At 49.5% G+C, this 71,419-nt stretch overlaps 8 protein-coding genes across 8 annotated transcripts; 5 read left to right on the forward strand and 3 right to left on the reverse strand.

Moving 5' to 3' along the window:
• Positions 1–1,812: 1,812 nt before the first annotated feature.
• On the forward strand, positions 1,813–2,712 carry UCRPA7_8822 (putative six-bladed beta-propeller -like protein; the record flags this gene model as incomplete). Its single annotated transcript, XM_007921332.1, has 1 exon — positions 1,813–2,712. One exon carries the CDS (start codon positions 1,813–1,815, stop codon positions 2,710–2,712), a length of 900 nt encoding a protein of 299 aa, XP_007919523.1.
• A 31,695-nt stretch (positions 2,713–34,407) lies between these two features.
• Positions 34,408–35,372, reverse strand: UCRPA7_8823 (hypothetical protein; the record flags this gene model as incomplete). The annotated part of the gene is made up of 3 exons (XM_007921333.1): positions 34,408–34,584; positions 34,933–35,131; positions 35,191–35,372. 3 exons carry the CDS (start codon positions 35,370–35,372, stop codon positions 34,408–34,410), a joined length of 558 nt encoding a protein of 185 aa, XP_007919524.1.
• A 3,487-nt stretch (positions 35,373–38,859) lies between these two features.
• On the reverse strand, positions 38,860–40,639 carry UCRPA7_8824 (putative umta methyltransferase family protein; the record flags this gene model as incomplete). The annotated part of the gene is made up of 7 exons (XM_007921334.1): positions 38,860–39,090; positions 39,242–39,555; positions 39,822–39,958; positions 40,067–40,111; positions 40,258–40,311; positions 40,385–40,425; positions 40,496–40,639. 7 exons carry the CDS (start codon positions 40,637–40,639, stop codon positions 38,860–38,862), a joined length of 966 nt encoding a protein of 321 aa, XP_007919525.1.
• A 3,338-nt stretch (positions 40,640–43,977) lies between these two features.
• UCRPA7_8825 (putative amidohydrolase family protein) lies at positions 43,978–45,070 on the forward strand (the record flags this gene model as incomplete). The annotated part of the gene is made up of 2 exons (XM_007921335.1): positions 43,978–44,279; positions 44,353–45,070. 2 exons carry the CDS (start codon positions 43,978–43,980, stop codon positions 45,068–45,070), a joined length of 1,020 nt encoding a protein of 339 aa, XP_007919526.1.
• A 260-nt stretch (positions 45,071–45,330) lies between these two features.
• Positions 45,331–46,125, forward strand: UCRPA7_8826 (putative nad dependent epimerase dehydratase family protein; the record flags this gene model as incomplete). Its single annotated transcript, XM_007921336.1, has 1 exon — positions 45,331–46,125. The coding sequence occupies one exon, from the start codon at positions 45,331–45,333 to the stop codon at positions 46,123–46,125; it is 795 nt and encodes a 264-aa protein (XP_007919527.1).
• Positions 46,126–46,700: 575 nt separating this feature from the next.
• On the reverse strand, positions 46,701–47,327 carry UCRPA7_8827 (putative catechol dioxygenase protein; the record flags this gene model as incomplete). The annotated part of the gene is made up of 2 exons (XM_007921337.1): positions 46,701–47,115; positions 47,167–47,327. The coding sequence occupies 2 exons, from the start codon at positions 47,325–47,327 to the stop codon at positions 46,701–46,703; spliced, it is 576 nt and encodes a 191-aa protein (XP_007919528.1).
• Positions 47,328–49,814: 2,487 nt separating this feature from the next.
• Positions 49,815–51,359, forward strand: UCRPA7_8828 (putative aerobactin siderophore biosynthesis protein iucb protein; the record flags this gene model as incomplete). Its single annotated transcript, XM_007921338.1, has 1 exon — positions 49,815–51,359. The coding sequence occupies one exon, from the start codon at positions 49,815–49,817 to the stop codon at positions 51,357–51,359; it is 1,545 nt and encodes a 514-aa protein (XP_007919529.1).
• Positions 51,360–52,395: 1,036 nt separating this feature from the next.
• UCRPA7_8829 (putative nucleoside-diphosphate-sugar epimerase family protein) lies at positions 52,396–53,370 on the forward strand (the record flags this gene model as incomplete). The annotated part of the gene is made up of 1 exon (XM_007921339.1): positions 52,396–53,370. The coding sequence occupies one exon, from the start codon at positions 52,396–52,398 to the stop codon at positions 53,368–53,370; it is 975 nt and encodes a 324-aa protein (XP_007919530.1).
• Positions 53,371–71,419: the final 18,049 nt, after the last annotated feature.

The raw sequence follows: 71,419 nt of genomic DNA on the forward strand, positions 1-71,419 counted from the left end.
TCGGTAAGGTTCGTGATCTCTGCAATATCGGCCATCACTGATGAGTGACATCCCATGATATTATGAGTTTTAAGTTCATTGGTACGAAGGTAAGGGATATAATCAAAGTGTCGAGGGCTTTGCTGAGGAGAGCCAAATGTTGCGTTGGCTATGATATCGACCCAAACAACACAGGTAACATGAAACTCGAAGTTCTTTTGAATTTCTGGAGACGAAAAGTCCCTCAGCGCTATTTCGAGTGGGGATGGTTGCATTGCGACATCGATTTCATCACCTGAACTTGAGAGCTTGTAGGTGTGTAGTGTGTTGAGTAAAACCCTAGTTGCTTTGTGATGGATTTCCCAAGCCCCCTCCAGCATGCTGAACACCTCCAAGCTGAGCAGTTGATGCATAACTTCTAAAATCTGCAAACTGATTCTGGCGACTTCTTTCGGCGGGTCCCGGCGCTGATCGAGTTGCTTGATGATATCCTGTAGTCCCGACGAGGCAACAGTCTGTCGCTCCATAACCTCTAAACTCAACCCAATACCATCGGTTCTTTGCGGTTCTCGCATTGATGCATCAAAAGAGGCACTGATGGTCAATGCAGCATGGTAACGAGCCTGGTTACTGCACAACCCGCGAACAAGCCAGCTTCGGTCTACTGTAGTGGACATGGGATAGAAAGTGAATTGTATTGGAAACACAAAATCCAGGTAAAGCTTGAGCAGGCGCGCATCCTCGTGTGGGGATTTGTAAAAAGGCAGTATTGTGCAGAGGCCACCATCCCACCAGAGAGAATCAGGGATATGTGGCGTCTTGCTTTTAGATATTGAGAGTCCGTGCGAAAGTTGGCAAAGTGGTGCAACTCCCGTCTGTGTATCCGCCTCTAGCCTCACTTTCCCGTTACGGCGGCTTGCTTTGTACTTCATCTCCGCGATTGATTGAAGCTCTCGGGCTTCGTCGGTAAGCATAACCTCCTTCCAGTTGCGCCTACCCTGCATCCAGTCCGGTGGAGCGGTCTCGTAGCCATAACATGGGAGGCTCCGGGCTTGACAGTTCCCACAGCAGGGTTTCTGCTCGTCGCATTTCTTCTTGCGGATGCGGCAGGTGTAGCAGCCAGTCCTCGTTCGTGAGCCCGACGGCATTTGGATGTGCCGGCTGGCTTGATAGGCCACGCAGTTGGGCACCGCCCAACTGTTGAGGTGTTGGCGCAGAACTTGGAAGTGACTAGCCTAGCCGGCAATAGTAGATAGGAAGTATACGTGTACCCTCTTGCTTGTAGGGTCAGGCTTGTCCTCAGAAAGATGATTATCTCGCATTGGAAGTATCAAACAACCCCGTGGCTACACAATGGGGTCGCGGGGTCCGGGTCGACCTATGACATGGCTTAGTCACGGAGTCGGAGCGGACATTTAGCGGTTGGAGAGAATGAGCTAGTACTAAACTGGCTAGCGGAGCCGCACTCAATTAGGAGGATTCCACTCGTCTGGGCAGTGGTTGTGACAATTCGCTCCCATTGGTCGATCCCGTCCCGTTGGATTACCATGTTGTGATATGGCCTCCATCACTTTCTATCTTGCAGAGAAGTGTCCCGGATTATGCTTATGTATCTACTTCTAAGGTGTAATTCTGAATTGTTCCGAAAGACCGAATCAGCATGTTATTTAATGCCTCGAGCTTTCCGCCCTTTGGCAAGCCTTCATGCCCTCATTCTTCCTTCTCATCATCAACCTTTGTGAAAAGCATTTCAGGACCTAGAATATTATCATGGCAGACACAGTCAGTACCCTGAATCCCCTTCTACCCTCCCGGGTTATTCACCAATTCCCGATGCCGTCATGGGTCGAAAATCTCGCTGTACGATCAAACGGCCAAATTCTGGTCACTCTTTCCTCGGCAGCTGAGGTATTCCTTATTGATCCTGCCGATCCCTCCAAGGCAGCTCTGATTCACAGGTTCTCCGATGTCACAGGTATGTCGGGGATCATTGAAGTGGAGCACGACAAGTTCTATGTCGTAGGAGGCAACTTCGATCTCAAGACGTTTGTCAACCAATCAGGATCATATAAATTATGGGAGGTAGATATGACAGATTACGGCCGTGACAGTAAGGCTATAGTAACAGAAGTCATAAGGCTCGACAAGATCGGCATGCCGAACGGACTAGAGCTACTGTCAAAGACTGAAAAAGTCATTCTCGCCGCTGATTGCGAAGCCGGTGCTGTGTTCAAGATTGACCTTGTGAATGGGTCACATGAGACAGCAGTTGAGGTTGATGAGATGAAGAATCCAGACCAGCCATTCATTCCCATTGCGATCAATGGTATTTCAGTGCATAAGGGATATCTCTACTGGACCAACACCTCAAAGGCACTGTTCTGTAGAGTAGAGGTTAGCGAGGATGGTACAGCTGCAGGGGAAGTGGAGATTATCAAACAAGGACTAATTGGTGATGATTTTTGCTTCGATATGGACGATAATGCATGGATTGCACGAAATCCATTTAACACCATCGCAGTGGTTAAGGCAGCGGGTGACGCAGTGACTGTTGCCGGACAATTAGATCGTTTAGAAATCGCTGGGGTGACAGCTTGCCAATTCGACAGAAAACCTGGAAACGAGCACATGCTTTACGTTGTTACAAATGGTGGCCTTGGAGGTCCCGTCAATGGAACCCAAGTCGAGGGCGGCAAGGTTGCGGTCATCGACACCTCATTGTTCAAGGCTTAGTACTTGGACAGAAAAGCTTCAGCCTTATGACAGTATTACATTGTGGTATGGATTTCCATAGGCACAGAATGTCCACTATTTATTATTATCAGAATTCGATGTCGACGCCGGGCTTGGGCAGGAGCGTAACTCAACATTTCCGGCAATGAAGATTGCAGAGGGCAAAGCTACTCAAATGCTGTGCGGAATAATTATCAATTTAATTTACTGGAATGACTACGTGATGTGTGTTTAAATTCATCAATTACCTAGTGAAATCTTTGATGCAAGTCAGTGGCAGGTTGCATTGAATGAGGTTTGACTTTCAGTAGCTCTTGGCGCTGTCTTCAATTACTCAAATTTGCTCTTGATAACAGGAACTTCAAGAGCTGGGTCCTCCCTAATGCGAGTCATTCTCCACAAATGATGGTATCTTATACACAACCCATAGGCAGACTTCTTTACTCCTTTGGGGTACGCAAAATGGGACGACAGGGAGACTCTTCGGGCATAGAGTGCTCCAATTCAAACAGCTTGTGCAGCTTGGAGTAGTTGAGCTCGACAAGTCCCTGCGTCGCGATATCCATTAAACGCAATAATTTCAATTCTAAACTTCTAGCTTGTATCCTTTATTTTAAAGGACTTCAAGTGGCATAATAGTCATGTTTTCGCGACTTTGTGCCAGTCGTTTGGAAGCTCAGTGAGGCTGCCAAGCATGTCTTCGTGTATGCTGGTGTGCGGCGTAGCTTTATGATCGTTACCCCTCCTTTGAGATCGGTTCTAAAAGTTACTGATTGGTTGGGCTTGATGGACTCTTATCCAGAAAGTAGGGTTATCTATGTGGCAACCCCTCTAGGGATCAGGTGAGGAGAACTTGAGAATGCAATGGTTACATTCGAAGCGAACCATACGCTACTTGAGATCTTTCCCTACGTAGGGCGATAGGCCCCTAGCCTAGACTCAAAAATGCATTTTGTTGCGTTTATCGTCGTCTCTCATTTATCTCTTGGGCTGGCGTGGGTTGGGCAGAACTCGCGGCTTGATCTACTCTGGCCGCCCCCGCAAGCCGAGAAGGAAGTCGTGGTCAACAGCGTGACTGTAAGCCCAGCAGAAGTCTCGGGTGACAGCGGATTCCCATGTGCACATCTTCCCATCCCAGATAACGTCGATCGACTGGACTTCCCCATTGTGGGCGGACAAATAGAGTTCAACTTGACCGTGCTAGGCGCCTCTTCCACAGTTCCTCTCGATGGGGATTTCATGGTGAATTACCACTTTGGACAGTTTGACAACAATATGACTATAAGCCAGGACAACTCCGTCTTGGTTGATTATTGGTACTGGAATGCTACAGATTTTAGAGCAGACCTAGGCTCATTCTGCACCCCGACATATGGCCCTCTGGGAGATTATGCCATTAATCTCACCAAAAGTGTTTACGATTATCCGTATGAAGTGGCGTACCTGCCCGACCTCGAGGGTATGAACGCTACCTTTGGGGCGGAGCTTGTAGTTTTTGGAGAGGCAGGCTCAGATACTCAAGCAATTATGAATGTGGTAAGTTCCGGTTTCGATAAGTGAGAAACTTAATTTTGTTTGCCTAGCTGAACCTGACTCACTCATTTGTCTTGGTAGTGCTCATACGTTCGCCTGACTTATAATCCAAAGTCATGGGGTCCTTGCCAAGGGCACAGAACCACGACTAGCGCAACTCTTGCTCCCACAATGCTTTCTACCATGACAGGCTCGGATGTCACCATTGTGTTCTCGGCGAGCAAGTCAGGCGCCATGACTGCGGTTCCTACATCTGATTCGGGGCCCACGTCGTTGTCGAGTAGTACGGACGCAGGAAAGGATAACGGAATGATGATTGGAGCTGGTGTGGGTGGAGTAGCTTGCACTGCCGTCCTAATCCTAGTAATAGGTTATCTTCTCTTACGTAGTAGGCACAGAGCGAGACAATCAAAAATAATAAAGGCGGCCTCAGTGACGGATGATGTTAAGCCGGCCAGGGATATTAAGATAGCAACAGATGGCAACAACAAGACATCAGAAGAGAACACGGACGAGGTAAATAACAACTTCGAAGCAAAGAAATTTGCAAGAAAGGAGGTCATGGGCAGCGATGATTCCGACTCAGTCAGGCCGGAAAGCAGCGCTTCATCGATACGATCAGAGCCTCTTCCGAGTTACGCTGAAGCAATGAACGGTGAGACTAAATCATAATTCCTGTTTCAGGTGGTAACGGTTTGGAAATGGAGTCCAATACTGAATTCTGAGGATTTATTGTTTATATAGTTATTAAGGTTAACATCTTTTCTTTTGTCAAGCTACGTACTATATTATGGGAATGACTCTCGGGGTCTTCGCAGATATCTACGAGACCATTGATGTTAATTGTTGACAAACCTGACTTCTCTTTCACTAATATTACTACACAAAGATCCGTCCTAGATTGTTGGATCTCACGGTTCTACTTATAGGAGCGAGTGATAACGTATTTCAGTCTAGCCAAGTTTGCCGAGCTAGGTTGCGGACTCTCTAGCTGTTGCTTCTACTTCATGGAAAGCCCGATGGTGATTATTTTTGGTTCTTATCTTGTGAATAAAACGCGATGCGTTAGCTCTGATTGCTGGGGTGCTTCGTGCGGTCCTTACTCATTGCGCCGCTAGCCAACAAGAATAAGGGAAGGATAACTCCCTTCTGCAAATTTCCAGCTTTTTTTCCTTTAGAAGGTGTTCACACACTTCCCATATACTCACCCCTCAAATGCTCCAGGCCTGGTCCGCGATATTCCATCCTGGAGGTGGATTTGTAAAGTGTGACGGTTGCTTGCTCTTTTCTTTTAATTTTCATCGACGGACGGTACTTGGCTAATTTGGAAAGCCCCAAGTATATGCATCAGAGGTAAAGTGTCATCTAGCATTCTGGCCAACTTATCGATATGGATGGAGATAAACGAAGACGACCGCGGCTATGACCTCGATGCCCGAAGAATTACGTTCAAGGCTAGACTCGACGCTGCCAAGTTTCTTGATGCATTGGGAGCAGTCGTCGCGGTCCCTGCCGTGATGTACCAGCTGTTACAATCAGTAGTTGTATATTCACAGCGCAGTCGGCCAGGACAGATGCTGAATGCCCGACAACTCTTCGCCCTTGCAGACGACCGTTTCATAGAGAGTTCAATCCGTACTGAAGAGAGAATCACGTTGGCATTATACGCAACTCTGCTACTTATACTTGGTTCGTCGGCTCCAGCTTCGCATAGACTGGGTTGGTTTGCTAATCTGTCTCCAGCGTGCGTTACTCCGATCAAGTCGCTAGTAGTGTCCACTACGACATTACGGGTACCCTCCGGTCAGGAACTTGCAGTCGAACTTGATCCCCAGCCTGGCCCTATGAAGCGTGTAGAACAATTTGGAATTGTCGAGAAAGCAAAGTTCAATATGATTAATGTACAATGGGGCGACTATCAGCCGCATGTGGAGAGACGGGCCGGCGACATTAGAAGAATCGTCCTATAATTCCTAGCGCAACCCGAGGATCTGGAACAGTTTCATTAACTATTATGATGCGCCCAGTTACTGTTATGACACCTTGAAATCTGAGATCACGAATGTATCGTACTTTGCCACAACTGCAGAAAATGGCACTACGACCGGCTTGGTGAGAAATTTTGCGACCCGAGTGAATAGCAGCGTAAGCTGCTTGAACGAGACGAACTTTCCATCCACTTATGGTGGTGCAAGACCTTTCACCGCAAATTTAACAAATCCTGATTTACTAGAGTTTAAGATTTGCGTTCCTGGAGCGTATGACGAGTATCCTTGGCCGGAAACAAGGGATAGGCGAACCATAACGGAGCAGCTATATTTAGAAGTGAAGGCCCCAGCTTCTTTGAAAGTTTCGTGGGATCATCCACAAACATTCACCATACGCCACGATGCGCAGTATACTCTTGGATACTTCGAACTTGGAAATCGCGCCAACAACGATGAGTATGGTCCATTCCTCCCAGGTTTTCCTGAGTTCTATGACTTCAGTGATGATTTTTACTATGGAAGGTTAGTTGGAGAAATCGTTCCGGTTCTACCACGTGCTCGATTAACCACCAAGATCTTCGTAGACGTGACAATCCGGCGTATTATGATGATCGTGGTGTCCGACCTGCGGCTGGTCCACTCATGACAGCAGCACTAGCACTGTTTGCCAAAGGAACCTTTTTTGACAGTGCGCTGAGTATGACCAACGAGACTGCAGAAGACATTTTCCATAGGATATGCGGCGAGTGGCTTTTTCCCTTCCGTCAATTCGCTACGTATCCAGAAAACCACTGCAACTATTATAGAGTAGATGGTTACTCAAGAAATGTCACCCAGGAGGGACGGGAGAGTATATATGCCGGTGCGGTAGCCAATATCATGTACGCGCACCTGGAGCCATTAAACCTAGGTCATGGAAAAAGGATCCTGGAAACATCGATGTTCTTTTCCAACGAGGCATGGCTGACACTTGCCACCACACTGGGATGTTGTTAAAACTGACCTTGGTAATCTAGTCACTAACTCTACTATTGGCATGGGGGGTTTCATTGCTGTCACCTTTCTACTCGCATTGCAGGTATTCATGATACTTCTACTATTAATGTACATTTACAGCTCTAGGGTCTGGACGTCGACGTTGGATGGCTTGGCAATCGCCCGGATCGGCCAGCAACTCAAGGATGGAGGTGCCATTGGGCGAATTGGCCTCCGCCCTCCGCGAGATTCCGACCTCGCACCACTCAACAAGACCGATGGACTATTGGGTATTGTCGAGCGTGATACGGAATTAGAAATGATGCGGTCGTCTACGTACGGGCGACGTGATAGCAATGATTCCTTGTAACCCCCTCCTCATGATGATGATGAGCGACCACCACCATACGTCGGGAACACGAAGACCGCTGCGGGACAGCAAACGGAGCATCGACAACTTGTAGAGGCTACTGGAACCACGTCAGGAGATGCTCCAACAGCTGTCTCTCAGTTTGTACAATCATATGAGGTTGAGTTAGCGACAGCAGACAATTCGATAGTTAATCCCCCATACGCACTTCAAGTAGGTGGCCAAGGACTCATCGCATGGCGTTTAGCTAGAACGAAGAAAGTCTGGGTGCCAGTCTAATCTGAAAATCTGATAGCATGATTCGCGCATTCTTGAAAGAAGCGTTTTTATGAAGCATGATTCAGGAGCTTGTGGGGCTGCATGAAGTTGAGAGTTTGAATTCCAGCTCATGAAGCACACGGAAAAAGGAATACCTATGTATAGAATTCTAAAGAAATACCCCAGATGCTGTGAAGATGGATGTGTCATCAATGAATGGATAAGTAAAACTCCCAAGTCCAAAGTACAGATTATGTCCATGTAATGTAGCTAGCTTAATGCAAGTCAGACTTCAGTCCCCTAAGTTTTTTTCATCAAACAACAAGCATTCGATAGTGCAACTCACATCTTATATGAAGCCTCCTCAGAGATCATAAACCAGAAAATAGGCAATCTTAAGTCCTCTGTAGCATGAGTGAGAAGCGAATGGTGTTGATCCTATTGATTATTTAATCTAAGGCGACAAATATGCAGTAAGCAAACGGCTGCGCTTCAGGATAATAAAAATAATAAGCACTCAATTGAAGTCCGGGACACGGAGCACATGCCTCAATTCCCTGGCGTGAAATGAAGACAACTGTGAGTCCCAGATGAGCAAAGTAAGCCGTCTCTACAGGCCCAACTTTCAGACATTCTTATACCCCAGTAACACAAAGAACTATGGCTGTCACAATATATTAGGTATCGTTGATGACATGATTCTAACCAGACTCAATGTGACAGCAATTTACTAAGCTCGAAAGCAACTCCAAGACGCTTTGGGCACCAAGACTAGCCCTTCTTCTAGGAGCACGGGTTCTGACAGAGGGTGCTTCTTCAACGCCAACCAATCTTCAAAGCTTTGACCGTTCTGAAGTATATCCAACTGAGGCTCATATCTAGTGGGAACAGTACGACTTCTTATTCCGACCGTACCTTGAGTGACAATATAGCATTCGGGCCAGAACCTGTCGGCTGAATGGACCAAAAAGGCCCTGATCCAGGGTAGACGACGAAGGTAAAAAATGGCGGCACGGCAGTAAGCAGCTCGGATCTCGGTAGCGTAGTCCTCGTAGCTCCATTGGTTTTCAAACGCTGTTGGGCGGGCAAAGGTGATTGTCATGGCGCGTAGATGATGCATGCGGCTAAGCGTAGCGAGCATTTTGGACTGTCGAATACGCTGAGACAACGGCTAAGCATTAGTATCTATAAGATTCAGACATTGGAGTGGGATAGCGAACTGGGGTAACGATGCGTGCGAGGGAGAATGTGCTAACCTGTTGCGTCCCTGGCTTGATATCATGAGGGACGGGCATGCCGATGTGGCCGTGAACCCATGGTGCATCCATGGTCAACACCTGCAAGTGTGGGAACACATCTGGGATATGCCTTGGAATAAATGCGCCTTTTAACGGCTGAAGGATCTGTAGCCGCTGTAGGCTCCGAACTGGTGCTCTACGAGCGAGATGAAATGTATCTGGGGTATGTAGGTTGCAGAGGCTGTCCTTGTTAATGTGGTTGTAGATGGATTCGAATGATGCCGAGCACGCTCGAAGTGACTCGAGTCTCATCTGGCCTATTGAAGGGAGCTGACGCTTGAACGTCCCCACTTGTCTCAAGGTGAAGCCCTCTAAATCGACATGAAGGTGCTTCAGGTTCGGACATCCATAGCTTACAGCTTGAAGCACCACTATGAGGCATCGCATTTCTCCTCTCGTCCATACTTGGCCACTAGGATCACCTAGAACGATGAATCTTGCCGAACTGTTGCACAATATATCAAACTAGGCAGGATGGGATGGGTGGAGTAACAAAAGGGAAACATACTCTATGTTCCTGAAAACGAGCGGTAAGTCGCCTCCTCGGTCTAATCTGGCCAGCAAGGGATTGAGCATTCTACACAATGTGCCCTGGCTCCCCTTGAAGTTGACCGAATGCCATCTCTTCTAGACGCAGCATTCGTAGACCTTCCGGCAGGTGAGTCTAAGCGCAGGAAGTTTGGCGACGCCCACCTGGCTGACAATATTGCCAAGGATCTCGAGTGGCAGGTCTGTCAACGTCGGCATCCTGAAAGGTCTCTTGTTGCTCACTAGACATAAGACTTTGATTCGAATATAGAAATCGGCTACTGGCAATCGTAGGACTAGCAGAGTCTTTTCCTCTGACGAAGTAGAGAAGAAAGTGAGTAAGAGTAGGCAGCTAGCCTGTTTGTTCAAGTGACTTCGGTTAGGAGCTCACTAGTACCCAAGATCCTAAAGCTGCGCCGGTAGCAGTAGCTAGAGGACGCCGAGGTTGGCGCTGCGTCTATTGCCAGGCTGATAGCTGGCGTTGGAGTGATGTGTTTCAGAAGTATCGATGAGCGCAGTCGGAGACGCCGGCCAACGTGGATAGATGGGCGTAGATAGGCACAATATCGAGCTGGGGCTGCGCGGATGTGATGTTGATAATGAGGCTGAGGTCAACGTCGATGGTGATGATGATGGATAATGACGGCGATTTAAGACGATGAGAGAGAATGTCGAGGTAAGACTCTAAAGCGCAGATGAAGAAGACATGCGAGAAGTTCCAATTGGCGATCCGGAGAAAAAGTAGACGTGGCCGCTCCTTCCCTTTACGGTGTTGATAAGCAGGCCAGGGAATGAAATGGAGACGAAAGATGGAAATGGGCTCACTTTGTCTTTGCGTAGCTGTGCAAGGGATTTAGCGCCGCAGGTACCTAGGCAGGCGCCTAGTTTCAGAGACAATGTCCGTAGGTGCGTTCAAGGAAGGAGCCGGCTTCTGTCTCGGTGTCAACCCTCGTGTAGTGTCAACGTTGATACATTCATCAATAGCTTCATGCCGCTCCACCTCACTCGTCCTCGTAGTCGAAGGTATTTGATCTGGCCTTCAATAGGTGATCGACAGATACCTTTCTTCTCATGTCGAACACAAGATTGTCAATGAGGCTTTCCAGGTCAACAACCTCCACTGCTTCTGCCGTGTAGTTTGAGTCGAACTCGAAATCGGGTGATTGGAGGAGGTGTTTGGTTAGGAGAAGTCTGCTCGGGCTGAAATTATGAATACGTACGAGGGGCCCTCGAGTTCGAACATTGGTCGAGCCACACCACCTTTCGACAGTGTGAGCTCAGTCTGTTCTGGCTCCTGCAATCATTTCTTATTATAAAGAATCCTACTCTCGAAATGGCGACCGTACTTGTGTCTACGATAATACGTAGCGTCTAGACGTCATTGGTACAGGCGGGGGAGTTAATGTAGGCCATATTACTTTTACACCCGAGAGATCTCGGGTGGAAGCAGTTGACTCCCTTGCTATCGTGGATGCCACCGAAGATATTATTCGTGCGAGGCTGCGGCGTTCTTATGAACGGCGACGAAGTCAGGTTGGTTTCGACCGTTGTCGCTAAATAGTCGTGTCAGGATTCTTGGGTCTAACTAGTGTAGCACTTGAGAGATTTGAAAGAGACATTTTGATGGAGGAGCGGCAATGGACACGCCAGCCCTCCTTTCATCATCATCATCATCATCATCATCAACATCATCGCTGGTGAAGCTGTCATGACAGGAGGATCGCAATAGACTGTCGTGCTTGATCGATCGTGCCGGGGCTGGTGTTAGTGTGTTAGTGTGTTGGTGTGTGTCTGTGTTTTGGGATCTCGCTGCCTCACGGCTCCCGCTTGGGCATGGCGGCTCAGTTGGCTGTCCAATAGGCGACACTGCGCCGCACCGCTACCCCTGCAGTAGGCAATGCTGCCTAGAGCTACCTAACATTAGCGGTACGGTTATTTATTTTTTCTTGATATTGGATGCTGTCGAGAGATACTAAAAGCTCCAAGCTTTCCATAATCTCGTCATGCTGTTGGCTGTATACCATGTAATGAGACTGCAAAATAGACCAGCACGAGTGCTATCACGCCCATCTCGATCGCATTGCCTGGCTGAGCTTCCCTTCCACGCGTGCAGAAGTGAGCGAACATGGACGCCTGCGATCGCCCTGTGCCGTCGGTCGAAGACATAATCCCCTCGTTAGAGGAGGACGTTATGTCGCTGTCGGCGACGACAAACCCATACGGCTTCGAGCTGCTCGATCGCCAGGAAGCAAGCCTTTCTGAGGCGGAGCTTGAACGGATACGCAGCTGGCTGCAGCCAACGCCATATCTCGCCGACCATGGCGAGTTCAATCGACATCTCGCATCCCACGCTCCGGGCACCGGCGTGTGGCTCTCCCAAACTGACGCCTACCGCACGTGGCACGACTCTGCCAATTGCGGTAGCCTCTGGATCAAGGGAGTCCCTGGTGCTGGCAAGTCTGTCATTGCAGCTGCCATGGTCGATCATTTCCTCAAGACGGAGCCAAACGTGCCAGTCCTGTTTTTCTTCTTTAGACAAATCGTCCATGCCAACCGCAGACGGAGGTCGATGCTATGCGACTGGCTCGCCCAGCTCCTTCCGCACAGCGTGGGCCTTCAGGGAACACTGATGCCATTACTGCAGACTCCGCAAGAAGAGCTGCCGGATCGCGTCTTGTGGGAATGCCTGCTCAAGGCCTTGCCATCCATGGCTCGAGTGTATTGCATTGTCGACGCCTTAGACGAATCTGAAGGGGCAACGGACGACCGGTTCTTTCACCGCCTGAACGAGCTAGCTACCATGCGCCCGGCATGTGTCAAGTTACTTATGACGAGCCGCCCTCGCCAGGACCTGCAGAGTTTCCTGCGTGCAGAATCCATCGTCCACATAAGCCTAGAGGAGACTCGCGTCTGCAAAGATATTCATTCTTTCATTTTACACAGGTTGGCACAAGACACTCCGGAACTGGGCAGATTTCAACGTAGTAATCTGGCAAAAGAGATTCAGCAACGCTCTGCCGGACTATTTCTATACGCGCGGCTTCTCGTCGATCAACTCATACCTAAGCTTCAGCACGGCCACAGTGTTAATGTTGAGAAGCTTCCGGTCGGCCTCGAAGACATGTATAACGGCGTTCTGGGTCGCCAATCGACCCTACTTGACATTCCAACCGATGTCCAGGTCTTCATTCTGGGATGTGTCACACAATGTCTACGCCCGCTCCGACTTCTCGAATTGGCAGCTCTCCTCTCGACGTACCTCCAATCCGACATGACACCAGCCAAGGCGAAGATCTTAGTCAAGCAGGCATGCGGTCCGCTCTTGGAGATTCAAGACGATGAGACAATCCAGGTAGTTCATCACTCCTTTACAGAGTTCCTTCTAGATCCCCAACAACGTACCTCCTCGCGAGATGGATCGTCATTTCCGTTGGTCAACCCGAAGCTCCTTCACAAGCGCCTTGCGATACTTTGCATGGACCTACTCATACAGCAGTGGACCCCATCATATGAGCGTCGACAACGTACCGCGACCTTGAATCACTTTTATGCATATGCCGAGCAGTTTTGGGTGCAGCACCTACAGTATGACCCGCAAACAGATGATACCATGCTATTCGACACCATGAACAGGCTGTGCGACAAGCAACCAGGTCCATTCTATGAATGGGCCAGCAAAATTGCCCGTCCGGAATTGGGACTATCATTTTCGCAGCAACCTTGCCTAGGTGCACTACATCTAGCTGCGCACTGCGGCCTCATGAGATTTACCCACATGCTTGTTCATGGTGGTTCAGTCGCTTGTCTCGATGGCGTGGTACACTACAGCAACACTGGAGCCAAAAACGTCGTCCGCGTCCCCGCCCGCATCCCAGGTCATTCGTGGTCATGTTTGCCGCTTTGGTGGGCATGCCGAGGAGGACACGCCCAAATGGCCAATGAACTTTTGCCCCTAACATTACCGCTACCCGCCATGGGTAATTCTAATGTCTACTTTGATCCTGATCTCATTGAAGTAGCTGCATCACATGGCCACGTTTCTGTGCTCCAGCTTCTTTTAAAGGCAGGATTCGGTCCCCTTGGCTTCGTCTCTAAAGATGATGGTAGCCTGGAGAAGGTTACCCGAAATTATACTCTTGATTGCCTGGTGGTCACTCTGCCATATCTTGACCATGATACTTTGCTGCATTTGCTTTGCCTGTACGCCAAGAAAGGAAATGCAGGAGCGCTAAAATCTCTCCTCACCAACACAAAAATTGACATTGACAAGAGATTCGAAGGGAGAACGCCTCTTTACTATGCTTGCTGGGCTCATGAGGTTAGGCCTCAACACGAAGGGGAAGATATAAGCCACGATATCCTGTTGAACAAAGGCTCCATCGAATGCGTTCGTCTTCTGTTGGGGGCAGGAGCGTCTGTTACTGCAGTATCAGATCCTCCTCTAAAGAAAGAAAGCCTGTATTCCCATATACTCGAATTGTATGTGGAGAACAATCGTACACCTCTTCACGGTCTGGTCAGTGCATGGACTGATGACACGCATGAGATCTGCTGCGAGGTCTTTAGGTTGCTCATAGGAGCAGGGGCTGATTTGGAGTCTAGAGATGGCATGAAACAAACACCTCTAGTCGCGCTATTCCCTGACCGTCATGCACAGCTCCATATCAGACGAGGACTTGAATACCTACTGGAGCAAGGTGCTAATCCTAGCGTACAAGACAACAATGGTCTAAGCGTACTTCACCGCGCGTTGATTTATCATAGAGAGCCGTCCTTGATTGAACTTCTCGTCGGGTATGGAGCTGATGTCAATGTCCTTGCCTCCATTCAAGATCATGGACAGGATCGCCACAATGTGTCACCCCTAGAATTTCTCTTCGATGACCCTCGCCGATACTGTCTTGTGAAGGAGAAGGGCAAAAAGAGACAGCATCCATCCTCTCCCAGGGCTTCAGACTTTGTCCTTGAAAATAAATTGATAGCAAAGATTCTTGTGGACAACGGAGCAAACATTGATGCGGCAGGATTGGACAGAGGGCTTCTCAAAGCTCTTCCAGTATGTGACGCTGAAACCCTCAAAACACTATTAAAATCTCGGAAGAACAGCGATACACTTGGAAGAGTTCTGTTTTCATTAAATCGATACAAAAACTCTCCAAAAGGCCGGCCTCTCGGTGAAATGATTGCTTCTCTCGTCGGCGCCGGAGCGTCGCTTGAAGAGAAGGACCATCGCGGTTTCACGCCTCTCCTGCATTCTGTTGATGAACCTGACCTGTTTGAGGCATTCTTGGCAGCGGGTGCCAGTCGCTCTGCAGTCGATGCGGAAGGGAACGGTGTGCTCCAGGTTCTCGTCTCGCGTTGTCATCTTTACTTCAAGGAGGCAGTGAGCGTCGGAAAGCTCCGGTACTTCGTAAACCTAGGGTTCAACCCTCGAAGCCTGAATAGTGCTGGGGACAGCCTTTTGCATCTCGCCATCACGGTGCCAGAACCAAGGCTGTTCAAAGTGGGCAAAAGCCCGAGTGTTCTGCTTCCCTTACTAAAACAACTCATCGATTACGGCATCTCTCCTAAAAGCACGAATGCCCAAGGAATGACTGCATTGCACGTCTTTCTAGAGAACATGACGAATGAGACCTTCCCATCACAAGCAACATCAACATCCGCAGATTCCCTGGGTCAGATTCTCGATATTCTGGAACGTAACCCTGACAATATAGATATCAATGCGCAAGACGCAGAGGGCCTGGCACCAATACATATTGCAGCCATGAGCTTATCCTCACATGCGGCTGCGGCACTTGACGTTCTAATTGATCATGGTGCTGATCTAACGGCTTTGACGAAAGATGGTCGCACTGTGCTCCATCTCGCCTGCATTGCACGGAACACATCTGTGATCCCGTTTCTCTTGGATCGTGCTGGTCCGGATCTTATTCACGTAAAAGACTCCAACGGACAAACGGCGCTTTTCGACGCTGCCATGTCCGGCGTTCTAGAGTCAGTAGCGGCCCTTTTAGAGCATGGTGCTGAGGTGAACATCCAAAACGATGAGGCGAAAACACCTCTCCATGCGTGCGCCGATTTTGTAATCGAGCAGGCGAAGTGGGAGCTTGTAGAATTCGTCCAATCCACCGGAGGAAACCCAGCCAGTCAGCCGTACAGAGACCGTTATCGCCCTTTCAGAGCTGACATATCGGATTATCCTATTGAAAAGCAGCCTTGGCAGAAACGAAGGCAACGCCGGGGATTATTTGGTGGAGATCTCTCCGGGGACAATTGCTTCAAAGGCCCTTTTTTCGAGAATCCAAATGCAGCCATCTACTCCGTTGTGAATCGGCTGTTAGAAGCTGGGGCGCAAAATACATATTCGGAACGGCTCAAGCTCGATCCAGTTCAGTATGCGTGGTACAATCGCTGCGAGGGAATGATGGCAGCCTTATCAGAGCACAAACCGAACCTGGGGCTTGATCTGGCAGCACAGTTTGCTCTTACCAAGCTCTACAGACCCAATTGGACGGATCTTAACGACAGATTAAAGAAAGAAATATTGCAGCACCCCACTCGATACATCTCGCAACTTGATATGGAGAGCATGAATTGGCTAGTAGCAATGGATGCCAATCTTTTCACAACCTTCAGTGTTCACCAGCAAACTTACAATGCCGGACATTCCTCGGCCAGAACAAGTGCCCTCTCGGCTTTGTCCTTCATGCATAACCTTTCCCTTTTGGGTCTCACTACATTCATGGAAAGACTAAGAGAAAAGGCTCGTTATTTCGATTCACCCAGCAATAAGATCGATCAATGGAGCGTCGCCACCGCTGCTGAACTCGCCAACGAAATGCACAGAAAGGCCGACAGCACTTGGGATCTCCAAAAGTTGGCTGAAACCTTTGGTCTAAGAATCCGCCCACTCGTCTATCAGGCATGTGCGCGACATTGTCGCAATGTAGAGATGATCAAGGTTCTCGTAGAGAAATGTGGCGCTGACGTCAACGCGCGGGAGATCCGGTCGAAGTATTCTTCCCAAGATCGCAAGTCTCTGGGAGCTTTGACAGCGATGGCTTACATGGCACTTACTCAGGAGTACTGGCATTTGGAGGCTATTAAATATCTTGTGAGTCAGGGCGCAGACGTTAATGTAAGAGATGTGCAAGGCCAAACACCTCTCATCGTTGCCTGTCTTCCGCTTGGAAAGAAATCACGAAGATGGGCGCCACGGTTCGTCAAACTGCTGCTCGAATTGGGAGCAGATCCAAACATCCAAGACGATAATGGGAAAACATGCATTGACCTTGTGACATCCCAGGAGATACTTGATCTCCTGCTCACAGGTGGCGTCAATATGGCTGCACGAAAGGCCAACCTTTTGTTCACCGCTTTAGACTCATTTGATGTTGATCTAACGCGGCGGGCGCTTGACGAGGGAGTAAACCTCAACGAATCCAATAACATTTACTGTTGGAGATCCTGGGTGTACCCTTCACAAATCAAGCTATCGAGTAAATACCCCCTCGTAGGGGCCATTGTTCACTCGAGTAAAGAGAGACGTTCCTGGGATGACGAAAGCGACGCAGATAAGAAACGCCGGAGAGAAATAGTTCGGCTGATGCTCGACAGGGGCGCAGACACGACGATTATCCTCGAAAATGGTAGATCCCTTCTGCACGCCATAGTGAGTGAGAATATTTACGAGGAAGAAATTGTGGATTTGTTACTTGAGTTCTCACCAACCCGAGCTTTCACTATCTCAGACGCGTCCGGGCGTTCGGTCTTCCTAGCGGCATGCGACTTCAAGGATTACTGGAATGGCAAGAACAGAAGTATGTACGATACATTGGACTTGATTCCTAAGCTACTTGAATATGATGTCGATATCCTTGCTGTGGACGACAACGGTATGAATGCATTGGTAGGTCATGCCACTCAAAGTCAAGCTGCTTTTCATGCCCTCCTTGTCATACTAACAAAAGGAACTAGCATATAATGCTCGACAATACACACATGCCAACAGCTCGCATTCTATCTTTTCTCGAGCGGCCCGCAGTCAAAGCCCTCGCACTGGCCAAGGATAGTTGGGGCCGGACCGCGATCGATTACGCACTACGCATCCTACGTCCCGATGTATGCAGCATCCTGCTCGGCAGAGGCTCAATCCCAGATGCCGCGGTTTTTGAGGGAGCCATGTCTCCTTTGCATTTCATTGCTGCTCAGTGTTTTGAGGAGTCTCTAAGACAGTGCGGGCCAGGTGGTCTTTTTGCTTATGGGAATAGACATGGCGCAAGCACGATGTCGGACCATTTCCAAGCTGCACTGCATCTATGGCATCACTTCATCGATGCGGGAATTGCTGTGGATACTCCAGACAAGAATGGGGATCCGCCCTTATTTGTTTATCTGAGATACATTGGACCGTTCTCTCCCCACAGAGTTCTTAATTCAACAGTGACTACGCCACCAAAAGATGCAGATTACGAACTACAACCACAACAGATCGCACGATTTGAGGCGCTGTTTGCTAATGCCAATCTCAAGGTGCGAAATATGAGGGGAGACACCGCCTTGCATGTCGTAGCTAGCCCTCCTAACCGGCAACATGATGTGGCTATATTTAAATTCCTCGTCGACAAGGGCCTGGACCCTCTAGCTGAGGATCACTCAGGTCGTTCGAGCTTGGATGTGGCCTCTGAAGCAGGGAAAGATGCCATTCTAGAACTCTTCCGGAAGAGAAACTAGTCTGTCGGCCTTGACCAGAATCTTGCAATGCGCTTATTGTCCGGCACACACCCGGGCCAAGTCAGACCGCCCTTATCGTGGGATTTGCGTCTCCTTTGCCATACTAAGCATTTCCAGTAGCAGCTCCACATTGATGGGTGTTTCGAACTCGAAATTTATCAAAACCTGGTGACAATAAACTATGGTGAAAGCATATTTGGGCGCTGGCGAACACCAGACCTCCGGTTTGTATTGGATACCATTTTCTGGGGAGATGTATCGTGAACGAAGGCTTTGCTTAAAAATATGGTCCACATTCAAAGAAAGACGCAAGAGTGACGAGATAGTATACACGCAAACAATTCCTTTTAAGTTGTTATTCAGTTCAATCTGTATAAGCCCTGTGGTTTCGTAAATGAACACCGAACAATCCACCATGGCTTCCCTATGTTGGTTGAAATTGCAACCGGGACTTGGTTCGTGGTATAAGATACAGTGCATGCTAAGACTTGACTCGAGTGTCAAGCGAAATGTCGTAGAATTGAGCCTTCGATTCTGTGTGCCAAGTCTGTTTGTAGATCTGCCATCAACTAATCAGACGAGTTTAGTTGATTCATAACGCCCAGTCCTCTTGGTAGTGCTCCCGGTGACGACGAATTGGTCTCTCACTAGCTCTGCGCCAATTGATGTGATGAAGGGCCGGCCACCAACACATCTGAGTAATACGAAAACCGTGGTTTCTTAAAGCCACCTCCAAAATGGTGATGCAATCGAAGCATGTATACCGAGCTCTCAACTTCGGCCCTTCTTCGTTGAGTTGTCTCAATGGTTGCTGGATATTTTCGTTCTTGCTGCCACCTAAAGATGTCTGCGGTCATCTTCTCAACACGACGTTGTTTCTTGGCGATTGACTCGCAGACGCTACAGTGGCCGGACTTATAGTCGGTTTCATAGATGAGTTTGAGACCACATGTTTCTCCTATGCGATATTCCTTGTGGCATTGCTGTCGAAAGTTGCCCCATACCCAAAAGCCGCAGTCCCAACGGACGTGGTCATAGAAACACATTGTTCAAGGAACTTGGCGGGACTCAATGAAGGAAGTTTCGTCCCTAGAATTGAAAGCATCTAGCTAGTTGCAATCTAGAAGTCATTCAGAAGACTTTGAGCAGTTTTGAATTTAAGCGCCGTCTTAACCTTGAGGCATCATGATCAACAGCGCTGTTGGGTCTGTTAGCGCTTGTGTTAGTGCTAATTATAGGTATATGTGTACTATTAATAGTTATCATTCTACTCGTTGTAGTTAGACATACCAATCTAGGCTAGCCGTTCTCGGACAATTTTTTACGACGTTGGCCAACTTACCAGCTGTCTCTTAGGATGATAGGACGCGTAATAGTAGATGGTCGACCATTTATCAGGTGCCTCGCATGGTAATTGTTACAAGGATTTTCATAGGCGATGAATTGTTAAAATTTGCCCAATAATTCCTCTCCCATGGCCAGCTCAAATTAATGATGCATAATCCGAATGATCTATTTGGGACACTAAGCTAATGATCCTCTTGAACAATGAGTGTCTTGTTAAATAGCTAGGGTTTGCTCAACATGTAAAACAGTGAGCAAGGCAAATCGGCCTCATCAGATAATACAAGGCAGAGGCGGGAACTATCAGCGATATGTCTACGAAGAGAAAACGACGACAGACTGTCGCCTGGAGAGTGTCCGTGAGGCTCAAGCTTGAATCGCGAGCTGTGGTAAGTATAATAAGGCATGTTTTCGGGTAGATACGAGTGCCTAGCCATGTGACTCAACTAAAGATAGTCTTGGTATCAATAAGGTAGAGCAACTTACTAGTAGATGCATGAATACATAATGTTTATTCTTGATTTTGGTTTAGTTGAGCCAATCTTTTGATTCGTGTAATTTGTAACTTGTTGATACTGGATGCACGTCAGACTATGAGGAACAATGTGAATATGTTAGGGTTGTCAACGGCAAGATGCGATGTCCATAGCTATGGTGCAATTCGACTTGACTTGGTGTTGTTGTTATAGTTGTTGTCTGCAGGTTCAGTCTCAATTGAGGTGTGCACGCCAGTCAGTCAGATGGAGCTGTTCGTCACCTATTGTATGAATTACCTGCCCTGAAACTACAGACTCCACCGATGCCAAACAGCCTTTTATTCTTTTTCTCTTTCATTGCGTTGAGGGAGTTTAAAAATGTGTTGTTAGTTGGAATTGTCGAATAATTCAATGACAGGAGAAAAAGAGTTGGTTGGAGAATAAAGTAAGGGGATCATGATGGGGATAATAAGCCATGGGATTAATTTCCAGCTTGCCACGTTTCTCCACATCAGCTAATCACAAAGGTTGTAAAATGTCGAACATGTGATGCCTAGTAATTCAAGCACCCGTCCTCAAGACAGAGAATCAGTTGCCAGGTTTTTCCCCGTTCTGATATCTTGTCACTGAGCGAGTGAGTGTGTATTCCTACCTACCTAGTACCTGCCTGGGTTGGTCTCTGCCTATTTGGTAATAATGACTAGGTACCTACCTACCTTTTCTTTTCTCTACAGCAAAACCCGCCACCCGCGCGTCATCGTAAACATCACCACCACTGATGGAATGCATATGCTGTGGTAGGGACTGCTGAATTGTGATTCGCTTGGTCTGCCGGTGTGTCCATTGCCCTGGAGCCAATCAGAACCATGCGCGGGAACCGCACGAAGTCACTATCATGGCGGCTTCATGTATCTTGGTCCCTCAAACCCTATAAACGGTTCATGATAAATATACCGGACTGCCCTCCCATTTCGTCTCCTGAGAGCCCTTCATTTCTGCCTCCCTATTCTTTTCCCTTTCCTACATTGTATTTCAGCCAGTCACAAATATACTACGCCTATGGTTTCCGTACCTATGGTTTCAAGTAATACCCTCAAAAGTGGAGGGCAAGATATACTCTTTATACATTCCGTCATAAGGTAAGCTTAGTCTATCTCCGCCTTGATTCAAGGTTCTATAGCTATATTCAATATTGTAGAAGGTTTCTGGCCTAAATATGGCTGTTTCCTGAGGATTGAAAAGGCATATCCTACATCGGTGAAGTCTCTTGATATCTACTTTAACTCTATGAGTCGCTATGTGGGCACTAGGACTTTCCAATCGAGTGGTCGTAGGAGTTGGTAGCATGAGGGGAAAGGTATGCTGGTCGATGAGCGAGGGAGGATAGGGGGCGGCGAGCATATGCACCTGTGACGGAGGAGGGAGCAGGCTGTGTTGGAGCTGAAGAGACATTTTTGAAAACTCTTATGCTGAACCTACCGTCTGCCTATAGTAATCCACTTCAACCCTTATAGGGACGAAAAAAGACTAATGTTGGCAGGGCCTTGCTAAGCCATCTCCTAGTTGAGCGTAGCTATCGACTGTAAGGCGTTCTGGTTGGGCTTTCACGTAAGCTATCATATAAGTCCAGTGTAAGGTTTGGCGCTATTGAGCTTAGATTGTAGGTTTAAGTGTATGCTTTGGGTTATCCTATGGCTGCCCCCAATGATACGATGCGGAAAGTTAGGGGGTTCTCAAGCTGGAGAATGGAATTAAGAGTAGAAAAGGCTTGATTCAGCTGTAATCAATACCTAACATAATTTGAGTGTAAAGCAGGTTTATGATGCCTAAGGCTACCAACAACAACGCTACCTACGTACGTGGTGAATATAGACGGACGTATATAAGTGTGAAATATTGCTATACTGACAAAATGTGATATCTTGGCTCCTTAGTTATGTGGTGAAGAACTCCATGTCATGTGTTGCTGACGGCACTTCTAGAGAGACAAATATGGATAAAATTAGGTATGAATTAACTAAGCTCCCCAATCGGCCGAACGTCAGCAGCAGCATCAAGCTCCGTCAAGTCGCTAAAGTCAGTCCTACCTATAGATGACTATGGTTCCTATAACAGTGGCCAGAAATAGGAAGTCGCTGTCGCCAAGTAGGAGGAAGATAAACTAGTTTTATGCCCATACCGTCTTACCATTTATGTAACAATAATACCGATTAGTCTTTCTATCTAATATCCATTCGGTATTCTGCCTGCGATTCCCGGCTGATTGTGACAAGGAGGAGGATAGGCTACCGTCTTGTTGCTATTCTACCTTACCATTAACGTAACGGTAATAACGATTTTCCTACTTATCTAATATCCATCCTGTGTTTTGCCTGCTATTTCCTGCCGGCTGTGTAGAGTTAGAGCTAGCCTATAGGCTGCCTAATATTCATTATAGCTTAGTATATGATTCAAAAAGCAGAGAAGTATAAAGGATGTAAGAATAGGCTAAGACTAGGTGAATGGAGGTATCCATAAAGCAAGGAGTTTGAAAAGCGAAAGAAGAAGGAGAAAAAGAAGAAAACATACTGTTTGGAACAGTGAACCCCGCTCTTTGGAAGAGGTCCTTGCTATCATAGTTACTTATGAACCATATGATAAATTAGCTAGAGGCATTCGGAACCTTTGATCCCACAGGAATTCGATTTTGGGCGATATAAGTGAGAAGGAATCGGATGTCCGCTACATCCGTTCCCTTCTTACTCTCATTGGCACGGCCGAAGATGGATGTACATTTTGCATCTAGAATCAGCGTGGGTTTTAGGACTCTGACATTGTTGACGACCACGCATGGTGTGGAGGGAGAGAATTAGCCTTTAAACAGCCCTGGTGGAGCAAGAATCTCAATTTCCACCGGATTTGACCCAGGCTGGATGTAATTGGTATGGTTGGTTCAAGGTTCGACTTCGAAGGCCGGATGGTTTCGGAGTCTATTCCGTACGGATCTGGTATGACCCTGTGGAACAACAAAGTCGACATCCATTGTTACGTGAGTTGAGCCAAGCATAGCACAGGCAGCTCCTCCAACAAGAGCGTAGCAATCATTATTCATAGCAGATGCTACGGCAGTGGCAGCACTTCTTGTCAACAGATCGGGATCCCTTTGGGCTAGAGATACCACACCAGAGCCATATAGAAAAGGGTCCTGGGACATTTTCTGTATTTGACATGGGAAATAGAAAGGGCTATAAATACAACCGGGTTATATATCTGGGAATGAAGGGGCTTATCAAAGATGAAATTATAAGATAGAGATAATAGTCATAGATAAAAGAAAGTCTAATAAGAATATGTTTATCAAACATTAATAGAAATAGTTGTCCCTTTATATATTCGACAGACTACATATTTGAGAGGAAGTCAAAGTATATATATAAGATAGCTGTTGATAATCTTGATGATAGCCGCCGAAGAGGTCGAATTGTCTTAGAGGTTGGAAACGAACTCCTCTAACTGCCATATTCGAATTCCAGATAAAACAATGTTGGTTGCTCTTTAGTTGATTGTCGACCGTTCTGGCCGTATAAGTCCAGGGCATTGTAATTGGAGGAGTCAGATAGGGCCCTAGTTTTAGTGGTTAATTCCTAAGATATCTTGCTGCCATGGAAGGCAGTTGGGGGGCTGAGTCTAAGTTGGTCACAGATCCGAACGGCCAATGCGACCCGCTAGTACAACTCTTCGGCCTCGTAATTCCTGGCCGACCGGATTGCTAGCCGCTCACGGCCCCTCTCAGGCGGCAAATGAAACTCGAGACAGCGGTTGGTCGCCCAATATCATGTGACTTCATCTCAACAGTAGCACTGCCCGGTGGCTGTCACTTATTTCTTATTTGGTGGCCTTATGGTTAGCCCGCGAAGCACCGCTCTATGATCCCGTCACCTACGAAAGGCCCACACTCGCGAGACGACAAGTATTCCTAGCGCAAGATCCATTGTCTTCGTCGTCATCACTCCAGAAAACATCATGACAAGTCGAACTTCTACGAGACATCAGCCATGCGTAATACTGCAAAAAGCCGGCATTCCCTGTACTCTCTGGTTCGAAGATGCACTGGCTCACTACGGAGTTCCCACGGAGGTTTTCTCCCTATACGTACTTGTAGCCGACATAGACGAGGCAAGACAGATTCTGGCTCAGGATGGCTGGACAGACGCATCCGAGCCACCTGAGACTCTTACTCATTTTTTACTATGGCACCCTGAAGTTCAACGCCGACGGCTGAACCCCCCAGCTCCGGATCCGGCAGCACCATATTGGATGGTGAGCACCGTCCTCCTCCCAGCCGCTGAATGGTATTTTCCCGCTCAGGAGCTTGTATCTGCCGCCTCACAGAATCAGTTCTACCCATCGCTGCCGACGTTACTCAACAGCCTGATCTCTAAGCTGCTTGATGCGCCCCATGACAGTCACCTGCAGACTACTATGGCGGTGTATGTTCTATACCTCTATGAATATGTCAAGGAGCTGAAGGATCAGGAATTTGCGAATAGTATCAAGTACGAGAACAGCCGGTTCCATAGCGACGCTGTCTCTGGTCTCTCTATTGGGACACTGCCAGTGATAGAGGAGGAACGCCGCCTCCGGGATCAGCTGCGGAGCGGAAGCAACAAGGTTAAAGACATGTCAGTATAACGTTATAGAAGCGGTAGATGGCTTATAATTTCAAATAAAGAAAAATTCTACTTCGTCTAAAGAGCACAATATCCATGCCAACCTCGGACAAAAGCAACACTTCAACTTTGCAACTGGTTCCTCCTCTCTCTCTACCAAACTTTAGTATAGATATCTATCAAGAGTTGGCCTGTATGGAGGCCTCTTAGATTTAACTAGAACCTTGAACGGCCATCAAATAGAGTGTGTCTACAAACACAAACACTCCCTTAGCCTAGACACAACGACGGGCGACCTAAAGCTATCATACGGCAATAGCTATAGCATCTTTGAACAGTTTCCGTTGCTAAACCAGCCAATTAGCACTTGATCATACGGCAGCTTTCTTTAAAAGACGGAGACTTGCCGTGAAGTATACAGAGACCACAAGGCAGACGGCTGCACCAACATAGACAGGAATGAAGACCTTCTGCATCGCTTCGACGATCGCCTGTATGGCCTTGTCGCGCGGATCTTCTAAAAGCGACTGGAAGAATGTACCGCTTGTTCCAGAGATTGCAAGCTGCAGGTTGGCTCAAGAGATCCCGGGCATTAGGGCGGATAGGCCAACGGTAGCCTTATTGATAAATACAGCATCACTAATGGACAAACCAAAGGCGATATCTCTAATCTAGGCTAAGGAGTCATTATTAGAGAGTGTAAGACAGAAAGCGATAATTATAAGATAAAACCTACCAAATATCATAAAGTTAATCGTATATACTATCTCTACAGGAGATACGACAGCTTAGATGACTATATAATCAGCTTAGATAAAGTAACCAGCACCAATGCTAAGCAAGACTTCGAATCCATAGATCCTAGCTACTAGATTCTTAGGATCAATGCAAGCTATTGTTGTCAACAACAAATTTCAAGTGTGACCAAGTCTACTGTTTCAAGCCTAGATGCGGGCGGACAACTTGTTAGGCCAGGCCCGCAGCCTCCATAACTGCGAGCGTTGACACTACAAAATGTGAAGCCCTGATTCTGGCTTCCCACTACACTGCTGCAGATGCAGGTGTACAGTGGGGGGGAGGGTGCTATCCTGTTACTCTTAACACCAAGAGATACATATGCCCCGCCAGAGATGTACTTATCGAGGAGATTTCTACTGCTGAAAATTGAACCCTCCAGCCATCCAAAAACAGCAGTCCAAATCGCGGCACATGCTGTTTCTTTGGAATTGCAGCCCCCCATTTTCTTCTTGTCTTTCCCATTCCGATTATCTACCATTTTTTTCTAGTCGGCGAGCAGTTATCACGGGCTCGGACGCTTCACTATCGTCGCGTTTTGGCACAGAATCGTTCTCTTCCCACCTACGATCCCACCTGATTAGAGCCCAAGTCCACCGCAACCACTTAGTTTGTCTGTCTTCTCGTGTCAGTTGACGCAAACTTTACTCAACACACAAACGCCCGCCCATCTTCTCTTCACTCATCCCAGTCGCAACGCTTGCCCCGGATATTTGCCCTATTGATTTGAGACTAGGCAAGATCCGGTATTTGCGCCTCAACAATCACTATCTCCCCGACGGACACTTGTCATCTAGCGACTTCACGAGATCAGCCACATCTACGTGAAGCAATCTTGCGTCTCCATATTCTAAGCCGTCAGCCTTTCGTCGGCTGTGGTGGTCGAACCAGACTCTACACGGGATTGGATCCAATATCATACGAATCAACAACATGACGAACGAACACCACTCTCGAGCGGGAAGAAAACGAGGGTCGAGCTACATTCTCGAGACACTCGAAACGTTCCCCTACTACATTTACGATGGCGAACTGCTACAAGCACACTTCTTAAGGCTTCCTGATGAACTCATTTTATCGATTGGCCTAGTAAAACACTGCAAAATTGCCGACATAGTTGCGACTGCCGAGACCTACGAGCAGGTTCATCACAGTTTGTTGGAACTGGCAGATTTCAAGGTTGTCAAGGATGATAGGAGGTAGCGAGTATTGCGAATGCCGCCTCCCACACTCTCGCCTACCTCAGTCTCACACCCAATACCTATGGTCTTGTGGGCTATTGAGCGAATTCGCCTAGATATACTCATCCTGCTTTAGCAAGCCTGGACGAAGGAGGGCTCAAGTGATGACAATGGCCACATCGTAAATGTCTTGTGCATCTGCCCTTTCTGATGCCCTCGACGATACATTGATACCTGCATCCGTTACTTCCGCATTCTGATACACACTTCCATATCATTTCCAGCATGACTTGGGTCACATGCGATGGAGGCCTCGTCCTTGGTATGAGGAAGGCGAGCCTGACTCGACGCTTACTATCGATGCCTGCTGGCGTACGGCTTTGCATAGAGCAGCACAAGAAGGACGTGGCGACTATATTCGATCACTCACCACATATGGAGATTATATCAACTCTACCGCACGGCATGTTCTTGTATGTCGTAGCTGGCATATGCGGCTGATAATACATGGTGAAAGGATTCGGGAACCCGGTTCCGCTCCTATCACCACGCCCTTACATGCCGCTTTGGCCATCGGCTGCGATAGCACGGCACGACTTCTGGTAGAATTGAGAGCCGACTGGTCTCAAGAGATTATTCTGCAAGATGCATGATTCCGTAGCTCACAATTCCTAGACATAGTATGCCTCGTCTGCTTAATAGTGACGAGCTGTGGTAGGATGCCCATGCAACCATCCCACCAACAGCGACTAAAGTAGCTTGTCGAGCGAAGAGTTACCTCCTATGCAACTGGAGAACAACCGGAGTTGTATCAGAGTAGCGACACTGCTCAGCGACTTGGGCACGTCGTCTGAGGCGACTGGAATGCACATTGCAGCCGCTAATGCATGCTGCTCTTTTGGCATGGCTAGTTGACACGAGACGAACGCTGAACAACGAAGCCGATTTCTCTGATAGTGGCGAATTCTTCAACGAGTACCGCCCCGGGAAGCTAGACGAAGTGCATTCCATTTCACTGCTCACGCCAGTGTTGATGTGCCCGACCCTTTCACTAGAGATATGCCAAATCTGGAGGTGATGACCATTACGAAGTGAAAGAGCCTTCTTGCCGGGAGCAATGCAAAGGCAATTGAGGAAGTGGACTTAGGTACAAAGACCGCTCGCATAGAACGGTGGTTGCGTTGTTGCTCGCACTCGATGCTGAGTGGGTGGATAAAGAGGCCAAGGCTGAGCTTGGGTTCTACTCGCGGTTCTAAATTATGGCCTCCTCGCTAACATATTGAAGAAGGGTCAGAGCAAGACAGTTTGACTGGCTCTCGATTAGGATGGAACCAGAACTATGTAAGTGGTGGCTTGGGAGATTGGGAGAATGACTACTCGCAGAGGTGTTTATTGAGGGTTACTACACGTAATTTATTTTGTGGCTGGTTTGCCGACTCTTGTATGAAGGGTTTACCGACAGAAGATCCTGACGGCAGCACGATGAACAGTACAGGTAGTGGCTGAATTGTGGGCTGACGATGAAAAAGGTCTTGCTTTTGCCCCCCTTTTGCAAATTTAGATTTAGAATCTTAGAATCTCGCGTACTTGCTAAAAGACGAAATTTGCCGCCTAACCCATTGCTGGCCCATCATGCTCCTCAAGACAAGACTTGACTATATTTTCACTGCCCTTAAAATCGCTAGCACGAGCACTGTGCATCTATTCCCGCCCTGATGCGATGAGACTTCACTCTAGTGTACCCCTGCCCTAACAAAGAACGGTAACTAATTATCTGATTATCGACGTAGTGATCGTATACTTCGAGTTGCCTCCAGCGTTGCCCCACCCCTCGGTCGCCAAGACTTGATAATCCATGCTGCCCAGCTTCAGGCCCAGTTTAGCCCACGCATCAAAATGGTTCTTTGTCGTTATTGTACCACTGCCCGGACGCGCATCACGTCGATTAGAGATGTACTGTGTGAACGTAGTCGTACCGGCAATTGAAGGTTGGTTAACCTGTGTGTGCTGCCAGATATCGTACGTGGAGCCGTCGCTTTCTACAGTTCCTAGCTTCGTCCCCTGTGCGGACCCCTTGCCGTCCGATGTGTACTCTTGGATGTAGTACTCCACTAGGGGGTTCCGAGACCACCCATACACAGAGACGAGGACAGTCCCGCTTGAGCGAGAGGTTGAGCCATCGAACGTGATGTTTCTGAATGCATGTAAGTAACTCTGCAAATATATATGAGCCTAAGGTGAATATCCACCCTACCTGGTTGTCCCCGTCTTCCAGCCTTTGCCTACAACAAAATCCCCAGCTCCGGAGAAAGACACAGAGTACCCATTGCTCGAAGGTGAGAAGTTAACATTACCGCCAGTCTTATAATTCTGATTATAATCTTGGCGGCGAGCCAAATTGGCAGGCCCAATCATGAAGTCTGGCGCATCAGGATCAGGAGTAGGTGCTGCAAGAGCCCCGGTAATGGCCGAGATGGCGACTGCGACATAGCTGATGTTAACCATAATGGTCAATATCTTGGCAGCTTTTTCTATTTCCTGTCTCTCCCTTAATGTCTCGCTTGACTTGAGGTAGGAAATAACCTTTGCGAGGATATGCTCTTCTTGGCGACCGACGCCACGCTACTATTTGTACTTTCTAGGCGTCCGGCTAAATGTAGGGTATGCCATTCGTGGTCCAATCTAGTGTAAGAGGCTATATGAATGTAATATCGTCTTGTCTAGCTCGCGGCAGTTACTTGGTATCCCGTTTTAAGTGCTTTGCAGCAAAAAGTCAAGCCTTTTGGTAAATCTCCGGAATGCGGGGTGCATGCATGGTTGCTGTGGCCAAGTGCGGAGTTTAGAGGCCGGGGACGGTTCTTTGCGGTTGTATCCTACCTCAACAGCCTGGCTTATCCGTCGCAGCGAGCAAAAAATACAACCGTCGAAAGCGCCGAATTCACTATGAAGTTTTTGATGTATGTTGGAAGAGGACTTCCGTACTGCAGTTTTGTGCTCGAACTTTCAATTGACCTCACAGCAGCTCATGTTGAGATTCACATCAAGTTTGATCACAGTCGAAGAGCATCCATGATACCTCCATCAAACACACTGAAGACAAAACATAGTGCAACAGCTCAGGTATGTTCTGTGAGCAGGCAATCTTGCTTCGGACACCATATATCTTATTTTGAAGAGAGGGTGCAAGATGAATGATTCGACAGCCCATTACTATTGTCGTCGTCTTAGTTTGAGTCAAAGATGCCTTCGTTAGATTGACGCAAGCTCGTAGGGAGTGTGAAGAGCAAGCAACACGGATATCATGCGCCGTGGCTAATTAATGGATCCGCAAACAGCGATCTATATATGAGACATTAAATGACGCCCGACTCCAACCTTACGCAAATTTAGCCTATGTTGTGAAATATTTCTACAAGATGGTGAAGCTGCTTTCTTCATATAACGAGATCACCAGTGACAGGATCCGTTCTGTAGACATATGAATTGTTCGGGGACATTTCATGCTGTGCGTTTTCACTCATGTTAGAGGGTTCCTAAAATCTTTTGTCACTGATTCCTTAGAGATTGATTAATAGTTAGCTGTTTTTGTTTTCCTTGTATATTACATATTACAGTTATTATTTCAAGTCTGGAAATGAAATTATGCAATGATTGTTACGATCAAATGGCTTCGAATTATAGTGAAGCTGCGATTCTCTTCAACAAGAAGAGAGTAGCGGCGAGAGACAGGGATCAGAAAGCTATAGCGCAATGGTTAATAACTCTACAATCCACAGCATCTCCATAGTGGAAAGTGACCCAGACATATTGACACTAGAAATATGTACTTTTTGATGTAAATGGTTTGAACTCGGAGGCAGTACCTTGACATGCTATCACATCCTTGAAGATTCCTCTCGCGGTTGGCGGTGAACCCGAAGTAGTGGCTATAATCCATAAAAACTAATATCCGCACTCGCTATTCACTATGTGTTTTGTAATCATAACCTATTTCTCTATACGTATACCTGCAAACTCCAGTTAGTTGAGTTGGCGGCTTAGTGCCATGCTATAGCTTTCCTTGACGTCTTTCCCTCCCACCACCGACGAGATATGGGAGTACCATCAGCCTCGTAGGCTACTAGCGCTGAGATGAATTGCGTTTTTAAACAGGATTCACGGACATAACCACAAAGTCAAGAGGCATATGCCATATTTGTTCGTATGTTCGGTGACGATAGAAAAGGAAAGTAGGTTTCTCGTGAAAATTGAACTGACAAATGCATCTTTCCCACACATAATGCCCATTTATTCCCACCCATTTATGGACGCAAACATGAGGCTAAGTAGCATTTCAAGAAAAGACATCATCATCATTATGGCCAGCAGGGCTAGGTCTTGGTCTCCTCCCTGTTAAATCACGGCCCATCAAGCAACCTTATGCAGCATTAACCCACACCAAAATAGCACCATTTTCAGCACTGTCTCAGAGGACTTTGCAGAGACTCGGAAGCTCGCGGGCCCATTAAACGCAGGTTGAGTGGATCGAGGAATAATGCTGAATGGGGTCAGATAATGAAATGGCCATTTGAATCAACCAGAGAGGACATGAGTGATTGCTCACTTCATGGTTAGCTGCTCTACCATGTCATGGAAAGTTGCTGAGAAGTGCATTGAAGGAAGGAGCAGCTGTTCTTAGTCGGTTGCTAGGACAAATTTCTACGCGACTTTACCAACACCATTTAAAAATCGACCTCCACCCGTCAAGCCAATCCTCTCTCAACAGCCTTGCCGTTGCCGTTGCCGTCGTCGCCATTCCCATCATTTGGTGCATCGTCACTCGAACTACGCGATCTGGATATTACCGTCGACGATTCCTCCAACCCACCCCCATGACGCGCAAAACGGAAATCGCCCGGTTGCTCGGTTATGCTACCGCTCAACCACTTCAATCTCCCAAGCAGAGTACAAGTGACCGCCACTTTCCCCTTCTCAACTTGACGCGCGAGCTACTTGTGACCGTCGTCACGTTCGTCAACAAGTCTTCTCTCCCTGCCCTTCGCCTGAGCTGCCGAGTTCTCTACAGGATCTGCATTTCAGCCCGCTGGAAGGCGATAATTTTCCGAGAGCCACAAACAGTCATGTCTTGGATGTTGGCGCCTCTGGAGTCATCTGTCAATGCAGGAAATATGCTGCCGACTAGCCTCACTCACATACGGTTCGATCTAGATAACCTTTTCATTGTGGGCATTAGCTCTCTGGTACTGACTGTCACTAGATCAGCTCGATTCATCGTCTTGCCCAGAAAGTCAAATGTGATTCCTTGTCCAGCTTTTGTGAGACGCTTAGTGGCCGTATTGTTAGCTATATATTCGGCTGGCAAGGTCAAACACCTGCACTTCGACCTCTCTGGTCTCTCCAATCGCCAGATTGAAGACTTCCATAACGCGCTCGGCCCCGATCCTCGCATTGGGATCGAATCATTGACAATATGTGATCGTTCGTGGCCAATCGTGAAGGATCGATTCATCCTTGACCTGATGAGAAGCCTGCACGTGCCGTCTCCCTTCTGTCTGGTTCACATGCCGATCCATGCCAAGTTCCTCGTCAATCTTCACATCAGCCATACAATTGCAATTGAAACGCTGCCAATTGGAATCATTCAAAGGTCTTTCCCTCAGCTCGAGAAGTTGTCCCTTGGAGGGTATCCGGAACTGCCTTGGGACGATCTTTTGCAATCAGTTGCGGTGAGTACAATCCACTTATTGGCAAAATGCTTTTGAAAGAAACCCTTCTGTTCGGGCACTTGCTGACTGTCTGCCCGTAATGCTCTCCAGTATCGTCGAATAGCCCACATCATCGCCGCGCTCAACAACTTTGAGAAACTTTCTCATCTCAAAGTCACGCTGGATCCTCCTTATCTACCCTTCGAATACTGGGAGTATGAAGTGGAAATGGACCATGTCTTCAATGAGTTCTCCAAGACACTCCTGGAACGTATGCCGTTAGTGGACGTTGTCATGGCTCGAGGCACTTGGCCTTCTTGGTATATAGCCAGACGTTATGGCACGGATATGATCGCATGGGGAAAGGTGGACGAAGACCATGGCATGATCGAGAACTGGTCTGAGGATTGCTCACCAAAGTATGGTTGGTAAGGATCGATAATTCACGTGCTGCTCTCGATTGCGCCAGGAGGTACACTTGCCGAGAAGATCAATCGTTACCTTTAAGGCAGTAAACTCAATACAAGCGGCCCGTCAACGAGAGAGCAGAAAATCAGAGGGTGGAAAAAGCCGAGGAAGTTAAGCGCAATGAAAGCAGGAAGGTGTTAGGCCAACGGTCGCTCTAGAAATTGAGCAGAGCTTTATGTTATTGCTGTGTGAGCTCTGCAAGGCCCTTCCAGTGTGTTGACCATGCAGGATTGAGGTAACTACGGAGAGTAGTCAATGATAGTAACCCTGGGCAGCACTCGACCCTGCATGTTATTTGGTATTGCATCAACGAGTTTAGTTATGATAGGCATATCTCAGTATGTACTCCGATACCTTTCCTGTGTTTGTTATCGCAATGTATTGCGCAGTCGCTGGATCTCAGTCAACAAGTAATCTACACACAGCGAAACTGGCAGAGTACCCAACTGCCATTCAGGGCTGCACTGAGTAAATGCATTGAACACCGTACCTGAGAGTTCTAAATCCTATGAGTTGTGGCGCATCCTAACGTGTGGTCCACTGACCAACTTGAGTCATTGGCCCCTTGCCAGAATCACCGCCACAGCGATCGACACTGCGTCACAAGGTCAATATGTGACTAGATTGTGGGCAACCTGCCAGGTGAATCGTAGATGAGCTGATTGTAACGTGTTTTGAAAGATCTCGCGGGATTAAGTCCGCTATGTGAAGGGGTGGTTGAGATGTTGCCGGCGCTGGGAAAGAAAGAAGCTGATATTTCTCCTAGAGACAAGGAAATGTACGTCATACGACACGAAAAACTCAAAGACGGATAAGAACGACTTAAATGCACATCACGTTTGATGGCAATGTAGAATAGCTTCACTGATAGTGCGTTGTCAATGGACTGTTTTGGCCGATGATTGCCAGATTGACAACTTGTCATCACGAATCCTGGAAAGCACATGTTTGGCACTGTTTATAGTCCTTTGTTCATTGATTATTACTACTAATTGCGCCTCTGTATACACATGTCGGATTCTGGTCTCTCCTGTCTGTGTGTGGCAATTCTGGGAAATGCCGGGGAGACAGCTGGGAAGACATGGCCTGTCCCTCATATTCCATAGCGAAGCAGCTTGCAATTGTTATAACGGGGCCTCTTGACGTGACAATGAGCAAATGTCGATTTGTGATCGTGGTATAACAGCCTCGCGTATGCTCGGTATCAGAACACTGCTGGGAGTTCGCCATCCCAATAGTCTGGACTTGCTTTGAAATTCTCGAAACTGCTGTACAAATCCTCCACCGATACAGCAATGATCATGTCTTCGTCTTCATCGAAACCAGGAACATACATCTGCTGAGTGATGCTGCTGACGTAGAAAATGATGCACTCCAACTCGGGACACAGGCTAAAAAGAGCTCGCCATTGGTTTCTCGTCTTCATTGAGTGGATGATTCTCCTTGAGGAACTCAATCTCGTCAAGAAGCCGGTCATCCTGAAATCTTGGATGAGGATGAACGACCTGGTGGGAGGGAAGAGCTAGACGCTTTAGCTTGGGGAAATCGGCGAATGTGTCAATGAGGTCCTGGGCGTCACGAGTTAGCCTTCAGCTTTAGTGCCGCAGGGGACTCACAAGGCGTAGTGTGAGACCTACAGACACCCTTGTATTCTTTAACTCCCCTCTGAGAACCAGGCATTCAATATCAGGTATCAGGTCTAACAGAGACTGGATGTCACGCGGACGCCAACCGCCCTCCGAGTATTCGTGGTCAAGTGCAAGTGCTCTTAAGCTCTTCAAGGATCTGAGGGCTTGCAAGCCCGGTGTTCGCAAGGCTGATTTAGCCACTGGCATATCGAGAGTTACTAAGTTGGGAAAGTGGCCAGAAAGAACGTGAGACACTGGTGCATGCGGAGGAATGCCAAGGCTGCGAACTCGCTGTACGAAAGTTGCATCTTTTGCGACAAGTTTCTCGAGAGCAGGAATGACTCGATCGATGTCTGGGACAATGCTCCACTTGACCTCAATCAGCTTCGGCACGGCGGCGAGGAGCTGGAACATTGCGGCTGCGACATCTTCGGCGCTAGGCGCATCTTTCTCGGGTCGATGATAGATCGAGCCGAAGGATACGGATCTTGAAGCGAGAGTTTAGAGATAAGTGTAAGAGACGGATAAAATGGAGTAGGCAATCACCTTATGGCCGGGAGGAGGTCCTTGGACACCATCAAGCTCATGATGGCCTTGTGGGGGTGAGTGTCACGGTTCCCAATCGACACGGCTTGGAACAGCTTCGGGATACAGAGCGCGCGGAATAACATGCTGACCATAGACATATGGCGCATGTCATTGATGGCGCAGTGATCGAGGATCTCCATGAGTACGTCGTTGGATAGCTCCCTCATCGTGATCTTCTGACCTGGAGTAAACTCTGGGCACCAAGTCGGTGGCTCCTTGTTGCGCAGCTGCTGCTGGAGCCACCATGAGCCGTATTCCATCGTCGGGGTTGGGTGTACGAGTGACGGGAATGCTTGCCAGACGGCAGATTCGTCAAAATGTGACAAGGTCTAAGGTTGGGGAATCGTGAAGGAAGCATGTAGCGCTCGAATGGTTGACCTGTGAAAATCCGAAGACGATCCAAAATGAGATACTTTGCTGCTTAAGACGACATTCGATTTATGGGCCACAGAGATGGAGAAATGAGGAAGGAACGATTAGACGCTTGGGTAGCTCTTCTCGCTCTTTCTCCTTTTGATCGATGCAAACAAAGGCTACCTAGATACTCACGCCCACACAGACCTGACCGCGCTCCCTCCAAGCACACCGGCACCTAAAATAAGGGTAACAGTTGATCGAAGCTATTCATTGCTTGAGATTTCCTAATTTGGAAAGGCAATCCTCGCGCTCACAGCTCTGCCAGCAGCAACCGTATGATATTCCGACAACCTACCACTGCCGTCGCCTAGCCCAGTCGGCTCATTTACCACATCGAGGGTATCATTCTTCGCAAGACGTAGGACATGACCGCCGAAAAAGTCGCCAGCACACTCTGTCGACCACATTAGTGGATGGCGGTGGTGACATTAGCTTCAGTCACGGTACAAGGCATGAATGAATATCTCGTGATAGACTCTTATCCCACAACTCTGCACCATACTCTCGATATTCGGCGGAAGATTCGTGTTATCCTTTTCAAGGATGTGCAGATGTGCTATTTGGCGGACTGCACGTCACGCCTGGAGTATCCCAAGCAACTCAAGTATCGGTTGGATGCACCACAATGGTGGATGTTGGGGAGCAGGCAGTACCAAAAGCCCAGGCCAACATCAATATCCATGCCAAGGCAACCTAGAATTCAGTCGCTTTGGACACCATTTCTGTCATAGCTTGGGTTGAGCTCATGGAATCTAAGAAACACGCCATGGTTGCAACTACGGCGGATCAGGAAGGGGTATCTGATTGTACTCGCCACAGACAATGTGAATGAGACCTCTATGCTGTGGAGATGAAGCACAGAAACAGAAGTCGAATTTGAATGACTGCTTGCTAAATAGAGCAAAATTTGAAACTTACAACTCGCTATTGCGGCATTCAAAACAGTAAACACAACTGAAGAGCTTACGTTCAGACCTTGATGGCTAGTTACACGCCACCTGCGCTTCTAGTCATCGCCAATGTCAGTCGTGGCGTTAACTCAACGAGGTTCCCACGCGCCGTCCATGTTACGCTAGAGTGTGGTGACAGCAGAGTGCATCCTGCCCCCCCGTGGCGAATCTCAGCACGGTAGAATGCCATTCTCGAAGCGTTCCTAAAGCGTGTTATCTGAGGACCGGAAAGTCTTATCATATTACAGCAACTTCTCGGGCAGATACAGATAATAGGATGGACGATGTTATGATAGTGGGGGCGAGAGTCGCGCCTTGAGGTCAATGAGCTATTTGACTCCCCGCTTGGAGTAACCTAGTCCCCTGAAAGTAGACTTCCTGAACAATTACTGCAATATTTTGATCGCTTGACGACGTTGAACTCCAAATGAGACGGGGGAAGGGTTGAGAGAGAAACTCTTCGCGAAAGCTCCAAAATCAAGACAATTTGTGTTTTGCCCTGAGGAGTGAGGTGTGGAGTTCCCGCAATTAGGTAACGGATTACCCCATCCACAGGTCCGCCCCATTCCGATTTCTAGCGTTCCCAAAACAACACTGTCATTTCGTACGATAAACACACAAACAGATTTGAATAACAGTGTCGATGATGAAGACATAGCCGAACAACAATGCGCTAAACAACCAGCACCCCTCCCTTGCCCTCGCTCTGGTCCATTCGTTCCTCATCTCATGGGCCGAACGTTACATTCCCGAGGCTATCGGCGCCGGTCATTCGAGCTGGCTTCCTGTTCTGTAGGTTGCCTGACACGACTTGAACGGCAACATCAGGCGCGACATCACCTCTCCATACAACCCTTCCAAGACGCTCGTGACCAGTTTCACAAGCAGCGACATGTCACTCGGTCCGTAGCCGATCGTTGAACCCGATCAAGCGAAACGATGACCTGTACAAGCAACAGCAACTCGTTGTCTAGGAAGTTCTCGATGACGGCGTCTTCCGATAGGTCGGTAGGACCAAGAGCGCCATGTTGCAGCGAATTTCGTAGGCATCGGGAACAAGGCAGAGCGTGGACCAGCCTCTCTTGAGTAGAACGCAAAGGAACTTTAGTCGGCGAATTGGACCTTGAGCTTCCTAATGACGAGAGTATGCTCAACTCTGCCACAGTGCCAGCCGCTAATGAAAGCCGAAAACGCGACAACATCGCCCGAGGAAGCTGGTAATGAACTATAGGACGGGTAGTTGCATCAAGAGGCATCGTTAGCGCGGCGTGATCGGGCACTCTCGCACTACGATGGACTTCACCGGCTGCAACGCGCGTTGTTGGCAATACCCGCGCATTCAGGGTGGCCCTGCCTCGGTCTGGTTACTTCATCTACCAATCGATTCGCAAACCCGCCCTCGAGCGTCATGGCCGAAATTCTCGTGACGGCATCGATGCCTCTTCAAAGCAGCAGCGGCTTCCGCCGACGTAGCGAATGTCATCAAACACCGTCGTCGCGAAGTCGTTGTCGTTTCCCACCGACTAGAACCTCACAGCCCAAAGTCTCGCCGGCAAGATGATCGACTACGCGCCGCTTATGCTCTAACTCCTCGCCCACTCCGACCTCGCGCGCCACATCGCCGACTGTGTCAACGGCCAACCCCTGCCGGCGCCATATTTCGACCAGGCCTTGATATATCCCGCCCCGACTAATCGGATTGGCGACGACAGGAATTCGTATTTGAGTAGTCGATTAGATAGGCTTTCATGCCCTTGGTGAATGGATCAATTGTAATGAATCAAGGCAGAAAGCTAGGCGTCGACGCGATGCCTAGCCCATGACACCCCTCGCAACTGCACCTAATTTTCTCATCAATGCACGAGGTACACGGAGACAGAGCGAGCGAGGAACAATCGTGATGAAGAAACTGTAGGGTCTTCCGTGTGTGCATGACGTTTGGACGGCAGACTAGATTGCCAGGAGCTACCCCACATCACAACCAAAAGGGATCACTGGCAAACTACCTACCGGGCGGCCGGCCGCGTACGCACGAGACGTTCGGTGATTGATATTTGATATTTGGCTCTTACTTGTCTTGGATGCTATACGATTGGCTGTCATTGGGAACTCGTGAAGTGAATACAGTGAAGTGAGGCAAGTGGCGCTGCATAGCTGCCAGATGACTGGCCACGCTTCCTCCATCGCACCCCAGTGGACCCTGTCATGCTTTATAATTCATGCATGCTAGGTATGGATCTCTGTCTGAGCATTGCTCGGCTCAGGGTTTTCTGCCCCATACAAAGTAGACTGGAAGATAGAGATGGAATGCAGGGTTCTTCAGATCTCTCTTCACCTTGGAGATGAGCACCTGTATTTCCGTCTCTCCCCAACCAAGCACGCGGGAGAAGATACCGGGTGTGTAGGATTCAATTAGTTGAGACTCTTGGAAAGCTTGAACTTTTCCAATCTCTTTAAGCGTCGGGTCTTTTGGCCAAGAGCCAATGGGTACCTGTTTCGACAGAATTCTTTGAGCATTGAAACTCCCAGAAGGCAGGCAGGTTTAAGGAGACGCCGCCATCATGTAAGGCGCCTCAGTCCTGAATCAGGCAAAGGAATAGAGGGCCTAGTTGGTGGGAAGAGAAAAATCATGATGAACGAACCTTGCGAATTTCTTCCTGGACATCCACGAATCCCACACTCCTCAGCTTCTCTACCCACTCGTGCGCGTTGTCCAGGGGCTTGCCGAATCGGCCCGCACCCTCGCAGATGGTGGTCATCCAAAACTGAGCATCGGTGGCCAGCTCGGCCGTGCCGTCGTCGGAGAGAAAACGGCCTGGCCGGGTAGCTTGAAGCTCGAAGTATCCTCCTTGGGCTAGATGCTCGAAAGCTTGCCTGAAGAGCTTCTCGTCGTTGGATATGCACCCTCCTAGTTCCCGGGCGTGGATGTAGTCGAAAGGTTTACGGTGGGTCCATTCTGATTCGAAGTCATCGACCTCAAAAATGCAATTGGGTGGAGTCCTGTCTAGGTGAGCGCGACTAGGATAAGAGAGAAACCAGACCTCCTAGCATGGGCTTCTTCTACATACCACTTGGGCTGTATGGGACTCAAGTCAGTCCCGAGGACTTCCGCAGACGGATGGTCACTAATGATATTCCGCATGGTGAGTAACAGTCTCAACAAGAGGGAAGTTGGTTGACTGAGTGACATGTCTTGCCGGCGGTGGAGGAAGTGGGACTAACTCTGCAAAGTCCATTGCCCAGATACCGGTGCCGGTGCCCAAGTCGAGAACTCGGTGAGGACTTTCTTTGATTGGGGCAAGATAGAGTTCTCCTCCGAGCAGCAGGCGATATACGTGATGTCCCAAGTCCATCCGGTCCTGTTCGTCGTCATCATTAGGCTATGAAAACATACATTAGCATTTGTACAAGAGATAGCCTATCCTACTTTGCCCATCGCATCTTCAAGTGACTGTGACACGACCTACCATGAGGTATGCGCCTTCTCGAAATGCATGGTAACGGCGGCCGTTCTGGGGCATCGTCAGCAGTGAAGCGGATATTATCCACACTTGCGCAAACGGCCTCGGTACTCAGCGAACCTCGTATCTACACGTAGATCACACGTTGACAGTTAGAACGTCTGCTGCGTTCCCAACGGCACTGGTGTATAACCTACTTGTAGTGTAGAACACTTGAGCCCAAGGATGTGAGATAGCTAGCAGATCCCTCGCTGTGGAAAAGGTCAGATCCTTGCAGTTTTACATAAAGTATGCCGCCTGGCTAGACCAAGGGACATGACTTACGAGCCAGCATAGCCAGGATCGTCGGCGTCATCTACAGCATCCTATAGACGAGAAACGTCAAGTCAGGCCCCACAAATTACAGATCATCCGAGGGGCGAACGACAGACTCACGTCCACCTGCACAGGACCCTGGATTGTAGTTCCCTGTGTTTGCGGTGCTGATCTCGGCGATTCTGCAGCTTCAACTCCAACCTCACCCACAGCCTCTCCCTGACGATGCTCCGGAGCGGGTCCTTGAGCGGATTCTTCAGCCATATTCTCTGAAAAGTTTGTTCTCAGTCAGAAGCGGAGAAGGGGTTGGATGAGTGAAATGGAATTCATGATACCTGTCGTTGGCTGAAGATAGCGGCTCGGTTAACGGAGTTGGCTTCCTCAGGTCCGACTTGGATGCATCAAATCAACCAACCAATGCACACCCCTGCTTGATACTTAATAGTTTCCTAAATTGGAACCAGACCTTTCTTTCTCAGGCCAAACCACACCCCCACCACACCACCAACAGCCTTCGGAATTGCATTGCTGCATCCGATGTCTTGACTGTGATTGGGGGACTTATGAAATGGCGTGAGAGGGTGCACATGCACCAGGTGTGAGTCTGAAGGCGTATCATTGATGCAATAGACAGATGCCAATTGTTACACCTTCCATCCGATAGAAAGAGGTCATGGCAATAAAAAAAAAGAGTCGGACACCACGTAAAGGCAACAAATCGAAAGCAGCAGCAACTATGTTATTTAAAAGAACCATAAAAAAGAAGAGAGCAAGTGCACAGTTTAATAATTGCATCTTCGATCCCATCAGTTATCACATCAGGCGTCGAATGGAAGCACCTAAGTTGCGCTATCAAGAGTAGGTAAAACAACTAAGTCGACGCTTGGGGTAGAACTGAACACCAGCCTTGTCACCAAGGTTTACACCACCCCAATTCAACCCGCCTTCCCTAATGATGATCTTGTTGGCCATGATATCTGCCTTAACGTATGATGGGAGTCCATATCTTTCACAAAAGTACTTATTATGATTACTAAAGACACTTATAACATCTTTATCCTCGGAGATCCTTAAGTATATAAGCGACATAACACAGCGTACAATTTATATGTAGGGACTAAGCTCACCAATATCCCGAAACCAGTTCGTCTAGCAACGACATTAGTTTGACACCACTTTCAAACCACCGACAAGCAATTAGTTCGCGAGTTGTACGAGAATTATGGTGGCGAACGTGCCAGTGATAACGTGCAGTTTTATAGGTGAGGTAGCATTCAAATTCAATCAACCATCTAACAACCATCTCAACTTTAGAGAGCCGTAATTCCCAGGTCCCCTATAGTATCAAACAAGCCCTACAAGTTAAATTTAGAAGATGATACAGATATATGCGTTAATGACGAAGCTATTAAACAATGACGATGAGGGTGAGTTGAATTGGACGATGTAGGCGAAGTTGGCTCGGCACGAGAAAATGAAAGATATTCTTGACAAGTGCGTCTTTTAGTCTCTAGTTCTATTACCTTGGCTGGGTGTTATGTTATATAATTTGATATGACCGGAGCCCCAATCTTTGATCGGAAATAGCCCATCCGTGGGGTTACCACTCAAGCAAATGCCGGTCGGGCTCCTAGCAGACGATCAATTCCATGCCGTCAAGTGTAACTGACGTGCCATTTACTAGATTCCGGCGAGCGAACATCTCTCTCTCCTTGTGCAAACTGTACAAGGAGTCTGCCGACTTCAGCAGCTGCTTCGATGCAATGCCAATGGCCAACTGCTTCAAGGATCTCAAGACGTACAGAAGATGCAGCAGTCCCGAGGCTAAAGGTTTTAAATTAGTATTGTAAATAAATGAATAATGACTCTATCCAAAGGCCTAAATGAAATATGGGCATACCTGGCCATAATATCTCTTGTGTCACTTAGAGTGGCTGTTTGGTCTTCTGCTCCAGCTATGAACAACACCGGGCAGTTAATCTTGGAGTAATACGGTGTCTTCGCCGAGATGATAGTTCGGCAAAGCGAGACATAGCCTTCTGGGCTCTGCGATAATAAAAGAGCTCGGATGAAAGCGTGATGAACTGAGTTTGACTTGGATCCCGTAGCCGCCATTGGAATTGTATCCGCCATAGCTTCCATGCCCTCTTGAAGAAATGACTGTCAGCAAATCCTGCTTAAACCGGCACTCTCTCTTAAAGTTTCAGCTGACTTACGGGTCTGCACAATCTGGATTCTTTTACTAAACACTTCGCCATATTTCGGAGTTGGGTTGATGGCCCCGATGAGAACAACACCTGCGAGCATGCGAAGGCAAGCTAGCTCGCTGGCGATGATGCATCCCATTGAGTGACCCACCACAATCGTGCGGTCTGCCTCAATGTGTAGGCTCGATAGAACCTGGCTCACATCTTGTGCGATGGAAGCTGTACTCTGTTGTTCGTTGGTGAATCTCGATAGCCCGCTACCTAAGTCACGTATCTAGCTCAGCTAAAAGTGCAACCTAGGATAAATCAGTCTACATACCGTTTGTGTCAAGAGCAAGACATGAAAATCCTGCGCTCAGCAGAGTGGGAATAACGGTAGCGTAAAACGAGCTTGACGAGCCTAGGCCGTGGATGAAAAGCAAGGTGAGCCCCGACTGGTGCCTCTGGGCCTTATTCGGTGAGGACCATGTGTAATAGAGCTCCTTATTGTTGACCTGGATCAACGGCATGGCTAATGACGTATTACTAATATTACGTAGGGTTTGTCTGGCGTTTATTCTGAATAGTGTGTTGCTTTCTTCTTACCCGATGACCTGTTTCAAAGCCCCCGCTTGTATCAGTACACATATGATATGGAGATCGTGTCCTGAGTCTAAGCTTGTCGGCTAGAACATGGACATCTGTTCCAAGCTGGGGCCTACTTCCGCATTGTCCTCCGTACAGTACTGAGCCGATCAGTGCATCAGCCGGACACGGGGTGAAGTGTGTTAGCCGAGTAGACCCCGATTGGGGTGCATTTCCCTAGCGTCTTGATGGCAGGCTTTGTGGGGGTTTTACAGTGGACCACTTAGCACTCCAGCTCTACAACAGCTCTCCATTGGGTAGATTACCTCCTAGAACTCCTCCCCCGGAGCGCTACCTGGGGTAGTTTGCGGGGACACTAGCAACTAGCATCATTGGTGTACTTGGTGTAAGTGCATGCACGGTTGGTAAATCTGGACGTCAAGGGAATGTGCAAAGAACCAAACAAAAACCCCTGAGGCGATAATCGGCAAGCTAATGAAGTAGAAGAACCAACCTAGTCTAGCGATTACCATACGGGTCAGCTACGGTATACGGTCCGATCTCTCTGGTGGCTATCCGTGACATCAAGAATCCAGAAGCAGATACCAGTAGCCGTTATCCGTTCTCGACCGATACGAGCTTCGAAACTCGGTGTTGTGCGGGTATTGCACCGTCTTGGGCTATATCATGCCGCATGAGGTGTTGAGCAATCTTCTTGCACGCCTCCTCTTTCAATATTACTTTAGATTTATTCCCCGTTACACTACCTGAAAAGAGATTAGTGTACCTAGACTCGAAACGAAAGAGTCCGTTGAACTGGTACCAGTCACGATGCTCGGGAAAGTCATTCTTGAAGAGGCCTTCGCCCTTCCTCGACTGGAAGAGAAGACAAGATGGTGGGCAGGGATGTTCAGTACCGATCCAGAGGAGCATGTCCAGGAGATCCAAGACCTGACGGACATACGGCTCAAGCATGCTGACAAGCACGGTGTTGGCTACACAATCGTATCATACACAGCACCAGGTGTTCAAGACATCTACGACGCAAAGGATGCTCAGGCACTTGCCGTTGAGATCAATGACTATGTTGCTGAACAGATTAAGCCATTCCCGGATAGGCTGGGAGCATTCGCGTAAGTTATCAGATCTTGTAGTTCATGTTGTCGGATGATATTGAAAGTATCTAACGTGTCTTGAGTATCATAGAACGCTTTCAATGCACGACCCAACCGAAGCAGCGGAAGAACTACGTCGATGCGTAACCAAGTACGGCTTTAAGGGAGCCCTTGTCAACGACACACAACGTGCGGGCTCTGATGGAGAGACGCTTATCTTCTACGACAGCCCTGAGTGGGATATCTTTTGGAAGACATGTGTCGAGCTCTCAGTACCTTTCTATTTGCACCCACGCAACCCGACCGGCGTCGTCTTTGAGAAGCTGTGGAAAGATCGCCAGTGGCTAATTGGCCCGCCTCTCTCCTTTGCCCATGGCGTCAGTCTCCACGTTCTGGGTATGGTCACCAACGGGGTATTTGACCGCAACCCCGAGCTACAAATCATCCTCGGCCACCTGGGTGAGCACATTCCATTTGACATGTGGCGCATCAACCACTGGTTTGAAGATCGTAAGAAGCTGTTAGGACTGGACTGCAAGAAGACGATCCGCGAGTACTTCAACGAAAATATCTGGATCACAACCTCGGGCCACTTCTCCTCTACGACGCTCAATTTCTGCGTCAACGAGGTCGGTTCGGACCGCATCCTATTCTCCGTCGACTATCCCTTTGAGCATTTCAATGACGCGTGTGATTGGTTCGATAATGCCGAGATGAGCACGAGGGATCGTGCTAAGATTGGACGAGAGAATGCCAAGGCTTTGTTCAAGTTGGGCGAGTACAAGGACTCAAATGCTAAGGTCATTTAGAAAATATAATGAGTTTATAGAGCACTCTACTCTTCTACCAAGTTACAAGAGGCTGATAATGCCCGATCCACACAATGTTGAGTACCCCAGTAGCTGCAGCCAATGGTAATTTCGTGTAACGTTGTGCCCCCGTCTAGCTGACTAAGATCGCGATATCTTTATCGTGCCCGCTTTTAAGCTTCCATCCCCGCACCGGGCTAAGTGATTTGTTCTCCTACTCGTGTTCTTAAGAAAATATCAGCATGAGAGCCTCATCTTGAATGATGTCATTTCGGGGTAGATATGCAACTTATCCCAGCCTAGAGGGCCGGGTTGTGGTGATCTCGGGTGGTGCGATGGGCATTGGCGCTTCCATGGTCGAGCACTTTGCCATGCAAGGATCGCAAGTCATTTTCCTTGACATTGCAGCTCAAGCCGCGACCGACCTCATCCAGCGAGTCCTCGGTCTTGGAGCACCTCACCGGCCGGCGTTTTATCAGTGCGATCTCACAGATATTGATGGTGCTCTGAAACCAGTGGCTGCCAAGATCCTCGCTGACCACCCTAAGGTCGATGGTTTGATCAACAACGCCGCAGGAACTGCTAAGGGAGAGAAAAAGCCAACCATGGATATCACTCCAGAGGACTGGGAGGCGAGTTTCAACGTGAATTTGCGCCATCAATTCTTCCTCACGCAGGCGCTGATGCCTGGCCTTCTGGCCACGGGAGCGGCGTCGGTGGTCAACATGGGCAGCATCTCGTGGGCAATTCCAGCGACAGGCGCACTCGCTTACACCACATGTAAAGCTGCAGTTGTAGGGCTGACGAGGACCTTAGCGCATGAATTTGGTCCTGAAGGAGTCAGAGTCAACAGTATAATGCCCGGATCTATCGCCACAGAGAGGGAGAAGCGAGATGTGCACACGCCAGAGTATAAGGCTCTTGTACTTGGCCGCCAAGCTATCAAACGACTGCTCCAGCCTGATGATATCGCTAGAACGGCCCTATGGCTCATTGCTGACGATAGTGGGGGGTTTACTAACCAGAGCATTGTGGTTGATGGCGGCTGGATTTGAGCAATGCAATCAAATGTCGTGCAAGGCGAGTTTGCTTGAATGCAGTCCAGTGATTGATCTGGCCTAATTCTCCTCATGCCTAAAGCATGCTTCTATTCACATACAAAGATTTCATTCTATGCAGGGCGAGAATGAAAATTAAATTCGATGTTATCTGCGACTCAAAAAATAGACGGTTAATATTTGATATTTTGTGAATTTGAACCAAAAAGTGTGCTTTGCCACCATAAATAACATGTCCTTAGTTTTACTCTTCTTTCTTGGCCACGAGAGATATGTTATACTCTAGCTCCAAGGTGGCGTTTGAATTGTCCTTCAGGGGCTTGAAGTCTACTACCAAGTCGTCCTTCACCGCGAAAACCGAGTCGTCGACTAAATACTTGCTCTTTTTGTCGAAAATCTGCGTAGTGAGTGGGGTGTAATTAGGATTTCCAGCCTGCATTCATGTCAGGACGACCTTGTTCTGCTACCTGTGTACAAGATTCTTACTATGATATGAATGTGCGCAGGGCGCCATGGATGACGATCCAAGAGCTGCAGAAGTTTGCCAGCTGGGCCTACGCGGATGTGAGTTGTTAGTGACGATCCTCGTCGACTTCTCCACAACCCAGGGTGTCCTTCTTACCGTCATCTGGCACAGGATATGGAACAGGGCGAAGGCAATAAAGTCCATAGTATCCATTTGCGTCCGTCGTGAACTTGCCGCGGAGGTTGAACTCGGCTTGGTCTGGATCCTGCTGTTCGTAAAGACCATTGGTGCTACATTGCCAGATGTCGACAATGATGCCGGGAATAGGAGCGCCTGTGGCGGCGTCTTGGACAATGCCGTGCATAAAAACAACCTCGCCATCTGAAGGCATGGTCTTGATTATAGTGCTGTCGTTTCGAGTAGGAGGAGTGTCATGTCGAAAGAAAGGTCCCAGAATAGCGGTCTTGGTAGCCTCGTAGTCAGCCCCGACAAGCATTTTGTTGGTAATCTCGTCAACAAGTCTTCAGAGCGTTAGAAGTCGATACACAATCAGTTCAGATGTGGTCACTCACGACTCGAGACCCAACACGTCACACATCAGCTGTCCTTCGTTTCGTCGGTCGTTGCTCATTTGACCGGCCTGGTTGATCATCTGTACACCCTGTGCCCACTCATCCATGGTGAGGTCGGTTTCACGAGCGAAATCATGGAGGTGACGTATCAAACTTGTCATGATTGTGCGCAGGCGTGGGCTTGCATTTGGTCCAGTAGCATTGATCACTGTGTCTGTGAAATTCGGATCATAATGGGGTTTCATTGCACCATTGATAGCCATGCTTGACGACGTCTCAGCAGCCATTGTAGCGAATTTTCAAGTAGTCTTCGAGGGATTTGACATCTCAAGGAAGACAAAGGCAAGACGGGCTTGGGAAACCCGAACTAAGAGGTCCCATGCTCGTCGGGTGGCCATTGGAAGGCTCTGGATTCGTAAGTCGTTCTCCATCTGAACGGATCCTCTTCCTAGTCTCACGACTAATGAAGCTGGAGGAAGGCCAGTAGTGCGTTAGCCGATGATGGGGATGAGGACTCGGACCGCCCCTACTGAAGGCTAGATGGGAAGAGGGTATCCACACATGCCAAGCGAACATCCTTCCCCCACGACAAACGGCTTCCAATTTAAAACAACATATCTGTGATGTGTCTTTCGACGGCATAACAGTAGCGATTAACATGGATTCATCATACTCCTCAATAGCAGAGTCACAGAAGATACTGGGTCAGATTTGTGATCAGTTTCTCATTGATACCGACTCTTTGCCTGTAGAAATTCGGCAAAAGAGGAGCAACGTGCATTTCAAGGCAGAACATGACTTCCCATATTTTCCCATTCCACTGAAAGAAACAGAAACTGCTGCTGCACTGAAGGCCATTGAGGGTTCAATTGTGGCTTTACTTGCAGACATAAAGAATGGGTCCACAGCGACAGAGCGACAAGTGGATGTGGACTTGGAGAAAACCACAGCCTTCCTTTTCCAGGCATACTTAGCTACTGTAGGGGGGCTTGGGAAGCTCGATCCCGCAGTCAAGAACGCGTCGCTCCTTAGTCGCGCTTCCAGTTCCCCCCGCTGAACTCTACGAAGGTAAGATGGGCTTTCTAATATCCATATCTCATCGTTTGTATATCGGGACTACCTTACAGGAATAAGCTCAATGCCACAAGGGCAACAGCAGCACTCTACATAGCTCACTTGAGGTTCAGCCTGGTGCTTACGACAAGCACCTATTGAGATGGTCGTTACTCTAGGATAATCCCTCGTCTCTCGAGCGAGGTTTCCTATTCATCCAGTGGTTGCAAAGAATACCGGACTATTGATCATTGTCTGTACAATTCAACATAACACTGGCTTTAACAGAGATGATTCAACTGCCTGGGGTACCGAGGCAGAAGAGAAGCCGGTCTCTCTGACAGATATTCACATATTGGACCAACACAACAGGGCGGCAAGAGACACAGGCGAGTTTGCGGGGACTCCGACGACAACCGGAGCTAGTTGCCCTTAACCTACCTAGGGATCCTATGTGAAGTAATTTATTAGGTCAGCTGTCAGCCCATTTTTGAGGGCTGGCAATGGGTGGCGTTACTTTTTGGCAGATTGTGTGCATATTTTCATCGTAAGAGTAAAGTGTTAGTGCTGAGCTGTCGTGCCACCATTGCACTGCAGCACGGAGAGCTCAACACTAACATTACTCCCAAGGAAGGGAACAGCTCGGACTGCCGTGTGCACCCTGCTGCTGGAGCTCAAGGGTGTTCAGAGTTGAGAGCTGGTGATGACACCTCACCCCACTCAGTTAATGTTAGTTGATCTCGGGACGGGAAGCTGAGCTCAGGCCAACGCCGTGCTGTGCTATGCAGTACATGTAGCATTCACCCCACATTTGCAGGCCATCTCCGGCTTTTGCTTGCTTTGCTATGTGATGTGCCCCTCACTCACCTCCGTCACCAAGCAGCCAAATCTCTCCACCTCCGAAATCACCCAACTTTTCGGCAAAGACACGCGCACGCGCACGCAAGGCTTCTCCCCCCTTCGCCTTGCCCCGTCCTGTCAGGCGTGTGTCAGGCGCACGTTCTAGATTCTAGAGCGTTTCTAGAAGGCCGACCATCCATCTCGATCGACAGAAAGGAGTCCTTCTTCCCCAGTCGATCGGCAATTCGGCGTGCGACGCGGGCGGGAGTGCCTGGACTAGCTACCTGACCTGGGTAGAGACGTCGGTATCTACTCAGAGACTAAAAGACTAAAAGGGACGGTTGGGGTTGGGCGACTGACATTTTTGCATGATCCAATCCAGCCACCTTTACACCTCGAACTAAGTCCGGTCTGGTCTCTGCGACTCTCGATCTTCTCTCTACCCTATTTAAGAACTTTCTGGGTCCAGGGGCACACGCGACTTGTGGGCTGGGCTGCTTGCTGCTTGATTCTTGCTTCTTGCTTGCTCGCTGGCTGTACCCCGCGTTTCCTGATTCTCTCTTCAGCTTTCTTCCCATCCCAAGCTCTAGCTCTCTTACCATCGCGACCTTCCTGTCTCAGATGACGTTTGTGATCGGCCGACTCTTCACTTCCGATAGCTCATCGTCCGGCTTCTTCAGCTCCAGCTTCGACTTCGACAGGTACCACAGCTCCTCCTCTTCACTTCCGCCTACTTCGCCTCCGCCTCCGCCTCCATGACGAAGCACCCCTCAATGGGCCCTTCCATCATCCACCTGCCCGACGGGCAGAACTTCACCGTCACCCCCGTCTTCGCCGGCCTCTTCTTCAAGAGCCACGAGCTCAGCACACACGCCAATGCCTTCCCCATTGGATGGACCATCGTCCTCCACACCGAAGACGAAGGCGAGGACCCTCAATCCCCCGACCTGGTCGCTGTCGCTGTCGATGGCGATGGCTCACCCTCCAGCAGTCCGGGGCTGAAGCCCACCCGCAAGACTCACATCCACTCCTTCTCCAAGCCGACGCTCCAGAACGACAACCTCTTCATCTCCTCGATCTCCAATCCGTCGTCCAACGAGTTCAAACCCGCTACCTCGCCCACGCGTCAGATCGCCATGATGCTGTGGATCACCCTCTACTGGTACTTCCACCAGCCTGCCCCGTCCACGATGCTGCCCCCGACCGAGTCCTCGAGCCTGACACCACAGAATGGCAAGCCGCGGGGCGAGTGGCGCATCAACATCAAGAGGGACGGCGTGCTGCGCGGCAAGAACCTGATACCGAAGTTGGAGCGCATGGGGCTTATCACGACACTCGACTCGGCGGTGGGCACGAGCCTGGGCGATAAGGAAGACGGCTGGACACAGATGTATGTGTCGAGGCAGATGTTCTGGCAGACCCCAGGGCGACTGTTCCTATTCACACTACAGCCCAATCCTAAGACTGGTTCTTATCCTGGATCACCGGCATCCTCACGGCCCGGCAGCCCCATGCTCAACGAGAGCCCGCACGCGCACTCTCACCACAGCTCTACGCCTCAAAGCAGCCAGATCCAGCTCGGTTCTGACCTACCCGGGGCACCACCACCGCAGACTCTCATCACCGTGCCAAGTTTCCCAATTGGTCCATTTTTTTCAACATCACACTTGCCTACATACTATCCTCCCCCTCCGCTACAGTACACCATCACAAATGGCATCCGGCATCCTGTACGGCCCAAACCACCTCGAATGGGAGAGGTGTTCTACACGCGCTTCGTTCCCAGTGTGGGTCAATATCTATCCTTCCGGGTCGCCAGCGCAAGCCCCAACCCCGTTCCCTATCTCGGACCCGTAGGACCAAAGCCGCCTACAAACATGCACCTATCAACCCTAAACGATACCGGCCTGCTACAAATGTGGCTGTCAAACCCCAGGGTATCCAAGTTCTGGGGCTCCTACGTGCCCACCTTCCTGACCTCAGCCCTGTCCTCGAGACATAGCTTCCCCGCCATTGGCATGTGGGACGGCGTGCCGTTTGGGTATTTCGAGATCTATTGGGCCAAGGAGGATATCCTAGGCACGTATGTCGGGTCCGAGGTGACGGACTGGGACAGGGGCGTGCACGTCTTCATCGGCGAGGAGTGGGCGCGGGGGCGCGTGCAGAGCTGGCTGACCAGCCTAGTGCACTGGATTCTCACGACTGACTACCGGACGATGACAGTCTGCATGGAGCCTCGGGTCGATAACGCAAGGTGGGTGTTTCTCCAAGCATATGATGATAGCTTGATGGCTAGCTAACACATGGCGCAGATTTATTCAGCATCTTCAGTTCGCGGGCTTCTCGAAGCAAAGAGAGATTGCATTTCCGCATAAGCAGGCGTGGTTTGGACGACTGAGACGCGAGTGCTGGGACGGACCATCATTGTAGTAATTGGGAGGACGGAGGTTGGCAGAGGGATATGTGCCACAGGAGACGGAGAATGGCTCTAGATCTATTATCCACTTTGTATGACGATTGAATGAGTAACGGACTTGATGTATGGCTTATGGGAGGGCATAACAGGAGGGGACTAGCTCTAGATGGAGGAGGACTCTTGGGTTTGAATTGGTTTTGGTTTCGTAGATCTCACTTGCGCAGCAGAGTTGGAGACCGTCTTGTAAGCGATCCCGCAACAGCAGAAAGAGAGAGAAAGAGGCAAATACAATCCAATTGACTAGTATTCATCTCACCAGATCATAAGGACATTGTTCGAACGAAACTGAAAGGGAAAAGACTACGAAAAGCTCTCTGCTGCCTTCAGAACAGATGACAACAGGTCGGCCTTCGGCGCACCTCGCGCTCCGGAGCGCACTGGCCGATTATCTAAGCGCTGAAGCTCCGGACATTTGGTGGGGGAGAAGCAATAAGACGGCCGTTTGTTGGAGAGCAAGGCGTATGCCGCACGTCATGGATATTATTCGAGACAAGGCGATATAAGTGAATCACAGCCGCTCACATTCCACATGTCTTTAAAAAAAAAAACTCACCACCAGCTCTTCGTTTACAGAGAATTTCAAAGTCACCAAGCACTCGGGTCATCTACTGCTGCTGTAAGTCTATCCATCTCCAGTGTGTGTGGCGTCAGTCGCTTAGTGTTGGCACAGATCAGATCGGCTGTCAGCACCTAATCTCACAGCTCTCCGGCGCTAATACAGGGCGCCCGTATCAAGCGACCGACTTACACGGACGAGCCAGCCGGCCGTTGTGAGCCGTGAGACGGTGACACGAGCAAGCAGCTCCGTTCCGTCACGGGGTCGTACCTGTATCGCATACTCGCTCACCCACCCACTCATCATGAGCAGCACAAGCAAGCGCAACGTGCTCGTCGTCGGCGCAACCGGCAAGCAGGGACAGGCCGTCATATCCGCCCTGCTCAGCCCGCCGCCGCCGGGCTCAGCGCCGGTACACATCCTCGCGATGACGCGCAGCATCGCCTCCGCCTCCGCCAAAGCCAAGGCCCTGGCCGAGGCGCACCCGGACTCTGTGACGCTCGTGGAGGGCGACCTGCTCGACCCGGCCGCGTTCTTCGCCTCCCGGCCTAGAGGCTCCATCGCCGCGGTCTTCCTGTACACCGCGCCGGGGAAGCAGAGCGAGACCGAGCAGGCGGTGCCGTTCGTCGACGCCGCGGCGCGCCATGGCGTGCGGCACGTCGTGTTCAGCAGCGTCGACCGCGGCGGCGAGCCCGCCAGCTGGGCGAACCCGACGGGCATCAAGCACTTCTACGAGAAGCACGCCGTCGAGCTGCACCTGCGGGACGGGCTGCCGGCTGCCGAGGCCGAGGGCGAGGGCGAGGGCGAGGACGGCCGGACGCCGACGTGGACGGTCTTGCGCCCGGCCGCGTTCCTGGACAACATGAACCCGGGCATGTTCTGCGCGCTGTTCACGGCCATGTGGAGCACCGCGCTGGCGCCGGACAGGAAGCTGCAGTTCGTCGGGACGCGGGACATCGGGCTTTTTGCGGCGCGGGCGCTGGCGCAGCCGGAACGTTGGGCCGGGCGGGCGGTCAGTCTCGCGGGTGACGAGATGACGCTGGCTGAAGCGCAGGCGACGTTCCGGCGGGTGGTGGGCAAGGAGCTGCCGAGCACGTGGGGGGTGTTGGGCCGGGGATTGATGTGGGCTGTTGGTGAGGTCGGGAGGATGTTTGCGTGGTTTGAGAGCGAGGGTTATGGGGCGGATATTGAGGCGCTGCGGAGGGAGGAGAGCTCGTTGCAAGACTTTGAGGCGTGGTTGAGGGAGAGTAGTGGCTGGAAGGACGAGATCAAGAAGTGAGAGAGAGGAGGCCAGGAGGAGGGAGCAGTTGATGCAACATGTTGTAGCATATGTCCACACTGTGAAGTGGAGTGGAGGTCTCGGATGGTGTCTCGGAGGGTCGTTCATCACTCATTCGTAACTTGGCATATACAGACATAAACGCGAACTCATCGATATAGCTTCAGGTGCCATGTCAATCACATGGTGACAAAATATCTTTATTCTCTACTGTCTATCACGATTTTCGTTTGGATGGTTATTCTCAATGTCAAATATTTCGGCAGTCCAAGATGTTCACCTCCGAGGCCGATCGGATGTTATGCCGGCGAAAGTGCCGTCCCAGATGATCTATCTGCTCCATTCCTACAAAGTATACAATCATTAACATGCCTCGTATTCGGCATTTTTTGGTGCTTTGACATTAGACTAGCTAGATGCTGCCCATCTTACGAAGAACGGCAGGTGGTTCTTTGCCAAGGTCCTTGTCCGTGTCCTACGGATGTCCTCTCCGTCTCGAGGGATCACTCTAGATCCATAGATGAATCCTCATGAATGATGATGGCGTCAACCTTGGCCATTTGCCTAGGCAAGAGCGGCTGACTGGGAACCGGGCTGTATTTCAAATCATGTGTAAAAGCTGATATGATATGATCTCTCGTATAGTGTCTATCGTGGTAGTCTATGCTCGTCGGAAAAGGGGTGAGTATAGCCATGCCCCGGACCGAATACCTACGGTATCGTCCATAAGGCTCAATCCTCCTGCCCTGCAAGGCGTCTTAGCCTAGGCTTCCAAGATTTTGCAGAGTACTTCACGATACAGACGACAAAGTACCCAGAAGTCTCCAAAGTACAATCGCACCGCAGGATTAGCTATGCAGGACGATAGGATTCACGAGTCATGATGGTCTCCTGCATGGCGGTAAACAGCCACTGAACTTGGCATAGTCCTCTGGCAGTGCCATAGGGCTGTGGACATTATCATCATGATGCAACAAGGATTCGGCTCAAAACCACCCAACCGCAGCAAGGCGATTCATTTGTTCCTAGGATGGTAATTATGAACGGTCGGCCGGCATGGTGGGAATAACTATCCTGAAGACTCTCCACAACTCGATAACAAAAGTACGGACCCCACCGATTAGGTGTTTGGAGTAAGGAGCTAGTTTGATTCTGCAAGGACCATCCCATCAACTAGTCACAACCACAATCTTGTAAGTGACGACGCCGTCAACTTGGCGCAACTCGAGGTCAAGTGTATCGATTGGATCTCTTCTATCAATTGTACAGTCTCTAATAATAGCTGATGACGAGTCAGTCTGGCAACGTGCATGATAAGTTTTGAGAACATGATGAAAATGACAGAGTAAGACAGCAACACTGCCTTCTTAACTTGATGTCTTGGGATGATCCTACGGTGTGTTTCGGCTCCGGGCGAGCAACTCATCACCGAAGGGTCCAGCATGCGTTCCTTCAGCAAGGATTGGCATGCCGTATGTTTGGGCATCTCCGTGGAAGGTGGACATCGCTAGTGTAGGGTGAACTAGGCCAGTGGGGAATAGCGCTCCATCATCGTTCACTAAGATGCCCACACATGATCCTTCGGAGAGCCGTTCCCTAGATCCAAAAAGCCAGGACCATCTCTCACACACGGCATCGCACCAGCCCTGACAGGACAGGGCCTGCCAGGCGGACGGGCGGCTCTAAGCCATTAACAAGTTAGCAATGCGAAGGATTCAAAGTCGCATCGCTTAGCTGTTGGGACATTGGCCTGCGTCAATTGGGCGGTATGCGAGGTCTGAGGATGAGCATCCTTGGTGTCGTTATAGGACGTTCAGGGTGTGTGCTCACTGGGTTGGGCTGGCTCGTACACCTTACTAACTTGAGCATACCACAGGATGCCCCCTGTGTATGCCCTCCCTCCCCTACTAACAAGCGCGCTTGCCAACCGTGCCCGCTTCCGCTGGTGGAGGGGAGAATTGAGTTCTGACTGCTTCCCGTGGCGTTCGTAGTTACAACAGTTGTCTCGGTTGTCCACGACGAAGGAGTGGTCCCAGTGCCAACCCTGGCAAGGGTCGAGACGGTGGTAACGTTCTCGTCAGCCCGACCCCAATCCAACGGTTCAATCAATTAATAGAAAGTTGCGACAATAAAATGGATTGGCGTCTCGGGACTTTCAATCTCCGCGCCATGCTGCTTACATATGTCCCTCCCTCTTGGTCCTGGAAGCAAGGTAATGCATACCTAGTAGTAGTTGCGTTGCATACACCCAGCATCGTGGCATATGTCCGACGAAATTGGCTGCGGTTTGGGAGAAGACCATCCCAAGGCCGAAACGACGCTCCCTGCTCCAGGGTGGGGGAGTCTGTAGGCACCGAGATAAAACTCACTGGGACTGGTCGAGAGGCCAGTCTTGCAAATCCTCCGGCACATCGCGACTGGGGGCGACCTGCCTATGATGGGAAAGGTCCCTGCGGGTCAGTCGTAGTATGCAGTAATGCCTTTGTGACGGCCCCTTTTCCCCCGGTGACGACTGGTACAGGTCGCGCTCCCTGAAGCTTACAGTGTGTCCGTTGCAGATATGCTATCTTCGGTTTCATTGCAATTGGAGAGTGAAATTGCTGATGGATGGTGATAGACGCACAGTAAGCGACAAGCGCTCTACATTGCAGCGTGAAAATAATTGGGAGCGAGATGTGTGTGGCTGATTTGAAATAGAAGCCGCCAGTTAAAGACGTTTGTCGACCTCCCATGCAGGTGACACGGTGTGATTCTGCGTCTTGGGTGCATGAGAAGCTCGTGGCTTTTGAAAGGCGAACGCGTAAGTAATTGTCCGATATGTTAAAGGCATCTGCATGTCGGGACAGGCAGCGATATAGGGTAAAACGATTGTATAGATTCATTTTTGCGGCTAATTATTGATGAGAACGCCTTGTAGAGTTGTCACCGAGCACATGCTATCTTCAGAAAGTCGTATAGAATGCTGAACAGCTGGAAGACTATCCAATACTCTCAGCAACTTCATAGATACCCTGCACTGTTTGACTCAACCTAGTTGTACTTCTTGGCAAATGCCATCCAAATGATTGCTATAATTAACAAACGAGTTGCAGGACGCGTGAGCGGTCTGACTTGCTAGATTCCTCGAGGACTAAAGGTATCAGTACAAGGGCTTCTCGAATAGAAATATATCGCTACTTCATGGCCCGCTCCTACATGCAAACTCGGTATGAGTATAGAAAGCAACCAGCCATCAAACCAGTCACTTTACGACAGGTCGCCTGCATATAGGTGACGGTGCATACAAACCACCACCCATTGCGTGAGCGATATAAACACCTTCTTTTTGTTCCTTAACTAAAGCGAACCGCTGCCTCAACAAGTTGTATAGCCTAATATTAGTTGCCTGGATCAGATTATATGCCTGAAATTACCTATCATTGGCGGTCGGTAGATGGGACATACTGAGTCTAATTCAGTATCTAGATTCAGAGCTGAGACCATATGTGGCATCATACCTCAGCAGGAAAGAGAGCGAGAAAGAAAAAGAGCGGCCGACTACCATATTGAGAAGTCAAACTGACAAAGCATCGAGGCGATAGTCAACTACGACATCTACCCCTAAGATAAGAAATCAGATATCACTGACTTGAGAATTCAAATCAATAAGAGCCTATGCTGTTCGCCTCATTGTCAAGATAAGGTACAATTATGGAATACTTGATCTAAGTTGTCTCAGAGATTGAAACAACTCAACAGTATAATTCATATTGGCTCTCAGCCTGATGCTCGTAGGCTGATCAACAAGAAACTGTCTAGCAGTACAGCTGTTACTTTATTGCTCTCATCAAAGTCCAAATGGAAGTACCGAGGTTGCTTAAGTATATTTGACTTGCACATGATATTTGACTTGCATATGACTTGCACCGGCTACTGTTCTGGTTTCAAAAGAATCCTTGGCAATCTGTCGGTTATCATGAAATACAAGTCATGGCAGTGTTGATTTTTGAAGCACTCAAGGATAGGCATTCACTCTCCTTGGTTTGAAATCGAAAAATGTTCCTGATCACAACTCAGACTTATAATAAGTTCGTAACAGATTATAGTCATTCAAGGCATGCAGAGCCATAACTTTCTCGATGGCAAACATTAGAATATGCGGTAAGTCTTTACAACTGTTGTCTTTTCGGCCACAATAATTAGTATCACAACTCCCCAACGTGTCCGTGTAATAGACCGTGTATTGACGATATTTCCAATTTTGTTACGGGTATTGTTTGCCCCACCTACAATCGTCATCTGAACCTTAACAAACACAGCAAAATAATGTCTATGACTGTTGCAGATTTCATTCAACTCATGATTAGTACACCCGTAACTAAAATCCGAGCCGTACTAAGATGAATCATTCTCGTGTCAATACAATTTCATATAGGCGAGGAGAGGCATTGCCATGTAATTCGAGATCGTTGTTCCCAAAATCTGTAATCCTCGAATGGCAATTAGTCGCTCAAAGCCATCTGAACTAGCACGAGTCTGCAATCTCTCTCAGTCTGAGATACCTACACTGAGACGGGCAGGATACCCTAACTCTCTGACCGCTACATACATTACATTCCGTTTTTGATGGATATCTCATACCTTGTCATGGTCTTCGAGTATGGTTTCAATTAACTCATGCCATTTGCTGAAGCTCTGTACTAGGATTGTTAATTCAAATTCACTGATTACGCGTCACGCCTTTGACAATGCTACTAGGTCCTGCTATTACCGTTTCGGGAATATGGTAATGTTCTGGTTGCTTCACAGTTGTTCTAGTCAGAATGTCAGAACTTATTTGTGGCTTTCTTCGGGCCGGACTGTCAAGTATAGCCGAACGTCAGCACAGCGTGATCACCCTGTCATTCATCATATTGCCGTCTCACCATGCCTTCGGAGCCGCCATATATTTCTCTTGTTCGGGCCGGTGTCACATCCGTCCGCCTTTTCGCGACCGAGGGTGCCATATGGCTTGAAAAAAATGCTCTAAATCTGCCGTCATCGTCGTCATTACACATTACGTCTACAGGAGTAGTATGACTATGTTCTACAAAATACGTGTTTTGGCATCAGCCCCCACCACGACTGGCGGCGGGTTGCGGCCGCCATATCCTTGTTGACAAGCCAATTCAGTACTGCTTCTCGATGATCATTCAGTAACATACCCGACCACAACTGCCGTGAAATTTTGAAGCCTGGTATATTGTATTACCAATCTGTCAGCTGCAGAAAGCCCACAATCTATTGCAGAAAAGACTGGATCCATCATCAGCGTTTCCTCTGGGGCTCTCAGAATTCGCTCTCGGTCATCAACCGTAAGCCCGCATTAGAATAAGACTAGAAGCTTTCGTCTGACAGCCTACACTACAAGTGGAGCTGCACGAGCAGCGACGTCAGCTACATCAAGTGTCTATCATCGCGAAAGCTCCGTGCACCCGCTAGATTGGGAGTGGACTGAAGAGCGGATCAGGGGCGGAAAGTCATTGCTAGGGGGCCGATGGCTCCATTACGCTAACTTGTGCGAAGTACTCAAGCAGATTGAACCATCGTAACTCATTAACCAGGTTGCAACAACCAAGTCGACTAATCAACGATTGAGCGGCATTGTACCATCATGAAGCCTAATGTCAATCACCCATGATGCTGCTTACTTGGTGATGAAACGCATAGAAAACGTCCTTACCTAGAACGTACTTAGGGGACGTCAAATCAAAGTGAAATCGGAGACAGATCCAGATGCAGTTTAGCAACCGATCGGATGGTATGAACGGAACCGTGACATCGACTCCAGACTGCTAGCCCAGTGAAACCCAAAGGAAATTAGTGAGGCACTTGACAAGGCTGTTTCGGTAGCCCGGGAACCTCATCTACCCTTGACCCTGGAGGGGTTAAAGCTTGGCCTACTACCCTTGGCAGTGGAGAAATGGCATCCCATGGCGTATGCGGAGGGTCTCTTTCGGTAGTGCCAACGGAGATCAAAGTCCTTAAGCCCGGACTTTTAGAGCAGGATCAGGAGACGGTGTGAGAGATTGCCAGATTTGAAGGCCTGCCCCCTATTTTCTACCAAGTACATGTCGATGGCAGCCATGAGGCCGGACGTGGCTGTGTGCGACATTAAAACGAGCCAATACTACGATTGCCAATGACCCGCAAGGAGGGACGGAATCATCCCGTGCGTCATGGGGTTGGGTAAGCCGTAGGGCAGACAATTTGGTAATGAGAACAACGACAAGTTCCACCACTATCTTGAAACAGAATTGGATTGACTTTCTATGCCTCGGCAAGACCCCACCGAATTCGATCCTCCACAGCACTAATCGTAGAATGTGGATAGGGCAAACTGCGCGATTGTTCTTCAACCAAGGCTAACCTTGCTACGGTTCAGCCTGGAAAGCTCGGTGGTTGACCGAGAGTCGGTGGATGTCACCAGCTAGCCTTGCAGCGACTTCGTCATCCCAGAACCCGGTTAGTTAGTCTATATGGCGGGTTCTCGATTTGGCTTCTCGATTTTGGAAAAGGTATCCGCGCCAGTAGCAACATTGTATCCTTCGTATCAGGCAATCACTACAGAGTATCATTGATGCCTATGCGGCACAGGATAAGCAGATAGGATTGTCGGAAACAGTGGAGTATGATCAAGGTCGTAGAGCTCCTTGTTCTGGTTCAGGTCCAAGGATCCACGCCGTGCCCCTGGCTTGCCCGCGTAAGCACCGAGCACCAGCGCCCCTCCCGTCGTCCGTGCCGTGCAATCTACGCCGAGACGGAGGCTGCCCTGAGACGGTCGGACGAGCCACGGCACGACCTGTGCGGTTGATGCACGACGGTGCGGCATTTGGTTTCGGCTTCAGAATGGTGTATTTGGCCGATTGGGCTCCGGCGCACCTCAGGTTCGGGCAGGGCACGTTACAGAGGCGCGCGCAAGAGACTGACTCGGGCCACTCGGCACCCTGATGCGCTGCTAAGTTACCCAACTGCGACGATTTCAGGGGTTGCAGATCGGTGCTGACCAACTGAACAGCGAGGTTGATGCGCTCGCCACCGGACCATCTCGGCATAATTAACATGCGACCATGCGACTTGTCTCTGGCTGCCGGACATCACTGACAGATCGAGACGTTTGGTGTGCGGCACAGGGAGAAGCAGCGCTGAATTTAGTTCCTACTATGAGGACTACCAAAAAATTTCGCACATAGTCCTTCGTTGATTGGGCTAGTTCATGAAGGGGAAAAAATCGATACAGCGAACAAGCGTAGATCAAGAACCAAAACTACCAATGGGAGGAACAAACACAACGACTAGAAGGCATCAATCGGCACTGAAATGCCAGGTTAGAACAGCCGGAAATTGAGTGCTGACAGCAACGTGCCAATGACGCATATAAGGCCGAAAGGCAGCGGAAGTAGGCCAGCCAGGAGATCGCCGAGACAATAAATTGTCACCCCAGATCCCCATTTGGGCAGAATTCTAGAAATCTTCTGCCGACCTTCCAAATGAGGAAGCTGCTTGGAACACAGGTGATGATGCAGCGCCGAACCCTCGCCGTAAATCCTTTTCAGGATCGTCAGAGTGTCCGTGTGGCCCTGGGCTGGAATGCAAGTCTGACTAAGAGCCGATACTGAGCGAAGTGCAATCACGGATGCATCGGCGACCTGGAACTTATACGACAGGAATAGCGGAATGAGTGAGGCGGTAGGGCGGAAGTCCACAAAAGGGGTAACACGGGGAAACAAGATTCAATAATAGCACTCAGTCCCTGTTTCGACCTGTCATGAAACAGTCTATACGGGAGACTCGGGGGAACAAGTACGCTACATCAGTCATTGTACAGGAACTTTCGGGGATGAAGCCAGATAGAGTTGAGATAATCTATTAGTCTTGGCCAGTAGGTGTGCAAGGGCAGCATTGCCCTGAATCAGACATATCTTGGGAATATAGAACCCAGGAGCCAGGGCCGAAAGGGGGAAAACGTTCCACGCGGGCGGCAATCTTGCTTGGACGGCGTGAGGTTATCGCCACCGCATGGCACCAACGAGCGGGCCGGTGCCTGCACATGGCAGTCCCGTCATGTAATTCGTTGCAGTCGCCCCATCAGGCGATACGCCAACCTCGGCAGAGAGCCCTAAGGTCCACTTACCTCTAGTTGCATCCGGGGCGATGGAACGCGACCGCACGCTACACTGGACCCCGAAAATGCGTGTAAAGCCAACCATAGGGCTCCATAGCAAGACCGAAGACCCGGAGCGCTGGAGTGCTTGGCAGCCAACGCCGGAAGCGAGAAATCCCCAGTCGCGATGCGAGCCGGCGATTTCGCCGCCTAATAGGACCGGAAGATGAGGTTGCCGGTGATGCAGTCTGTGCCGCATCTCATTCCATGCGGCGGTGAAGCTGCATTGCCGTCGACGTCAGTGGTGTCGGCCTCATGTACGGCATTTCATGATATTCAAATCTTGGCGCTGCAGGATTTCGGGCTTTGAACGGCACGGGATATGTTACCAGGCGATCCTGAGTGTCTATCCAGCATCCAAACAGCAACTCGTACCGGCTTGCCACATCTTCCTGGGCTTATTTGTTTGAATAATCAGGATTGTTTCAACGGTGTGACAGTACCGCAAAGTACGGCACGCTTCCGGGTCAAAACCGGCCGAAAGCATTGCTTCCAAAGATCAAATCATATATGATGTAGCATAGCCTAAAAACAGGACAGTCAGCCGTGTCTGCCCACCGTGGTCCAATACTGACGACAGAAAAAGAAGGTTTAAGTTCTGACCGCCTTGTTTCCGCAAGAGCAGCTTCACTCCGGCATGCAGGGATATATATAGGCTATGGAGTGCTGTCCTAGTGGTGGTTCGCATGCAGGCTGGGGGAGGACAGCCAAGACAAGCTGCCCGTAATATCGAGGACTTGGATCTCTGGCCTCTTAATGGTCTCTTTACGAGTCTCGAACCGCATCGATGCCGCTTTTGGGAGGTCAAGAAACAACTTCGATGTTTGGAGTGTGAGAATTTGGACAGATGTGGGGGTTGACAATGAGTGGGTGTGGATGAGCAAACTTAACTGGCAATATGTCGACACTTTGTGACATATGCAAGAGTTACCAATTGGACTTCGACAAGGACTAATTGAGAGAGATATGTGTGTCCAAACTTACTGCGTTGATCGCTCTGGAATTTACCTACGACCAAATGATATCTCGCGGCATGCGTGCGTACAGCGCAATGTAGTTGCAAAGCCCTGTCGCACGCTATCAGGGGTCTGGACCATCTGGCAGGTTAGGATGCTACATGGTTATGAAGGTATCGACTGCTGCAGCCTGGTGTTCACCAGGGATCTTTTTGCCTGCTCGATTCGACTGTGCCGCATCGGACTCCGTAAACCCTCGGTCAATGCGAGGCTGCAGGGGATGACATCTATCGGAGGGCTCGGGCCTCGATGATTTGCCAGTGTTTGGCCGTCATATTCCTCTGCACGACGCCAGAATAGGCAGTGAAATCGCGTACTGCAGTGTGTAGACGGCGACTTGGTTCGCTCTGGACTCAATGGCTTCAGCCCTGTAGGGAAACGGAAGGGTGGTAACGGCCGCACATATTGAACTGCCCACCCACCCCGGAACAGCCTATTTGGTTCATGCCGAAGGCGCGGGGTTGCAGCGATGACTCCCACTGGCATCCTCGATAGGGGAAGAGACTAGTATGAGACACAGAGCACAGCGAGATGGGCTTATTTTTCATGATACGGCTGACCGCGGCATGACGACCATATCAACAGGCTATTTGTCCTTCGTCTACAGGAGATTCGTCACACACCACCACAATCATGGACGGCCACCCTTAATCGAGGAACAAACTGCGAGATGTGGGGCGTTGATGCATATTGTGTGAAGATAACCTTGGTTATGGGAGTTTGATCTTACTTCTCTCTTGATCATGTACCACTACGACGGTGCCTCTAGTGTGTCGACAGTTGCCTCCACTGGCGGCGGAACACGCCCATCTGGAACTTGTGTGACCGTAACAATGCCACGACGTCTGTATCAAGACTGAGATGTGATAAATCGGATAAACGCCCAAACGTCGCAGCCACCTCCTTAGAACAGCCACGTTCGTTCGCCTTACCTCAAGCAGAGTCAGTGTGACGGAATCAATATTCCGGGAGATGAGACTGTAACGCCTCGACATCTGAGGTGCGAGATGCGAGGACGAGACGGGATGTGATTCCTGGGACGAAAGCAGCCTGGCCGTCGGAACAGACCCGCTGTAGCGGCATATCCACCATCATGTCTGGCAGCACCTGCGGAGTTCGTCATCGGACTTTGGTCAGGCAGTTTAGGTGTCCAAGTCCTTCCTTGGTATCAGCATTATGTTGATTAGTTGCCAAACTTGTGTTCCTTGGCAGACTAGTTTAACTCAAGAGGGATCTGCGAAGACTGTATCCGTTTTGATGGTGCGGAACTAGTTCGTCTGCCTTATTGACTTGACTGTGATCACACCGGCTGGCTTGGTGAACTCGCTGAAACGTCAGATGGCGTTCTGAGCTGAATGAGCTATGAGCAGTCTGCGACCAATAGCCCCTGTAACAGAGCGGGGACCCAGCGATCTGACCACAGAGGCTACTGCCCGGCTAACCTCGCTGTAAAAGGACGCTGCATATGAACCCCAGTGCGGTGACCAGCTAACTCCTACAGTAGGCGAGCCGGCTCCCCTGCTATTCTGCGCGGTGACTGTAGCATTTGACCTGAGTGGGATAGCAAGGGCGGATGCTGGCCTCCCGGGAGACTGTTAGATTCACATCAGTCTCCGTGCCACACCTGGCACACGGCGTAGTGCAGTATCACGGTCGCCGGTCTCATCGTCCCATCACCTCTATCAATTAGTTGCAAATGAAGTGTATCCGCCGACCCATTTCTATAGCCTCCCTGAATGCGCCCTAGGTGACCACTGGTTGTGATTCTAGCTTGTAGCACCGAACGCAGCCTGCTGTTGTGCCGCTATTGCTCTATGTTGCCTTCTGATAAATGATAGGCACACCAATATAGCAACACAATAACAAACGCATGAATCGTAATTCCCAGCACTCTGGGTCGGCCGCGCTGACCAGTGTTTCGGCCCAACTGAAGAGCCCGAGGCCATGTTTCTTAGCAGGTTAGACGGCGCTGGGCCTGGGGCCTGCAGTACTTGTCAGGACCTAGGGCAGAATCCCCTGGCCTCATTCAACATTTAATAGTGCATGGTTGAATCCTCCATTTGGACATCTCGAGTAGCTCGTACGTAACGGCCAATTGTAAGGTGTGCTAGGTGTGGTATGCATTGCAGTTGACAGTCTATGGGGTTTCAGCACTAGACAGCCCATACCTCGGCTAGCACTAACAGGTTCAATCTCAAGTGTCAATAGCGTACGCCTCAAATGCTACAGCCGTAGGCGAGCGGGTTGTTTCGCACTGACGTGCAACATCCGACAATGGGAATTCCACTGAAGATTAGAGAGTGCCTTATGCTGTGATGCCTAATTACAGCGCTACGTCAATCCGCCTGGACTAGGTCGATGTAGTGGATTTAGAGGATGGTAATGCTGCTAAGAGCATCAGCCGCCAAGAGCCGCGAAGGAACCAGAGGAACCAGATAGACAATAGTGAGGACGAAGGAGGGAGGGAGATCACAAACGGCAGCCACTCTGTAGGGCTGCGTTGGTGAGGTGGTTGTATAGTACCTGGCGAAAAGGAGCGCCGAGTATTGAGAGGTATTTTGCCCAGCGCCACTGGTCGTACTTTTAAATTCTAGCTGTGCCTCCCAGGGCTGAACCGGACAACTTTTACGCCATAAGACCAGCCGTGGTAGGGCTGGCTGTTTTAGTTTGCCCAATCGGGCGAGGTTCTTTGCGAGTTGGTCTAACCTGGACATGATATTGAAATGCCTTTGACAGGTCTCGGATAGCGCGGGTTGAGACATGACAGTCAACTTTACGCGTATGGTCTTGCTCTCTAGACGGGAGCGTACTATCCGATGACCGCTGTAGACATCGCACATCGGCAACTTGCAAAGAGCTGAGTCGATGCAAGTCGACCGGCAGGTAAGGCACACGACCTTGCTTCAAGGGTCTGCGCTGGTTGGTTGCGGGTTTTGCAGATCAGGTCAAACACGTGCAGCATGCATGCATGTTCGACAGGCGTTTCCGGTTGGGTAGAGCGGAATTTCTCCTTGCTTCTTCAGGACACATTTTGCGTGCAGAAAAAAAAATTACTCAAAGATTTTCCAGAATTTTCAACACAATGATCTCAACGAAGGCCACGACGTCACGAGAGACCATCGGCGACTGCGAAATTTAATTGTGTGGGTGTGAAGTCGAGGAAAGAGGCTCAATAATACGGCTGGTCCGGCATGTCATTTTGTGCATCAACCTGCTGTCACTGGATGACCGACAGCCGAAAACTGCACTACCATCCCGTCAGAGGCGACTTTGTCAGCACACGAATGAACGACGGCTGCTAAACATCGGTATATCCACGGCAAAGCACTGGCATCATTGTGTCCTGTGACCCTGTAAACTCAGCACAAGTGTGTCGCTTGGTTCAGGGGGTGGCAAGCCCATCAAGGCCGACAAATCGCTCTCGTACGTTAGACGGGCTAGCGTGTGCGAGTTACATCTTAGATGAACGGAGAGGCTTTCATCTACCGAGTAATTGCGGTGAGAAGGTAAGGGAGGGTCACGATGCCTTGTCATTTGAAGGAATCCAGCAAACTCAGATGAGCGGTGACTATACAAGCTGAGGGCCCATACCCTATGAAAACCCTCAGGAACGGGATGTGCCTTCCACATACGGACATTCTCGTCGAGCCGCATCTAGGACAAATACTCGACTCGCGGTGGTTTGAGATATTGAAGGGGCCTCCAATGTCAGGCCGTGGAAAGGGGGTTGCTATTTATCGACGCGTGGATCCAGCATGCCTATTGAAGCTTCCTTGCGGAGCGTCTTTCCCAAACAGTCCACCGCCGAACAGAAGCAAAACACGGCAGATAAAGATCTCGAGACACAGATCTGAACAAATGAGACAGTCGGTGGCAAGGGGACCGCCTTTGCATGTCCCATGTCGTCAAATACCCATTGGATAAGGGATGATATTCGATCTCCGTTGCGCGGAAGTTGCTAAGGGACGGACACTTTCCGCTTTACATGCTCGTCACTTGTTTCGTGACAAAGAGAAACCTGTCATCATCATGTAGCCTTTCTCCCTTCGTTGCCGGAATCTTCGGCAGGGTAGGTCACGAGACGCACGTGTGCTTTCACGGATGTGTGTAGGCGGAGCTGGTGATACCAATAAGTTGACCTAAATGCTAGGATGGCTCGTGCTTCTGTCGCCTCGTAGGGATTGTGTCCCCTTTGTGCTCCGTTGCACTGTCTGTAGTGAGCGTGAGGCAGTGGCCAAAAGCACCAGCACAACATGTCCAACTTGATAGGTAATTGGTTGGGCCGCATATTTCAGTCCTCACTGTCTTTGCGTAACCGGAAACGGTATGACATTATCAAAATCTAGATGATGCGTGGTAGTGAATCTGGAGAGGTCGCGTATGCCGTCACCCCTTTCATGGGTATTCGTAACTGTTCAAATTCACTAGGGCAACATGTGTTGTAGAGTAATAAGACACTTAGGCCACGCCTGTCTGTAATTCATCGTGCAACGCAGTACACTTTGTCCAACGTTAGCCTTGCGTTCGGGTGAAGTTGAAAGAAAGCCGCAACAGTTCAACCACTGATGACAATTCAGGCAGGGGGGTTTGGCATGAAAGCAGCTGAAAAAAATTCAGGTCGCAGTGTCTGACAGTGAGCCTCAATTCGCCACAGCCCGGTGGAAACTATACCCCTAAAGGGAAAGATACCTCGAGCCTTTAACCCGCAATCAGGGCACCGCCGACGCGTGTTTACGCGTAGCATTGCTCGATTTCAGGCACTTGATTGTGAAATACGAAGCAGGCGCCCTCAGGCATTAGAACACGACAGTCGCCATCAGGATTGATGCAGCCGTCGGTTGGTTAGGAAAGAAGTTAACTGACGCTGATCAGTGAGCCGACCAGTCCTTTGTACAACCTTGCACTGCTGGAAACCTGCGCTGAATGGAAGAGGCCTCCGTGCCACTCCAGTGCAGTGTACGCTGTAGTGGATCGCCGCTCGCTGCGTCAAACAAGGAAGAAGAACATTAAACTTGCAACCAAGGAACACAATGGAGAATTCCTTGTGCCGGATACTGACTCGCTTCCTTACAGTCTCCAGTGTGCCATCGCTGGATGGCCGTTGGTCATCGAATAAGCACGTCCCTATCGGATACAGTAGTAGCCTTTGAGAAACGGCAGATGCCGTGGGCCACGACAGCCCTCCAGGGTTGCGACTTCCAGTTTTGGGTGTTAGTTCGGGCACAACACGGAGAACACCATCCGACCAGTCTCGTGTAACCTCTCTGGACGTGTGACGGTGATTTGGAAGTACCTTCTCCGGAGTTTTATTCCTGACTTGCACCACAATGGAACGACGGAGATGATTTCTCATTGCATCAGACAATTTCATTGCGATTGTCATGATTCAGTGTATACAGGAGCTGGGACCATCAGCCCTTAGCATTCTAGTGCAGGTTTGACTGGTTGTGGAGTTAGAATGGCATACCGAGGCCCGAAAGTGCAACTCTATGAGGTCTATGATTTGCCAAGCAAGGCGGTCGGGGCACTGTAGGGCGTTCTCGTAGGGCCGGAGATCTTGCATCTCCCTGCCAAAACGTGACGCTAGTCCGATCGACCCGGGCGCTGCCCGCCAAGTTCAGTGTGGTAGGCTATGTACGGGCCAGTAGAGTTACAAGCATGGCGCTCTGGTGCGGTGTCGCTAACCCACCCTCGATGGTTCGGATAAAGGTGTAGGGTTTTGGAGGGTGTTATTGATGTGGGGCTTAATACTTCGAGTCGTCGACGATGGATGGTCGACTGCGTAGCGTAGGCTGCGAGCAGGGTGCTCAAATTCGGATGGAATGTTCCACGGTTCTAGGAGACTTCTGGTCTGATTCGTCTTCAGGTCAATTCATACCGGATGTGTAGATCGCATGGCTCGCATGGGCTGCCGCTCCTGGGTCCTACGATGATTAAGGCACAGCTGGAGGTGATTGACAGGAGGAGGCCATCCTGCTAGGCGGCCGAAAAATCAGGGAATAGATGTCGTTGTTGAAACGGGCCAGCCACACTTCGGCAGTTGGTGGTACTATGGAGTAGACTCAGAGTTCCCTGTTGTGTGCCTCTGTCAGTGTGTGCCAACATTCCCCTGCGTCGTCGTCGTAATCTCAGCCCACATGGTTAGACAGTTGATGGCCTGCGGTATTCTGGGGATTGGGTATCGAGTCATCGTACTCAGCAACTTGGCCTTGCTGATGTTTCATATTGGGGGGCGAACAAGGTGATGGATTGAGTGCCGGTCCACCCCATTGGCCCCGGCAGTCCGTCGAAACGGGGTGCCGACCGGCGGCTGCAAGGACGGAGATGAGGGCGAGTATTCAGGGCAAGGCGCGAAGGGATGCGAGCGTAATCGCCGAATACCACGAGATACCCGACTGACGTACTTCACCCTACACCAAAATGTGATATGCCGGTTGTTCGACTAGGGTAGCATGCCTTGGTTCGCGGATCGTGTTCGGGTAGGAGGCGGCCTTGTCGATTGTGCGCTCTGAAAGGCTGCCCTCCTAGGTAGAACTCCTTTAGCTTGTAGCGGTCCGATCATTTACACAACTGGCCCCCCTTAGCGGTCATGGCTCCGTGTCCTCAGGCAGATAATGACCTTGCGCCAAGGGCCACGATCGTCAACACACTACCTGAAGCCCTGTCTACTTACAATCTTCTGCCGTTTGGGGTTCCGTGGGAGCCGTTGTTCTGCCTGTTGATTGTGAATCTACTCCAACCTAATTGGGAAACATTTACGATATATGCCTAGGTAGGGCAACCGTATGCGCTGTCGCCCGGATTTGCTTAGCTCGTGATTAGATTCGAGTACGAACAAGGCTGTCAGAAGAGAACTCTTCGGCAATAGGCTGGCGGTAGTTGCAGTGGTGTAATCATTTGCTTGTTGAGCAAGTCGTTTCCGGCAACGTGCCATAATGAATAATGATTGCTCAGCGAAGATCTGGGGGAGGAAAGGTAATGGCGATTGGAGGGGATGGTGGAGTGCCGTTTGAGCCTGGGACGACCCTGCATGTGGCGTAGTCACACGCTGAGGCCTATGGCTTGTGCTCTCCTTACCACTGCCTTGGAGTTTGCATTCTTGACACCTCCTGTGGTTCAACATGATGGTGATGGATGCATCAGAGGCCGATGGATGGGATTCTTGAGATAGCTTGGGACACGAAGACGGTAGGCTATCGTGTAGATCCCGCGATATATCACCTGCTCATGCATCATGTACTATGTGGCGTACATGTCACAGACTCCGGCTTACGGGCTGCGTAGCAGAGCTACCAATGGCGTCGAAGTTGCGGGAGGAATTGGTGCGCCCTACCTGTACAGCTGCAGTACCTGAGGTATTCTTGGAGGCGGGATGCAATTGAACCAGCCTGCCAATATGAACCACAATGTTTCATTTTCCGCGGGATCCAGTACGGATGCATATTGTAAGGGTATTCTTAGAACAAGGTCCCAGCACACCGCTTGCAAGTAGCCATTGTCATTCTGCTTGCCTCATGCAATTATTGGGCGGAACAATAACAGCCATTGTTGATCTGCATAGTGGTGAATCGAAATACATGCTGGCTTGTGTAAGAGGCGCCCCATGATTCAAGATTGATGAGCTGCGCCATGCAGAGGGGTTTGGGCATTCTCAATGGAAGCCGGCAGTAAACGGCTCTCTTTCCTAGTCTCAGGCTGGCCTTTGAAGTAAGCAAGAGAATCGTGTTAGAAGTAATAAAAGTAAGAATCCGGTATTAACAACCCCTCTTTCGGAATGTTTCGAAGCTCCGCGCCGTTCGTGGGCGTCGTTGGGCGGCACGGATGGCTGCACAAGCTTGCACAAAATCTAGTCCAGCCTTAACGAGTTCCGATGACCGTGTCATTGTCATTGTCGATGGCCGACAGCCCACTCAGGCGGTAGGCGGGGAGTACGGGACGATCCCTGCGGGTTCTACCAATGAAAGGGGCCGTTTGGTGGCCGCTGAGCTGGTTAGCTTCCATTTCCCTTCGACTCGGTAGGGCTGAATATGGGTAGCATCCCAGGAAGCGAAGATTTGTGCAACTCTGCGCGACAAAGGCCCTTGACGTGCTCGTCCTTGCGCTGACAGAGAACGGCAACAAAGCCAATCACGAGGAAGATTGTACGACTACCCATGGGGATGCAGCATCTCCTTTCCCTAATAGAGGTAGGACGCAAAGCGGTTACGCGGCACTGGAGGCACAGCACCGTGCAATCAAACATGCTGGCCTGCTGCAGTACAAGGCTTTGTGTGCGCAAACGCCGTTGCTGACACCAGACAAGCGTGATCGGACTTTTACCGAAGCCTTCTAGTAGTCGCTCTCGCTTTCCGAGGGGGTATTCCATGATTTTGGCAATGCCAACCTTGTTTCCTGCCTCGTTTACATGGATTAATGACTGGAGGAGGGAGTTGGGGATCATCAATATTTAGCAGGGACTCCGTTGTAAAAGACCTATCCCCCGCCCTCGGATCCGTATCCAGTAAGGACGGGTATTGTACAACACCATCTTTCAACGTTGAGTTGCGCTTGAGTCCCTCTTTTCGACGATGTAGAAAAGCAACACTGTAGACTTGTCTATCAGCAAACAAGGGCTCCACTCGACCATCGAGAGTTTGTCATCAATAGTCATCGTTGCGACTTGCGTTGTCCCGCTTTGAAAACGTGACATTGAAGAAATATGCTTGTAGTAGGGTGCATAAATCTGCTTCTAGGCCTGAATCTTGAACTTTTATTTTGTGCGAGAGCCGGAATTCGATGTAGCATTGAGGGGCACGGCGAGAAGACGTGCCGCACAATTTCGACTCGGCCTAACTGAAGAAAGGCAGCATAT

This window comes from Phaeoacremonium minimum, assembly GCF_000392275.1.
Source record: "Phaeoacremonium minimum UCRPA7 unplaced genomic scaffold PA7_03_scaffold_610, whole genome shotgun sequence".
NCBI lineage: Eukaryota > Fungi > Ascomycota > Sordariomycetes > Togniniales > Togniniaceae > Phaeoacremonium > Phaeoacremonium minimum.